Here is a 72,089-nt window from a genome sequence, read left to right as displayed (position 1 = left end):
TAACAAATAGTATTCACCTGCACTCAGTCCTGGGACCACTCCTGTTTGATATATAGCTTTCTTAGGTACAAGCAAACACAGTAGGGATATGTCTGCCCACATTTGATGAAAATGCATACTGTGGGTTATACTTCTCCAGATGACACACACATCCTTCAAAAGGGTATCATACAGATAGATACCTGGCGTCAAACTCATGGTGTAAAGCTATAAGCCTAAGAAAGAATAGTTATCCACTTTTAGAAAACAAAGTATCCCCAGAGTACCACATAGGTAGTAGCCCCCAAAATGTGGAAGAGGTACTAATGTATACATAGAGCCATGTGTTAATTCATCTCTCCTTTGATAATCACATTACCAAAGGGTTTTGGAAATCCCTCTGTGGAGCACATAAGCAATAAAGGCTTTGCATGCAGATCCACAGAGGTTGTTTTACACCTATAATGATTAGTTATCTTTGCCAGACTTTGCTTGCTTTGGAACAGGTTTCAAATATGCCTCAAGGATAAACCCTCACTCACACTCTTCAATAGACACCATGATGAGTGGATGCGAAATGGAAGCCATAGCCCAGGGATCACTGCAGTGGCTAAGCTTGTCACAAGAATACAGAAGTGACCTAAGGTCTGGAAAGCGCCAGCACGCTCTGGCAAAGATAACACATGCATTCATGGAGAAAGCAGATTACACACCTATGAAATACTTGAGGTCACATGTATGTATAAGGATTTGCCCCACAGCTACCTTACATGTGTAATGCACATACAGTTGTCATTGTGATATGTCATACACTATAAAAATCAAAACCCATTCCACATTGGCCAATGGTGTCACACACCTGGGGCACAACAGACACACAGTCAGCAAGTGCGAGATTCAAATTCTTTCCTAACTACATTATGGTACGACAGCAGTACGCATTTACACAACATGCTATACACATTACTGGGATTTCACATTTCCACAGGTATATTTGTAGGATGGTGACATCATCGGACTTGACAAAGATGAGTATACCACTTTTAAGGTGTTTGAATAGTCTCCAAAAAGGCTGCTCCTCCCCAGAGAGACACACATACAAAGCTGGCAAGTGCAGGATTCAAATCCCTACCTAACTATATTATGATACTACAGCAGTACAAATTTACACAACTCGCTATACACATTACTGGGATTTCACCTTTCCAGAGGTATATTTTAGGATGGTGACATCATCAGACTTGACAAAGATGAGTACACCACTTTTAAGCTGTTTGAGTAGTCTCCAAAAAGTTTGCTTCTCTCCGGGGAGACACACACAGTTGGCAAGTGCGGTGTTCTTAATCCAAACTAAGTATGTCTTTACACTTCAGCAAACAATATGGAGTTACAGGGTGCAATACAGACATTACTTGCTGACAGTTTGCACAAAGGTTTTTTTCACATTTGCTAACCTCAGCAGGCTTATCATACTAGGTGTAATGTAAGTGTATTGTATGCATAGGCCATGACCATATCATATAAGGGTTGATGCACCACATGCTGGCACACACAGGGTCAAACCTTGAGTAGCATCTTACCTTCACCTACATGATACTGCAATATAACAGAAAGATGATAAACCTTTAACAATTGGCTGAGCTTCTGGTCTCATTCAAAGGGGATCCAGTCTCTGTCTACCTGTGATGGCATGATAGACATGCCTTGTTGCTTCACTACAGATGGTTTGCACCTGTTGCCCCTGTGCTTCTGAATACTGGCCAAGGCTTGTGCTGTCCCCATATTATCTTTTTTAGGCAAGGATCAAAGGTTCATAGGTTCATAGGTAGATACTAGTCTATCAGCCTTGGGGCCTATAAGGCCAGGCAAAACGTATTCTGGCCTTTGCCACCCAAGAAATTTATTTTCCTGTGCCATTGTCATGCAGAGACACAGAAGTGATCCCCAGGGTGAATTTCCTATTTCCCATCCAATAATCAAGATTTTCCTGGAAGAGTGCTAATGAGGAGCTTTGTTTGATAGAGACTATTAGTTTATTCTGGAGTATGTGAAGTCTGTGGGACAGGAATCTATCCCTCTGGCATGTTCTGTTTATTATGGTGACAAGGTTTAGGTCCCTAGAGCGTGTAGGTTCATAGGTTCATAGGTAGGTACTAAGCTATCTGCCCAAGGGCATTTATAAGCCTAGCCAGAATTTGTTTGCTTTCACCTCCCTTTTAAATTAGTTTCCTGGGCCTCTGTCTAACAGGGCCACTGAAGTGATCCCAGGGGTAAATTTACAATTTCCCATCCACTCATCAAGATTCCTCTTGAAGAGTGTCTGCAAGGGCTCTGCCTAACATCAACTGGAATTCTATTCCAGAGTGAGGGAAGTCTCTGGGACAGTAATATATCCCTCCAGCATGTACTGTTTATTGCTTTGCTGAGGTTTAATTCACTGGGCGAGCGTGGCTCTAAGAGATTTGTTTTTTTTTTGAGGTGGAGCATGTCCATTAATTCTGGGTTGGACATGGCCTTATACATCAGGCATAGATCACATCTGAGCAGGCAGTAAGCAACCGAGTAGAGCTGGAGTTTCTTTAGTTGAGCTCCATAGGGCATCTCTTTGAGGCCCATGATCCTCTTGGTGAAGTGCTTCTGTGGTCTTACCAGCTGTTGCATGTGCCAATTAAGGTACATACCAAATGGGGCATTGTACTCTATTATGGGCCTAATGAATGATGAGTAGAGGGGCACAATGACCTCTTTTGATCTAGAGGTGAACCCTTTCATGATTAGATGGGCTACATAGAAGGAATAACTAACCACTTTGCCAATGTGATTATCAAAGGAGAGGTTACTATCTACCTGGGTCCCCAGGTCCCTAATTACATTTTCCATACTTAGTGGATTACCACCTATGTGGTAATTTGTGGGCACTTTATTTTTTCCAAAGGGATGACTATGCATTTTTTGCCATTCAGCCTGAGGCCATGGTTTTGACACCAGGTATCTGTCTCTGTAAGACCTTTCTGGAGGATGTCTGTGTTAGCCAGAGAGTCGGTTATCGCGCCCAGTTTACAGTCATCTGGGAACTTGGTCAGCCATAGTCCTCCCGTGCTTGCCTGTACCTCAGAGAAGTATATACTGAACAGGAGGGTACCAGGACCGAGACCTGTGGGATGTCACTTGTGACTGGTTTAGAGTCGGACATGGCACCTGCAACTCTGACCATGTGTGTTCTATCTGTGAGCCAGTTGGCCATCCATCTCATGACATAGGGGTTAATGTTCAAGCTGGTAAGCTTGTCTATTATGCCAGAGTGGGGAATGGTGTCAAAGGCCTTAGTGAGGTCCAGGTAGGCTGTGTGGTCTACCTTCCCTTCATCTATGGCCTTGGTAACTGTTTCAAAGAAGTCAACTAGGTTTTGGAGGCAGGATCTGTCTTTAACAAAGCCAGATTGGGTAGGGTCCAGTATTTGGAGGTTCCCAATGTCTCTGTTTATGAGTTCCATGATGATTCACTCCATAGCTTTGCAGACCAGGCTGGTCAGGCTTATAGGGCAATAGTTCCCAGTTTCTGTTGTGGCACCACCTTTGTGGAGCGGGATGACTGTTGCTGTACACCACTCTTTGGGTACATAGCCTGTGGTAAGGTTGAGTTTGAACAGTGAATGTAGGTGAGGGTTTAGTTCCTTTTGGAGATTGTGTAAGACGCAGCCTGGGACACCATATAGTCCCATTGATGCTGTGTTCTTAGCTTTGGAGAGGGCTGTTTTTACCTGCATGTCCATGAAGTTTGGGGCTCTGCATTCTTCTGGGATGGACACGGGCCCTTTTGGGGGTGAGGGGGGTGAAGTTTGCACAGAATTTGTCCACCAGGATGTTGGCAATGTCAGTTGGTTCAGTGTATTTTTTGCCATTTTGCAGTAGCTGAAAGCATACCTGAGAGTTGCCACCTAAATGTTTGATATAGCTAAAGAAGGCTTTTTGGTTATCTTTAGATTCCTTGCCAATTTTTCTTTAGAAACTGGACTTGGATTATTTGATGAGCGATCGTAGTTTCTTGCTAATAATGATCAGTGATGCCTTTCCTTTTGGAATTTTGCTCTATCATGTGTTAGTTTCCTCCTTCTGTTAAATATAGCTTATTTATGGGCAAGGACCACCAGATTAGTTTCTTCTTTTTGGAGGAGTGAGTCTTGGTTTTAATTGGGATGGCTCGATCCATGCATCCCTGTAGATGCTCATAGAATGCACTTGTAAAGGATTCTTCAGATTGGATAGCATTATCCTGTAGCAAGGGGCTTTGAAACTTTCCACTTCGGTCTTGAAAAGTGTGAAGTTTGCTTTTGAAAAGTTTTTCACAGTGGTTTTGTGAATTGGGGGGGGGGGTCAGGATGTGGATGTCCAGTGTGTTTACTTCATGATCTGATATTTCCAGTGAGGGGTTTACCTCTGGTGTGGAACACTGATCCCCCATGTTGGTGATGATCAGGTCCAGTATGTTTTCACCTCTAGTGGGTGTGGTGACTAGCTGTTTCAGGCCGTTTGAGTTTATAAACTCTAGGAAGCACTGGGCAAAGAACTTTGTACTCGAGTAATTCTCCCAGTCAATGTTTGTGTAGTTGAAATGTCCTCATATCATGGTGTTTAGTAGGACCTTTATATTTCCCAGTGTTCTCAGGAATACTGAGTGAGGGTCCTGAGACAAGGCATGTGATCTATAGCAGGCTACGATCTGATAAGCAGCTTTGCCCAATGTTAGTTGCACTTGCATGGTCTCCAAGGTCTCGTGCTGTGCCACTAACCTGGAGGTGTGGGTATCCTTTATGAAAATGGATACACCCTCCTTTAGTATTTCAGTCTGGGTTTTGGGGCCAACAGTCGGTGGGATTGGGATTTCTTTAAGTGGAGCATGTCCAACAGCTCTGTGTTTGACATAGCTTTGTATGTTAGGCAGAGATCACCTCTGAGTAGGCGATATGTGACAGAGTAAAGCTGCAGTGTTTTGACACGGTCTGTGTATGGCATGTATTTGAGGCTGCTAATCCGCTTTGTGAGGTATTTCTGCAGACTTTCCAGTTGTTGTAGATGTCTTGTGAGGTACATAGCAAAAGGGGCATTGTACTCTATAATGGATTTAATGAGTGATGAGTAGAGGGGAACAATGACCTCTTTTATTCTGCATGAGACAACTTTTGTGATGAGGTGCCCCATAGAAGGATTTCCTGACAACTGTGGCGATGAGATTATCAAAGGAGAGTCTACTGTCCACCTGTGTCCCAAGGTATCTTTCGGTGTTACGTATACTACCACCGATGTAGTTCATGGGTACAGTGTTTTTACCAAAGTGGATGACAATGCACTTTTTGGCATTGATCTTGAGGCCATGGCTTTGACACCAGGCATCTGTCTCAGTGAGGCCCTTTGTAGGATGTCCACATCGTTAGTAGTCTCAATTATGGCTCCTAGTTTGCAGTCATCTGGGAACTTCATTAGCCAGAGACCTTCCATGTTAACCTGTACTTCAGGGAAGTAGATACCAAACAGGACAGGACCCAGGACTGAACCCTGTGGTTCTCAACTTGTCACTGGTCCAAAGTCTGACTTGGAGTCTGCTACTTTCACAGTGTGGGTTGTGTCAGTCAGCCAGTTGGCAACCCATCTTGTGACATAGAGATTTATACCTAGTTTAGTGGGTTTATCCATAATTCCAGAGTGGGGATGGTGTCAAAGCCGTGGCAAGATCTAGATGGGCTGTGTGATCCACCTTACCCTTGTCTATGGCTTTCGTGACTGCTTCAAAGAAGTCTATCAGGTTTAGGAGACATGATCTGCCTTTTACAAACCCAAAATGGTTGTGGTCCAGAGTTTGGAGATCACCAATGTCTTTGTTCATAAGTTCCATGATGATACGTTCCATGGCCTTGCAGACCAGGCTCATCAGGCTAATGGGGTGCTAGTTCCCGGGGTCTGTGGCGGCTCCCCCCTTGTGTAGTGGGATAACCATCGCTGTGTGCCATTCAGCAGGCACAAAGCCTGAGGTGAGGCTATGATTGAACATGGTATGTAGGTGTGGTGCCAGTTCATTCTGTGGTTCGTGTATAACACAGCCTGGGATGTAATCTGGTCCCATAGATGCTGTGTTCCTGGCTTTGGAGAGTGGTTTTTACCTGTGCAGCCATGATGACAGCAACTTTGCATTCTTCCGGTATAGATATGTGCTCTTTCATGGGTGAGAGGGGGGTAAAGTTAGCACTGATCCTATCTGCCTGGCTATTGGCAATACCAGTTGGGTCTGTATATTTAGTGCCATTGTGCTGTAACTCAGAACAGATCTGAGTGTTGCCATTGAGATTCTTGACATAGCTATAGAATGCTTTGTGGTTGTCTTTAGAATCAGTGTTGACTTTGTTTTCTTAACTAGCTTTGGAGGATTTTATCAGGGACCACAGTTTCTTCCTGAGGCTGACTAGGGAGCTCCTCCACTAATGGGATTTTACCCTCTTTTGCAACTGTTTCTTCCTTCTGTTGTGCAGTTTGTTTATGGCAGTTGACCACCAGATTGGCTTCCTTTTCTTGGAGGATAGTGTCTTGGTTCTGTTTGGGATAGCACAATGCATACACTCGTGTAAGTGCTTATAAAGTGCAGTTGTGAAGGATTCTGTAGTCTTAACAGTATTGTCCATCTGCATGGGTGTCCTGAAGTTCAGCACTTCTGTCTTAAGAAGCATGAAGTTGGCTTTGGAGACATTTTTTAACATGGTTTCCTTAATGGGGGGTGGGTCCAAAATGTGGATATGTAGGGTAATTAGCTTATGGTCAGATGGGACCAATGAGCCGTTGACTTCAGGTGTGCAACACCAGTCACTCAGGACAAACCAAACCCCATAACCAACACAAATAACCACAAAGTTAGCTAAATGCTACTCATTGCCAGAAGTCTCAGCCTCCAGATGCACACATTCAGGGCACATCTCAGTATGGAGAATATTGATATCTGTGCAGTAACAGAAACTTTGTTTAAGGCTCCAGAGAGCACACCAGCACTACCAGGATACTACTCATTCCATACCTTCCAGCATCAGGACCTGGATCATAGCACATAGGGTGGGGATGTATCCATATTCATCAAGGATACTTACACCTCTCTCTACATGCTCTGTACAGGATATGTACCCATAGAATGTTGCACAGCAACATTCTTCACACTCCACAGAGGTGGGGCCACAAAAACCCCTTGGCATTCATGCTCTATGAGCCTGATGAGTCTGCTCTTTAAAGCAATGGAACCAATCATAACGGAAGTCAACATTAAAGAGATTGTGAACCTTCACACAGTTGAGCACACCCAGTTTGGCTTCATCATATTCAGCTCACACCTCCTGAACTGGGTGGATTTTTTTGAGACCGTTAACCAGGCTACAGATGATTGAAATGAGCGCAACACAGCCTACCTATACCTCATTACAGCCTTTGACACCATTCCCCAGTCAGGTATCATAGATGAACTCACCAACCTGGGCATGAATCCATACATCACAAGATGGATTGCAAACTGGCTCACAGATAGATTCCAGAAACTAAGAGTTGCTGGCTACATGTCAGACTCTACACCGGTAACAACTGGTGGCCCCCAGGGTTCAGTCCTGGCGTCCCTCCTTTTTGGTATAGACTTCTCAAATGTACATGCCAACACAGGAGGGTTGTGGTTGATTAAGTTTGCTGGGAACTGTAAAGTGTTTGCCATAATAGATTCCCCAAATGACACAAATATTCTCCAGAAGAGACTCTATGAGACAGATGTGTGGTGTCAGAATCATGGCCCCAAGCTCAATGTGGAGGAATGCATAGTGATCTCCTTTGGTGAAAACAAAGTACACACATACTACCACATAGGTGTTACCCCCTTAAAACTGACAAGGTAATAAGGGATCTGGGGACACAAGAGATAGTCATCTTTCCTTTGACAACCATGTTGCCAAAGTGATTGGGAAATCCTATGTGGCCCACCTAATCAACAAAGGGTTTGCATCAGGATCCGAAGAGGTAGTGGTGGAAAGATGAGTATACCACTTTTAAGGTGTTTGAATAGTCTCCAAAGGCTGCTCCTCCCCAGAGAGACACACATACAAAGCTGGCAAGTGCAGGATTCAAATCCCTACCTAACTATATTATGATACTACAGCAGTACAAATTTACACAACTCGCTATACACATTACTGGGATTTCACCTTTCCAGAGGTATATTTTAGGATGGTGACATCATCAGACTTGACAAAGATGAGTACACCACTTTTAAGCTGTTTGAGTAGTCTCCAAAAAGTTTGCTTCTCTCCGGGGAGACACACACAGTTGGCAAGTGCGGTGTTCTTAATCCAAACTAAGTATGTCTTTACACTTCAGCAAACAATATGGAGTTACAGGGTGCAATACAGACATTACTTGCTGACAGTTTGCACAAAGGTTTTTTTCACATTTGCTAACCTCAGCAGGCTTATCATACTAGGTGTAATGTAAGTGTATTGTATGCATAGGCCATGACCATATCATATAAGGGTTGATGCACCACATGCTGGCACACACAGGGTCAAACCTTGAGTAGCATCTTACCTTCACCTACATGATACTGCAATATAACAGAAAGATGATAAACCTTTAACAATTGGCTGAGCTTCTGGTCTCATTCAAAGGGGATCCAGTCTCTGTCTACCTGTGATGGCATGATAGACATGCCTTGTTGCTTCACTACAGATGGTTTGCACCTGTTGCCCCTGTGCTTCTGAATACTGGCCAAGGCTTGTGCTGTCCCCATATTATCTTTTTTAGGCAAGGATCAAAGGTTCATAGGTTCATAGGTAGATACTAGTCTATCAGCCTTGGGGCCTATACAAGGCCAGGCAAAAACGTACCCTGGCCTTTGCCACCCAAGAAATTTATTTTCCTGTGCCATTGTCATGCAGAGACACAGAAGTGATCCCCAGGGTGAATTTCCTATTTCCCATCCAATAATCAAGATTTTCCTGGAAGAGTGCTAATGAGGAGCTTTGTTTGATAGAGACTATTAGTTTATTCTGGAGTATGTGAAGTCTGTGGGACAGGAATCTATCCCTCTGGCATGTTCTGTTTATTATGGTGACAAGGTTTAGGTCCCTAGAGCGTGTAGGTTCATAGGTTCATAGGTAGGTACTAAGCTATCTGCCCAAGGGCATTTATAAGCCTAGCCAGAATTTGTTTGCTTTCACCTCCCTTTTAAATTAGTTTCCTGGGCCTCTGTCTAACAGGGCCACTGAAGTGATCCCAGGGGTAAATTTACAATTTCCCATCCACTCATCAAGATTCCTCTTGAAGAGTGTCTGCAAGGGGCTCTGCCTAACATCAACTGGAATTCTATTCCAGAGTGAGGGAAGTCTCTGGGACAGTAATATATCCCTCCAGCATGTACTGTTTATTGCTTTGCTGAGGTTTAATTCACTGGAGCGTGTGGCTCTAAGAGATTTGTTTTTTTTTTGAGGTGGAGCATGTCCATTAATTCTGGGTTGGACATGGCCTTATACATCAGGCATAGATCACATCTGAGCAGGCAGTAAGCAACCGAGTAGAGCTGGAGTTTCTTTAGTTGAGCTCCATAGGGCATCTCTTTGAGGCCCATGATCCTCTTGGTGAAGTGCTTCTGTGGTCTTACCAGCTGTTGCATGTGCCAATTAAGGTACATACCAAATGGGGCATTGTACTCTATTATGGGCCTAATGAATGATGAGTAGAGGGGCACAATGACCTCTTTTGATCTAGAGGTGAACCCTTTCATGATTAGATGGGCTACATAGAAGGAATAACTAACCACTTTGCCAATGTGATTATCAAAGGAGAGGTTACTATCTACCTGGGTCCCCAGGTCCCTAATTACATTTTCCATACTTAGTGGATTACCACCTATGTGGTAATTTGTGGGCACTTTATTTTTTCCAAAGGGGATGACTATGCATTTTTTGCCATTCAGCCTGAGGCCATGGTTTTGACACCAGGTATCTGTCTCTGTAAGACCTTTCTGGAGGATGTCTGTGTTAGCCAGAGAGTCGATTATGGCCCCCAGTTTACAGTCATCTGGGAACTTGGTCAGCCATAGTCCTCCCGTGCTTGCCTGTACCTCAGAGAAGTATATACTGAACAGGAGGGGTACCAGGACCGAGACCTGTGGGATGTCACTTGTGACTGGTTTAGAGTCGGACATGGCACCTGCAACTCTGACCATGTGTGTTCTATCTGTGAGCCAGTTGGCCATCCATCTCATGACATAGGGGTTAATGTTCAAGCTGGTAAGCTTGTCTATTATGCCAGAGTGGGGAATGGTGTCAAAGGCCTTAGTGAGGTCCAGGTAGGCTGTGTGGTCTACCTTCCCTTCATCTATGGCCTTGGTAACTGTTTCAAAGAAGTCAACTAGGTTTTGGAGGCAGGATCTGTCTTTAACAAAGCCAGATTGGGTAGGGTCCAGTATTTGGAGGTTCCCAATGTCTCTGTTTATGAGTTCCATGATGATTCACTCCATAGCTTTGCAGACCAGGCTGGTCAGGCTTATAGGGCAATAGTTCCCAGTTTCTGTTGTGGCACCACCTTTGTGGAGCGGGATGACTGTTGCTGTACACCACTCTTTGGGTACATAGCCTGTGGTAAGGTTGAGTTTGAACAGTGAATGTAGGTGAGGGTTTAGTTCCTTTTGGAGATTGTGTAAGACGCAGCCTGGGACACCATATAGTCCCATTGATGCTGTGTTCTTAGCTTTGGAGAGGGCTGTTTTTACCTGCATGTCCATGAAGTTTGGGGCTCTGCATTCTTCTGGGATGGACACGGGCCCTTTTGGGGGTGAGGGGGGTGAAGTTTGCACAGAATTTGTCCACCAGGATGTTGGCAATGTCAGTTGGTTCAGTGTATTTTTTGCCATTTTGCAGTAGCTGAAAGCATACCTGAGAGTTGCCACCTAAATGTTTGATATAGCTAAAGAAGGCTTTTTGGTTATCTTTAGATTCCTTGCCAATTTTTCTTTAGAAACTGGACTTGGATTATTTGATGAGCGATCGTAGTTTCTTGCTAATAATGATCAGTGATGCCTTTCCTTTTTGGAATTTTGCTCTATCATGTGTTAGTTTCCTCCTTCTGTTAAATATAGCTTATTTATGGGCAAGGACCACCAGATTAGTTTCTTCTTTTTGGAGGAGTGAGTCTTGGTTTTAATTGGGATGGCTCGATCCATGCATCCCTGTAGATGCTCATAGAATGCACTTGTAAAGGATTCTTCAGATTGGATAGCATTATCCTGTAGCAAGGGGCTTTGAAACTTTCCACTTCGGTCTTGAAAAGTGTGAAGTTTGCTTTTGAAAAGTTTTTCACAGTGGTTTTGTGAATTGGGGGGGGGGGTCAGGATGTGGATGTCCAGTGTGTTTACTTCATGATCTGATATTTCCAGTGAGGGGTTTACCTCTGGTGTGGAACACTGATCCCCCATGTTGGTGATGATCAGGTCCAGTATGTTTTCACCTCTAGTGGGTGTGGTGACTAGCTGTTTCAGGCCGTTTGAGTTTATAAACTCTAGGAAGCACTGGGCAAAGAACTTTGTACTCGAGTAATTCTCCCAGTCAATGTTTGTGTAGTTGAAATGTCCTCATATCATGGTGTTTAGTAGGACCTTTATATTTCCCAGTGTTCTCAGGAATACTGAGTGAGGGTCCTGAGACAAGGCATGTGATCTATAGCAGGCTACGATCTGATAAGCAGCTTTGCCCAATGTTAGTTGCACTTGCATGGTCTCCAAGGTCTCGTGCTGTGCCACTAACCTGGAGGTGTGGGTATCCTTTATGAAAATGGATACACCCCTCCTTTAGTATTTCAGTCTGGGTTTTGGGGCCAACAGTCGGTGGGATTGGGATTTCTTTAAGTGGAGCATGTCCAACAGCTCTGTGTTTGACATAGCTTTGTATGTTAGGCAGAGATCACCTCTGAGTAGGCGATATGTGACAGAGTAAAGCTGCAGTGTTTTGACACGGTCTGTGTATGGCATGTATTTGAGGCTGCTAATCCGCTTTGTGAGGTATTTCTGCAGACTTTCCAGTTGTTGTAGATGTCTTGTGAGGTACATAGCAAAAGGGGCATTGTACTCTATAATGGATTTAATGAGTGATGAGTAGAGGGGAACAATGACCTCTTTTATTCTGCATGAGACAACTTTTGTGATGAGGTGCCCCATAGAAGGATTTCCTGACAACTGTGGCGATGAGATTATCAAAGGAGAGTCTACTGTCCACCTGTGTCCCAAGGTATCTTTCGGTGTTACGTATACTACCACCGATGTAGTTCATGGGTACAGTGTTTTTACCAAAGTGGATGACAATGCACTTTTTGGCATTGATCTTGAGGCCATGGCTTTGACACCAGGCATCTGTCTCAGTGAGGCCCTTTTGTAGGATGTCCACATCGTTAGTAGTCTCAATTATGGCTCCTAGTTTGCAGTCATCTGGGAACTTCATTAGCCAGAGACCTTCCATGTTAACCTGTACTTCAGGGAAGTAGATACCAAACAGGACAGGACCCAGGACTGAACCCTGTGGTTCTCAACTTGTCACTGGTCCAAAGTCTGACTTGGAGTCTGCTACTTTCACAGTGTGGGTTGTGTCAGTCAGCCAGTTGGCAACCCATCTTGTGACATAGAGATTTATACCTAGTTTAGTGGGTTTATCCATAATTCCAGAGTGGGGGATGGTGTCAAAAGCCGTGGCAAGATCTAGATGGGCTGTGTGATCCACCTTACCCTTGTCTATGGCTTTCGTGACTGCTTCAAAGAAGTCTATCAGGTTTAGGAGACATGATCTGCCTTTTACAAACCCAAAATGGTTGTGGTCCAGAGTTTGGAGATCACCAATGTCTTTGTTCATAAGTTCCATGATGATACGTTCCATGGCCTTGCAGACCAGGCTCATCAGGCTAATGGGGTGCTAGTTCCCGGGGTCTGTGGCGGCTCCCCCCTTGTGTAGTGGGATAACCATCGCTGTGTGCCATTCAGCAGGCACAAAGCCTGAGGTGAGGCTATGATTGAACATGGTATGTAGGTGTGGTGCCAGTTCATTCTGTGGTTCGTGTATAACACAGCCTGGGATGTAATCTGGTCCCATAGATGCTGTGTTCCTGGCTTTGGAGAGTGGTTTTTACCTGTGCAGCCATGATGACAGCAACTTTGCATTCTTCCGGTATAGATATGTGCTCTTTCATGGGTGAGAGGGGGGTAAAGTTAGCACTGATCCTATCTGCCTGGCTATTGGCAATACCAGTTGGGTCTGTATATTTAGTGCCATTGTGCTGTAACTCAGAACAGATCTGAGTGTTGCCATTGAGATTCTTGACATAGCTATAGAATGCTTTGTGGTTGTCTTTAGAATCAGTGTTGACTTTGTTTTCTTAACTAGCTTTGGAGGATTTTATCAGGGACCACAGTTTCTTCCTGAGGCTGACTAGGGAGCTCCTCCACTAATGGGATTTTACCCTCTTTTGCAACTGTTTCTTCCTTCTGTTGTGCAGTTTGTTTATGGCAGTTGACCACCAGATTGGCTTCCTTTTCTTGGAGGATAGTGTCTTGGTTCTGTTTGGGATAGCACAATGCATACACTCGTGTAAGTGCTTATAAAGTGCAGTTGTGAAGGATTCAGTAGTCTTAACAGTATTGTCCATCTGCATGGGTGTCCTGAAGTTCAGCACTTCTGTCTTAAGAAGCATGAAGTTGGCTTTGGAGACATTTTTTAACATGGTTTCCTTAATGGGGGGTGGGTCCAAAATGTGGATATGTAGGGTAATTAGCTTATGGTCAGATGGGACCAATGAGCCATTGACTTCAGGTGTGCAACACCAGTCACTCAGGACAAACCAAACCCCATAACCAACACAAATAACCACAAAGTTAGCTAAATGCTACTCATTGCCAGAAGTCTCAGCCTCCAGATGCACACACTCGAGGCACATCTCAGTATGGAGAATATTGATATCTGTGCAGTAACAGAAACTTTGTTTAAGGCTCCAGAGAGCACACCAGCACTACCAGGATACTACTCATTCCATACCTTCCAGCATCAGGACCTGGATCATAGCACATAGGATGGGGATGTATCCATATTCATCAAGGATACTTACACCTCTCTCTACATGCTCTGTACAGGATATGTACCCATAGAATGTTGCACAGCAACATTCTTCACACTCCACAGAGGTGGGGCCACAAAAACCCCTTGGCATTCATGCTCTATGAGCCTGATGAGTCTGCTCTTTAAAGCAATGGAACCAATCATAACGGAAGTCAACATTAAAGAGATTGTGAACCTTCACACAGTTGAGCACACCCAGTTTGGCTTCATCATATTCAGCTCACACCTCCTGAACTGGGTGGATTTTTTTGAGACCGTTAACCAGGCTACAGATGATTGAAATGAGCTCAACACAGCCTACCTATACCTCATTACAGCCTTTGACACCATTCCCCAGTCAGGTATCATAGATGAACTCACCAACCTGGGCATGAATCCATACATCACAAGATGGATTGCAAACTGGCTCACAGATAGATTCCAGAAACTAAGAGTTGCTGGCTACATGTCAGACTCTACACCGGTAACAACTGGTGGCCCCCAGGGTTCAGTCCTGGCGTCCCTCCTTTTTGGTATAGACTTCTCAAATGTACATGCCAACACAGGAGGGTTGTGGTTGATTAAGTTTGCTGGGAACTGTAAAGTGTTTGCCATAATAGATTCCCCAAATGACACAAATATTCTCCAGAAGAGACTCTATGAGACAGATGTGTGGTGTCAGAATCATGGCCCCAAGCTCAATGTGGAGGAATGCATAGTGATCTCCTTTGGTGAAAACAAAGTACACACATACTACCACATAGGTGTTACCCCCTTAAAACTGACAAGGTAATAAGGGATCTGGGGACACAAGAGATAGTCATCTTTCCTTTGACAACCATGTTGCCAAAGTGATTGGGAAATCCTATGTGGCCCACCTAATCAACAAAGGGTTTGCATCAGGATCCGAAGAGGTAGTGGTGACCCTCTAATCTTAAGTCATCAGACCCATCATTGAGTACAATGCACCATTTTGGATGTACTCGAATACACATATCCAGCAGCTGCAGAGACCACAGAGGTACCTCACCAAGAGGATTACTGGCCTCAAACGGTTGTGTTATGCAACACAACTGCTAAAACTAAATCTGTTCTTCATTGCATACTGCCTACTCAGAGGCACACTCTGCCTAACATACAGAGCCATGTCCAACACATAACTGCTGGGCATGCTCCATCTACAGATAACAAAATTGAGTCACCCTACACACTCCAGGGATATGAACCTCATCACAACAATGAATACAACATGCTGGTGGGATAGAGTAACATCCCAGACACTTGCCTTACTGTGGAACAGAGTCCCAATGTACATCAGACAGAGCCCCCTCACTGACACTCTTCAATAGGAACCTTGATGAGTGGATGGGAAACAGACAATTCACGCCAGGCATCACATCAGCAGCCCCACTAGAAAGGGGCTTAGGGTACTAACTATTAGAATGAGGGCTTGGAAGACTACCCAATGGGATGGTGAAAGCTGCACAACTTGCCTAGTCTAACATATGCCTTATTGAAGATAGGTTCATAGGTATGTAGTAGACTATGTGACAGGTACATGTCTACAGATAGTAGATATGTACTTCATTGTACCATCATGTTGTACAGCAGGCACATGGACCACATACACTGTAATGCTTACAGATACTGGTGGCTGTTATGTACACTGGGTGAGATGTACACCTCATGTCTTTTGTGCCGTTGAGATGTGTGCTGGGTGGGACAGTCCTGGATGGCTCCCTGTCATGGTCACCCTCTTACACACATCTCTGCCCATCCATCTTTGGCTTATTATACTGTGGTCCCCCTACATATATATATATATATATATATATATATATATAGGTACATAGGTATGTAATAGGCTATCTGCCTGAAGGCATATATCAGTATGGCCAGAGTGTGCAGCTATCACCACCCATGGAGTTAGTTCCATAGGCCTCTGTGTAGTAGATCTGATGAAGTGATCTATGGTGTGACAGTTCAGTTTCACATACACTCATCAAGGCTCCTCTGGAAGAGTGTCAGTGAGGGACCCAGCTTAATGTAGGTTGGGAGGGAGCCTGTTCCAAAGAAAGGGAAGTCTGTCAGTTATTAATGTGTCCCTCCAACATGTTCTATTTATTATTGTGATGATGATATCCCTAGAGCATGTAGTACAGTGAGCGTGGGGTTTCTTCAGATAGCACATGTACATCCATTCTGCATTGGACATGGACCTGTTTGTTGGGCAGAGATCACCTGAGTAGACATTATGCAACAGAGTACACACTCAGTTAAATTCAGTCTTGTTGCATGGGGCAACTGTTTGTGGCCAGTAATGCTCTTATTGAGGTACATCATGGTCTTTCCAGCTGCTGAAGGTGCCTAATCAGATTTATCGCAAGTGTGTTGTGGTACTCTATGATGGGTCTGATGACTGATGAGTAGAGGGAACCTCCTTTGACCTACATGCAAAGACCTTGGCAGTTTGTGGGAACCTATAGCATAATTTTCTAACCACTTTGTGAATGTGTTTCTGGAAGCAGTGATGACTATCCACATGTGTTCATAGATCCCTTATTATTACCTCCATATTTAGGGTGTTGGCACCTATGTGGTATTTGTATGACTGTAGCTCGAGCCCATAAATTTGACACCACATCTGTCTGACTGAGACCCTTTTTAAGGATGTCTCTGTTGTCCCACACATCGATTATGGCAACCTTTTTGCAGTCATCCACAAACCTTGCTAAACATAGCCCTTGTGCTTGACTATATTTCTGAAAAGTATACACCAGACAGGAGGGGTCCCAGGACTGAGCCATGGGGGACAGCAGTTGTTACCAGCTTGAACAGGAGACCACAATTCTTACCTTGTGGGATCTATCTGTGCCCTAGTTGGCAATCCATCAGATGACATACATGTTTATGCACAGGTTGTTGATTTTGTGGATACAATATGTGTGTGGGATGTTGAAAAAGGGCTGTTCAAGGTCTATGTAGGCCGTGTGTAGCTCATTTCATTGATGCATGTCCTGGGTGACTGCCTTGAAAACTGTCTAGCAGGTTTAGGAACCATTATCTGCCCCTGACCAAACCAAATGGGTAGGGTTGGGTGTTTGTAGGCTCTCAACAGCTCTGTTTATGAGTTCCATAATGATGGACACCATGGCCTTGCACATCAGGCTTATTAGGCTTATAAGACAATAGTACCCATGGTCTGTTGTGCAACAACACTCGTGGAGTGTGCCAAACATTGCTGTAACCCATTCAACAGTTTCATATCCTGTACAGACGGTGAGTCTCAACAGACTGTTCAGGTGCAGGGTCTGTTTGTTTTGGAGTTCACATATGACACATCCAGGGAAACCATGTTATCCCATACATGCCATGTTTTTAGGTTTGGAAAGAGCTGTTTAACCATTCTGTTTTTGATTTCTGGGTTTTCACAATCTCCAGGTATGATAATGGGCCCTTTTGTCAGTGAGAAGGGGGTAAATATGTATGAACCTGTCTGACAAGATGTTGGCAATGTCAGTCATGTACATGTATTCATTTACAGTTTGCACTGACTCAGAACATATATGAGTTTACATTGATATTTATGACATAGCGAAAGAAGGCTTCATGGTTCTCTGTGGACTCTTTGACCATGGCTTGGATAATGTTAGGAGTGCTCATTGTTTCTTGATGATACTGATCAGAGTATTATTGATCTCCTTTGGTTTTTCACTTTCTTATAATAACTTAAGTACTTGGAGTACATAGTTTGATTATGACAGGTATCCAATATATTATATGGGTCTGTTTTCATATCAGTGTGTGCACAAGGCAGGATTTGTTAATAGTGATAAGTGTCTGGAGTAAGAACTGCAACTGCCAGATATGTGTGGCCCACTGATGTACTCAGACATGGCCTAAGTGTGTGAGCATGCCCAGTATGAACTTTCAGTATGTTGCTGACTGAAATTTGCTAAATTTGTTTAAGTGTGTGTGAGCATGCCCAGTATGAGCATATATACTATATGTGTGTGAAAATCAAGTTGATTTTTACTTCAGGGCTCACCTTTGTGTTGTACATTGACAGGAAACACAGTGTGCCTGCAGGGCATCCATGAGTCATTCTACATACAGTGGGAACAGCTATTATTTGTACATTTCTACCCGGGGGGCACACCTGATTGTTACTGTGGGTGTACATAGGATGAAGGGTTCACCTGACACTTATACACATTTGCTAGGCCTGCACTGCTATGTCAGGTACTCCATTTCAGTCTGTACTGTTGCCTATCATACAGGCTTGAGGCATACCACTGAACTATAGACGTTAGCTTCCAATTACACGCATATCAGTTTGTGACTTCATAGCCTACCCAACCCACATCACACTGCCTGGCCTGCCATTATCTGTCTGCATAGGCCTGGGGGGTGATTACTCATATGCCTCTTCAGAGGGCATGATACAGCATTTGTTTGTGTTTGCGTTTGTCTACATTTGTCCTGCTGGCTGTGACTGTTAGGTATGTGACCCCCCCCCCAACTGGTATGTGTGAGTGAGTTAAGTTGTGTCTGTGCCAGTGAAATGCTGTCATAGCTTAGTGGTTCAGTACTGTGACTATAGTGCACAGTTTCCTGAGTTCGAGCCTTGTCACTGCTTTTTATTTTCCTGCTGGGCAGACCAGACTGCTTAAGGAACAGTAATGCAGGTGAGAGCTTGTTTACCTGACTTTGCTCAACTTTGCCAGACCTTGCCCAACTTCGCCCAACTTTGCCCACCATTGCCCGACGTTGCGCTGGTTAGCGCAATGCGCAGCTACATGCAATTGTATTTAAATATGCTCAATACTGGTAAAATGTGCTTAGCAGTGCTTTATATTGCTTAAAAAGGGCACTCATGCCTCAGGTGGTGCTGCAGGGCTGCCTATATCAGATGCACATAGTACACTCCCTATACATGTTTGAAAACAGGTAGTGTCAAGTTAGGCATCCCTTTTACTGTATGTGTGAGTCAGAGAGAAGTGTTATTTCCAGGGTTCCTACTGAATCAGTGTATGTGCTATGTGTGACTCTTTGCCAAGGCCAGGGCATACTGGGTATGCCTCTTTCTGCCTACTGGGGCAGGCTCAGGTTGTTCCTCCTCTGAGTCACACTGTGCCTGTGCAGGCCTTGGCAATGGTGGGGGTCTGTCTGGCCCTGCCCCATGCTGTTCCTGCTGCAGCTGTTTCCACAGGATCATATTGTGTAGCATGGCACATACCATGGCAATTTGGGTACATGTAGTTGGTGAGTACTACAAGACTCCACCAGATGTGTCCAGGCACCGGAACCATGACTTGAGCATCCCAAACACATGATCAATAATGTTTCTTGTTTGTGCGTGTGCCTCATTATGGAGTTCTTGTTTGGGTGTGTGTGAATTTCTGATGGGTGTCATCAGCCATGGCTCCAGTGCGTATCCAGCATCCCCTACTAGGTGACTGTCAGGGATGTCCCCATTGGCAAATCTCTAGTACAGCTGCGTCAGATGCCAGATGTGGGAATCATGATAGCTTCCAGTGCAGCCAGAGCACACATTCATTATTATGCCCTGGGCATCGCACACAACCTGGCAGTTGATGGAGGGGAAGCCCTTGCAGTTGATGTAGACCCTACCCCACTCACCGGGTGGTGCTTTGATGTGTATGTGCGTGCAGTCTATTGTACCCACTACCTCAGGGTATTCTGCTATTTGGTGGAAAAGATGCATATTGCTGGCCAATGCCTCATGGGAATTGGGGAAATATACGTGCTCACTGACATGTGCTGACATGGCATCCAGGAACTGGTGCAGTACCCTGGATGCTGGTGCCTGTGAAATCCCCATCATATCACTAGCTGGTCTCTGGCAGGTACCTGTAGCTAGTATTCTTAGGCCAACACATACCTTGGTATCCACTGGGATGGGTTCCCCTCTGTTGGTTCTGTGTGTGAGGCATGGCCGGCACAGCTCAATAATTTGCTGCAGGAGGTCTCTGTCCACCCTGTAGCACTCCACTATCTCCAGCTCATGCAGCCCCTGGTAGGTTACCCTGAGTCTGTACACTCTTCTCCATCTCCTCACTGTGGGTTGCTCAGCAGCATTCACAACTTCACCACCTTCAACACCTTGCACATGTTGGTTTATGATAGCAAGAGCAGCTCCTAACATTTTGTCTGACTTTAAAGTTTTTAAGCTTTCCCTCTAAGTATACTGCAGTGTTGCAGAGTTCTTGGGAAAAAACAGGGATGAATGCTGTTTGCAGAGTTTAAAGTGCTGGGCTGGGCTGGGCTAGTCTGCTGCCTGTGTAATTTGCTGATTCTGATATATTTCACCTGGCAGCTCTGCTAGTTTTCTTTGGTTAACTTCCTACTTCTTCTTTTCCTTCCTTTTCCTTTTCTGTTTCAGCCCGGGGCAGCGACGCACAAACAAGTGTAAACACATGCACATGTGCACACACGGGTGCACACATGTGCACACTCTGTGTGCCCATTTGCAAGAAATTTCAGATATTTTCATGGCGTACACTTTTGGTTTCTGGTTTTCAAAAATGACAACTGTAGACATGCCTCTTGCAATCCTGAGCAACTCAGGGCAAACACAGCACACTGTGCTCCAATAAGCATACAGCCTTTCTGACATACCCCCTCATGATGTCACCTATCTTCTAGTCTACTACTCATCTACTCCTACACTTACAATCTTGGGACATGGCTCACATGCTGGGGAAAATTGCGATTCACTATCCTTATCTTCATTTGCATAGGATTGCCTACTAATGCTTGGTTACATCTCTCACACTGAGCTTCCCCCCCTTAGCAACCACTACTCAGTGGCCATGTTGTCTTCAGCCTGCCATTCACCTGCATGGCAGGATAAGCTTTTTAGTGAAAATGCCTATTTGTGGCTATTTTGAAATTATTTTATTGTTTTTTTAAGCACCGCACATTTGCGCTACGCTATGCTTAAACATCAGAGACCAGGGGAAAAAAATTAGATTTTAATAATTTTAAACCTTTAAAAATGCCAATGGCCTTATATTTGGCCTTTGGCATGCTTCTTCAACTGGATGTATCCTTTATTTGGAGCTGTCATAGCTTTGTTTAGCAATTTGCAGAACGGTACTCCGTTACCAATGGAGTACATTTCTGCAAATAACACTACTCTTCCACGGACAGGTTAGTGATTCCTGGATTGCAAATTTACCTCATTTGCATAGCTTTCAGCAGCAAATGAGGTAATTTGCATACCATGATGCTGTCCATGAAAGAGTAGCTTTAGAAGCTCTCATGCATGCCCTGCCGGCTGTTGCTGAATCGCTTGGCAGACATATTGGCTGTCTGACGTCTTACTCTACTCTACAACTCCGTGCAAGCCTTCATAAATCCGGCCCCAAGTCTTTCAACTATGATCAGTGGTTTAGTTCAGAATGTCATTTTGCAATTTATAATTCTTATATTTTTCTTTCAGAGGCTGAACTGAGTTTCAAAGTATCTCATAAACAGCTGAACTCATTACATTTAGTACTGTCACCACATACTGTACTCTGGGGGATTTTATTCATAATTAACAACTTCCCAGTTTTCATAGTACATGCTAACTATGGCTTCATATTTGTCTTAACTGCAGTACTTCTTCCCAGATGAAGAAGACCATGTGCCACGTATAAGCATGATTTATTAAATGACAACTGCTGTAAGGGTCGGTCACATTTTATACTGCACTGACAACTTACTTTTATATATGCCTTGAGCTGCTGCATACCAGAATTACAAGGCACATGGTATCACAATTTCTATATTTGGCAAAATTATATATTTTCTGCTCTTCAGAGTTTAAAATTAGCATGAGCACTGAGATAGCTCTCAGAAAATAGGCAAATTAAGCTGTGTGTTATAAAACAGTAATTAAGAGATAAAGTTTCTTGCAGCAGAATTGTTAATTTCAAATGGATACATTGACATTAGGATACAGAAGATACATGAAAATGGCAGAGGATGGACTTTATAAAATTTCCTGTTTTTCATGCCACGGTTGAAATTGAAGTTACACGTTTTACACAATTTTCCAAGAGTTTCTGCAGCTGAATAACTGACTGATATTTTACATATATCTGGGCTGTTTAACTTTCAGTAAGAGTTTATCTACTTTTAAAATGAGTTTTGAATAAGGTCTGTCTTACTGATCGCTCTGTGATCAGCTCTCACCTCATGGAGGAACAAATTGGTGGTGATGGCTTCTTACCCTCTTCTGGAAGTTGGTGCACAGGATCAAGGAGCTGTAAATGTGAAGTTCCATGTCCTCCAGTGATTCAGGGTTTAATTCCCTTAGCCTCTATTGCCTAATTAAATGACTCTGAGCAAATCAATAGCCAGTGCTTCTGTGCCAAGAATGAAAAAGGTCCATGTCCAGTGCTCTACTGCATATAGCAAATGGGGTCATCCATTATGGAGTGCTACTATATGGCAGCAAAGGAGTTGCTACTCAGACTTTATTGGGCATAATTTTTGCTTAACTGGTCTGTGCATCACTAAGGACTGCTGAGCATTGCCAGTTTAAGCTCAGTGGGTTTGCACAGTGCTAAGTGATGTGCAGCATTTTTAAAAACTGCCCAGTGGCAGTAAGGGGTGGGTAAAGAGGTTTATTTAAGTGCAACAGGTGGGAATACAGCAGAAGCAAAAACGGCCAGCACCAAATAGTGAAACAAAATTATTTATTGTAGCAACCACAATAAATAATTTTGTTTCACTATTTGGTGCTGGCCGTTTTTGCTTTTGTATTAGGTTTGTTGGCCTTTGCACCTACCATACTTGCAGTTCCTGTGTGTTGGATTGGGAATACAGCAGAACTAGTTAGAGTTTGAACCTGGCAAGAACTATGGCAGTTGTTGGAGAGGGTGCATGCTTCCAGGCACAGTGGTGGGGCGTTCTGGAGTCCAGGGTCATAGTTGGACTCCTTGTAAAATACCATGACATCTGGCTGCTGCAGGGTCAGTACCAGCGATTGAAGAACAAGTCAGAAGCCTGGTACTGGCTGGCACATGATCTAACAAGTTCTACAGGTATCCGCCGCACAGGTGAGCAGGTCTGTCATCATTATGATGATCTGAAGTGACAGAAGAGGGGACTTCTGTACACCTGGGTCCAGGATGCTCATGATGGATATGCCACCCAAGTTTGTAAGTACTGTTTGCATTGTTTTACCAATACCTAATCTGAATGTGTGATAGGTATGCATAATGGTGTGCTTCGCTCCCTACAACTGCAGAGGAGAGAGCTTGCAACCTATATGCCCATGCAGGGTGCCTGGCCAGGTTGCTCTGTGAGTGTGGTGAGTACAGATGTATCTTGCAATCTATAGTCATATAAACAAGAAAGAGTAATGTATTAACTGCCATTAGGTATATACAGTTTTGATTGTACTGCGATGAATGTTGTCATAGACCTGGACTGAAATAAGTGTGTAATGCCAGGTATAGTTCAATAAAGATGAAAGCATGGAACCTGATAATGTTAAGGAAATGAAGTTTCTACTTCATTAATTGTGGATTTACAGCTGTATTGCAACACCTGGATTATATGAAATGTTCTGCAATAAAGACTGGAAAATATACCAATCTCTGCATGAAATAAATCACCCCTAATAAAGCTGTGTTGTTCAATATGTATGTATTTTGGGCTGTTGTTTATGAAAACAAATACTACATCTGCTGTGAACTAAAACACAAAGAATAGCACTAAGTGACTGAAGGTTGGCTAATAAAGAGTGGTCTGCTAACTGTAGATTTGGAGCTGTACTACAAGATATAATACATTATGATATTTGTTCTGCACTAAGCTCTGAAGCAATAATAGGAACAACCAAGGTATATTGTGTATATCAGGATTGTCTTGTATTAACCATTGCATTTCAACTATATTCATTCCTGCTGTGAGGTATACTGCTGCAGGAAAGTATGAAACTGTAATAGCTGCAGACTGCAAATATATCATCTGCAACTGTATATGGGTCAGTTAGCCAACCCAGCACTCCGATATGGTTTGTACACATCACAGATATTTCCACCCACTAGGGGTATATTGTTTATCCCTGCACTTTATGTATTAATGCACAGTTCACCTACTTTCTATGTCATGTATGAATCTCATGCATGTGTGTTCAAGTGTCATTGTAGTCTTGTATAACAATCTACTTCTATTACCAGGTCATATTTTGTTATCAGGTGAGCTCTAGTTTCGAATCCAGTGACAAGTACTATGAAATATTATTGATCAGTTATGTATTGTTAACAGATGTTCTCCCCACAGGAATTACAGACAAATAAATGGCTGCAGTAGCCATTAGAATGGATTTATAATTTGTGCATTCAGATGTAACAGATTGTTAACAGCATTGCTCAGCAATGTGATAAGACTTCAGAAAATAAAGACAACAAGTACAATACTAATAAAAGTTAATATAATAAATAAAATGCATAATCTTGGCATGGCTCTATGCCTGGTGTGTCTGTGAATGTTTGCTCATAGTTTAGCCCCATGCCTGCCAAGGACAGCATGATCTTCATAAACTGTCTATACTTTGCATGACACATGTCTCTCAAGTGTCATGCTGTTACAAACTGTCACAGATCTATCATCGACATGATTTATGTGAATAGCACAGTCACACTACATCAGTCCACAGTACACCTTGGTAGTCACACATGTCCCCCTGACAAGTAATAGTCCTCTGTAGTTGTGTACCTGTAGGTGTTACAGCTTGGCCCATACTGTCCCATGCGGATAGTATGAGAAGTATGTATGCAATACAAAAGCTATAGGCCACTTGTATACATAAAGGGAGGGCAGACGTGTAGAGTATATAAGAGCACTGTTGCAAACAATATAGCCTATACTGGTATTAATGGACTTTATTTCTCTCTCTCCTCACCCCTTATCTGCATCATAATTTATTATTTTTATACACAGATTATGGTTTACTATTAACATATGTTCTCAAAATGTTATGTTGGGCCTTGTGTTTTATTATTGTTATGTAGTACAATGGTTGCATACTAACATACCTTGTTGAATTACCTATGTTGTTGGCCTTACTCTGTAACTGTTACTGGCATGCTGTTAGTATACTGACTGTTGTCTCACTTATTGCTGTGTTCCATGTACTATGCAATATTATGTTAGTGGGTTATTTGCAAAGTTCTAGCATGCTGTTATAACTAACTAAATGTTATGTTCATTACTAACCTATACACTTTGAAATACATCAAAACCATAGCTCGACTGAGTAGGCTGGTTCCTGGTGATCCACCTACCCTACCTCAGCTGGCCATGGCACCGGGTCCCAGTACATCTGGTACCCAAGCCAGTGGTGTCCCCTCTGTTAACTCTGCACCACCTACGGGTGGAACTGCCTCAGGGGACGAGACCCATACCCCTGGGAGCAGGGGTGGAGGGGGGGTTGTCACCTAGGATCGGCTACCCATGATGGTGCACAGGATCATGCATAGTGGCTACAAGAATCACATGTGCCAGATTGAGGGTAGAGTCACCAACCTGGAGGGGCAAGGTGTCCCCAGAACCAGCCTTTAGCACATCCACCTTTGGGGAACTGAAGGAGCAGTGTTGACTGCCCATGGATGGGGAGATCAGTCTCACTGCTGCTGTCTGGGGACACATGGGTCTCTGATTCCACAACACCTTCCCTGTCCAAGGTGTTAACCCCCATCATGTGTCATACACCACCCCTCTATGCTGTCTTGTTTGTCTTGTCTGTCTGCAAATGCAACCTCTCCTACACAATGTACTTCCCCACATGTACCTATATTCCTTCTGCAACATTCCACTCTCACCTTTAAAAAAGGGTACCTGCCCCACAAAAAAATCTCCCCATACATAGCTTTCCATTTCACACCCACATCCACTGAACACACTTAATAATTGCATAAATTAATCAATATAGCTATGTTGCCCTCACCAGACTTCTCAACCAACTAGGGACAAATTTCAACAGAATCAGGGACAAGTCAAGAAAAAATCAGGGACAATCAGGAACACTTTTAAAATATTAGTGCTATTAACTTGAAACATTGACAGAATCAGAGCATATGAATTAATACACATTTTCTGAGGTAAAAGAAGTTCATAACTCTTAATTGTTGTCATTATTCATTAAGTGTAATTCACCACCTAGTTTTAGGAGGGATTAAGAAGGACAGAGTTAAAATTTAAGTCAAAATCAGGGACGTCCCTGAAAATCAGGGACAGTTGAGAGGTATGGCCCTCACCCCTCTGTCTGGGGTGTGAGGCTCCAAATTCCAAATTCTCCTCAACCTGCACAGCTGTTGCTGTAGTAGAAATGGAGAGCTAAGGTCCTTTCCTACACCTCTCATGCACATCTGTACTTGTCTTTCAGTATGTTTTACACCCTCCTTGCAGCCATTTCACCACTTTCTTATTACCCCTTTTTTCTTTTCCCTTTTTTTTTAATTAGCACAGGTTTAAGCAGAGTGTGGTGTCCCACACAAACCCATGCAAACCCACTTAAAACTGTTTAAAAGTGCCTTAATCACCTTCTGTATTTCTGAGACTGTAAGCCACATCTGCAAAATAATCACCACTTATAAATCTCAAACACAGGCCCCCGTCAACTACAGCATAGCTGATTAGCCCACTAGGCCACTCTGCACTGAAGTAAAACAGCTGTTTCCATAAAAATATCCTGATTGCCAATGAGAGACTGCTTGTACATATAACTGGAAAATTGGCAGTGTACTTGGGACTGTGATGCAGACACCAAACCTGTACATAGCCAAATAAATAATGATGGATGGATGTGATGCCTAGGATAGCAGCTATAGCTATCAACTACACCGACTGTTGCAGAATGTCCACAGTTGTGCCACCTGCTTTTGGCACAAAACATTTTTTGTGTGCTGAAGTACTGGCAAGTTGGTACAGATTGAGGTTAGAAAATAATGACAAACAGTTCAGTGTAAAATGTCATACCCATCCGAGCACACATGCTAATGTGAATCCTGTGTAACAGATTGTATGCATACACATATATCTTGCAAATACAACTACTGCAATATTGACTCAGTAGCTGAGTCTGTTAAATTCCTAGCACACTGCACATTTTGCCACCCACAGTCCTGGGTTTGAATCCAGTGTGTTGCACTTCAATGACATGCTTGTGAATACAACACATAATGACTGAGTCCTGCAATTTTAAGCAAAACAGGTTGCTGCTACTACATTCACTGCTACCTATGTTAGCACGTCAAAGGCCTGTAGTTAGGGACACACTGCACTAATATCTATTGGCTACCTATATGTTGTCTACCACTCTCCGATTAGCACTGTTACATAAAATATGTACCTTAAGCGCATGCTTTACCTGGACTGTTATGGGTACCCTCACCCTGGCTGTGCTGTAATGACAGAGCTGACACTGCTCTCTCACTGACACATACAGCTTGCTGTCCTCCAGTGTGTTCACACTCCACACTATAACTCCTAGGCAAAAAGCAGCAACTGCAGCCTGCAACATGTGCAGCAGTATGTTCAGCTACCTTCTACTGACCTACCATATTTCACAACCCCCAAGAACAAGAGATCCACACAACACCCAAACATAAAGGGGTGAAGTGACAGGGACATGTATCACAGTCTACCCCTAGAAAAATACACAGCTGACAGACCAGCAGCTACTGCAGCAGCATGCATATTCTGATGTGTATGATGTATGACACTTTCATCTGTCTTCCCCTTACTGACCTCAACCCACATTGTTTAACACTGAACTGGCAGATAATTAGAAATTTGTTTGACAATGGCCAAACATAGCATGAAAAACTATGGGCATACCACATATATCTCAAAAGTAGACAGTAGTTTTACCTACTCTCTGTCATGCTGTAGTCTCCACACCTCAGTAATGCCCATCTGAAAGACTAGGAAAGGGGCCAAGGCCTACAAGCAGGCCTTAAATATAGCACTGGTGTGCCATGTCATTGGCTAATGAAAGTGTAACCTAGCTGTTCTGGATGCAATTAGCAAGTCTGAGCCACAGATTGGTGCACAGGCAATCACCTGTTATTGAGCATTACCTACAAAAGGCAAGCAGCTGCCTATGGTAAACAGGTATGTAACTTGCTTTCGCAAGTCAGACTATGATTTTAGAAGAATGTTCATTCAGGATTTCTGCACAAAAAGGATTACAGCATTCTACCAGGTATTTAATACAAGTCCCCATTTAATGAGATGCAGATGAAAGGATGCAGTTATGGGGAATATGGATTACAGCAGTAGGTCTGTAATACATCTCTGGGAATGACATGGTGATAGTCTGCTGTCCAGCAGCTACAGGCATGCCTTTCAACTCTGCATGCTGTGAGTTAGATCACAGCTCTGGTCCAAACACTGCCTCCTGCAATGGTCTGCTCCTGTCTGAATGCTACTGTATTGTGTGTTAAATAATAGTGACAGTAAGTAATGGTGGACACAGCTGGCATATCACATGATGTACTATTTTTCAGCTCCTCAAAGTCTGTGAATGTCACACGGGAATACTTCAGACATTGTACAGGTGCCCCTAACTGTCCCTGATGTACTCTGGCTAGGACACTGTTTTGTAGACATTCATATCTCATCGCTTGAGAGCTATGGCTAGCATACCTGCCAACGCTGTACAACATGACTTCAGGTCATAGCTATTAGTAATGGGGGGCACAGGTCCAACCTCAGTGACAAAGTATACATATTGATCATACAAAGTAAGGGTATGAATACAGTAACAGATATTACAGTACCATAACTGCTTTCTGAGAGTTCTGGAGTGTGACAACCAGATTATCTAGAGCCTAACAACAACCATAAATTATTGTCCAATCATTTGCCAGACATCCACATGTGTCTGGCAAAGGGACCACATCATATATCAGGCACACGTACACATTCTGTAGACATCTGTGTATTGGAGAAGTAGGACACCTGCAGGCAAGATATCCTACAGCATGTTTGCATTGCTGTCTGTCATTGTGGCACATGGATGTTGCTGGACTGTCCCCATATAATTGTAATAGCAGACACCTATTTGTCAAACAGTGGCTGTCTGACATGGTAGTGGGACATTGCCCATAGGGTACACACCACAATAGATTGCATTGATGGAAGTGTAGACATAAAGCACAATCCATCATGGTACACAGGTACATAACTGGTATTGCTACAATGTTGCTGATAGCCACATACATACTGTGTTGATATCTGGTGGGGAATGACATATGAGGCAGCAGTGGATAGTGCAGGCCATTTTGAATGTGCAGGGTCTGTACATAGAGGAGAGCAATGTATGTGGTCCTGTGATGTGTCCCCCTATTCTTGTCTTTCAGAAAGGATGTATGGATGGAGGCACCCACCATTTTTAGCTGTGGAACATGATGTTATTCTGGATGGCCTCAGACTACATCATGACATTCTGCTGTCCAGGAGTCATCAGAATCATGAGCAATGTACAGCACCATGGGCTAACCTCATCAGAAAAGTCAACTGCATAGGGCTACAGGACAGAAGCTATGAGCAGGTCTGACACTGAGTGACAGATATGGTAAATGCTACATGGCAAAGGGCTGCACTGTGGCCAGGGACCATGCTGCCACAGGTAGAGGGCCTGCAGCAGTAGAACCACTCTTGGTCACAGAGGAATTCTTGGTGAACCCTTGATCAACCACCAGCTCCCAAGCATCCATCACCCCATACATCCTGGAGGTGGGTGCCACAGTATCCACAGCAGAGGAGTATCCAGATAAGCCTCCTGTGTTCATCACTGTAATACTATATCAGTAATTGTGGCAGCCTCTGCATAAGAATACACAGATGTCAGGTCAATCTGCATTGGGGTGGGTTTGTTTGCAATGCACGCTTGTGCACACATACCCAGAATGTCAGCACTGTACGCAGTGTCACAGTACCTACTGTACATGTTGATATATACACATATTATCCTGTAACAATGACACATTTGATATTGGTGACAATTCCTCTCCCTCACATTTCCATAGGTATGTCAGGTGTGGCTGGAGTCCAATGTCCTGTATCTGGTGAGTGTGATACTGTTTTTGTATGGATCATATTTACCATAAGAATGTTAAGGGCTGGCAATTTGCTGTAGACACAACTGATATGCTTAGCCAGAGTACACAACTTGTATGTTCATTTTCTGAGGGGTTAACTGAAGTGCACTAAATCGGTAATCACTGTAGTGCATGTGCAGGAGCTGTAACATATTTGCACTTATTTTTGCGAAGGTCTATGCAGTCTGATATACAGGGGACAATATCATGCTAAAGACAGCTGTGCTGTGTTTTAGGTGTAGGTCTATCACATACACTGACATATCACTTAACTCGCAGGTGTATAGCATTGGCAACATTAACTGGACATAGCTGCAGTGCATGTGGTTGAATTGACCTGCCTTGTCTGTGCATGTTGTAGTCTGCTTGTGTGTTGTACATGGGATAAGAAAAAGGATGTGGTATGTGTGATGCAGTAGTGGCATCTTGTGTGTGTGTGCGTGTGTGTGTGTGTGTGTGTGTGTGTGGGGGGGTGTGTGTTTGCGTGGGTGTGTGTGTGTGTGTTGTGTGTGTGGGTGTGCATGTGTGCGGATCACCATACATAATAGTGCAGGTAGTAATACTTGTTTTGTCTTCCTCCTCACAAGTGACCATGGGGGTTGGAGTCCCCCTTAAAACCTGGTGTTAGTGTCTCATCAGACCCCGATGATGATGGTGGCCATAGTGAGGTACAGGTGGGGTTGTTGCGGGCTGAATCTGTCCCATGGGTAGATATCCCACTTCCTCCCCATTGTACTCGCACACAGTCAGTATGCACACTCATACCCAGTCCCCTGCAGCCACAGATATCGGACAGTCAGAGTGTGGTGGCATAGAACAGGAGAGTGTGGCAACAATGGCATCAGAGAGTGTAGCCAAAGAGCTGGTAAGGTTCCACACATGCAAATTGACCTGAATGCTTGAAGGAAGACTGCTGCCCATCCACCACCTGTCACAACCATCACATCAAGAGTCACTCGACTCATGTTTCGGTCCTCTTGGTGGCACAGACACATTCCGAATGCAACACCAGATGGATGCTCAGGATCATGGATACATCACTGTCTGACATCCATGACTCCCTCTATCACATTGGTGACGCCATGCATCATTTCACTGATATAGTGGACAGACAGAGGGGTAAGACATTGTCAGTCCTTGACCGCACATTCTCTGTGCTAGAACATGTAGTGGGAGTAGGGCATTGGACATGTGGCCATAGGTCATCAACAACATCCTCTGAGAGTCCACATGGCCATCCATACTCAAACTTCCATAGTGGCAGTACCTCCAACACTACAGAAGGTAGGGTGCTGTCCACACCACAATGTGGGAGGCCATGGGCACATGGTCCTGGGTGGTCCTGTGAGGGACACAGGCCAAGCAGACACCAATCACCATCAGCGATTAGCACCACATCTGACCCTGGGCATGGTGGTACCAGTGCTACTCCTGGCAGGGCCAGTTCCCATGTTCATGGCCATTCTGCCATGTACAGTCCACAGCTGCCCAACATACCCATGTGTAGGGCTAGGACATGGCTTGACTGTGTATGTGCACACACTCATACATCACTGTCACATGCAGGTCACCAGCAGACACACAGCACCTCTCCATGACCCAGCTGACCAGCACCCCTTCTTGACTCCCACACATGATGTCAACTGTTTGGCACAACCTAGGCCTCTGGGACCCCCCACACCACACTCTGTGAGTGATGACACCTGTGCCACATCCCTGACATCCATACCATTGATGCAGGGGCATCCAAATATGTGTCTGATGCACAGGGTGACCACAGTACATTGACTATAGTACATGACATTGTTTAGTGCGGTTGTGTTATGCCATGATAGGTGCTGTATGCTGGCATGTGTAATGAGTACACATCAAAGTGTGTGCATCTTTGTTGCATGATGTTAGATTGGTGGTGCTGTTGCAGATTGACAGGTGTCTCTCAGAACTTTTTATGTTTCTGTTGTGGGGAAGTGAGTGGGTATGCTGTGGAGACTAGCTGGCATAACAGCGGCCATGGTAGCAAAGCAGAAATATGACATCAGCAAAGTACGGCTGTGTATGTGCATGGTTACTGAGCTGTGTATGTGTAGAACAGTGTGTCAGGGACAATGGGGGCAGAGAGCATTATCCTGCATGCATACCAAGTGACAAGGCATGCTACCCTTAATATATGTCACCTGGGTGTTCTGTACCTACACATGCATAGGTAGATGTGGACTATTTAGGGGCAGCAGCTACTCACATGGCCTTAAAATGTATAACCATTGCATGCACATAGGCAAGACAGACACACTGCTGCAAGTGGATATATTTACACAAACACACACTCACAAAGTTGCCCTTTGGGTGATTATAACCCCTACCTATCTAGTAGTATATACTATAGTATTATGTATTTATTGCATGAACCACAGAGTTTATGAGTTGTGGGAGTGTTTGTCACTACTGTTAAGGTGGATGACATCAGCAGGCTCTGTAAAGGAGGTTAATGGGGGGGGGTTGACAGGGCCTGAAAATGTATAGCCATTGCACACAGATAGGTGAGACAGACACATTGCTGCAATGGGGTATAGTTACACACACACTCACAGAACTGCCCTTTTTGAGGTTAGAATCCTTACTATCTAGCAGTATATACTACAGTGCTGCATAGTTATCGCATGTGCCATTGAGCTTATGTGTTTGAAGAGCATCTGACAGTGCTGTTAAGGTGGATAACATTAGCAGCTAATGACAGGGAGGCCACTGTTGTGGAGGACACTAGTCACAGGGCTATAAAATGATTGACCATTGCACAGACATAAGCCTGAGAGGCATGTTTGCACTGCTGTATGGAAAATATGTACACACACACACATGCACACAAGGTAGTTGATGTGAGATTAGAACCCCTACCTACTATTACACACTATAGTTTACAGTACTAGTTACACATGACACTGATTACATGCAGTGTACAAGCGGCTGCAGCACTACATTACTCTACACTTTATGTTACTGCAGTTGTATGGGAACATGACTGTGTTGAGGGTAGGGGACTCTAGCATTGACAGTCATGCATATGTCCTATGACCCTGCTGTTAGGCATTTCCTTCACATACTGCAGTGGGTTCTGCTGCCTTGCGGCCTACTGGATATTAAGGGGCAGCCAGTATTGGACACAGAGTTCCCGCTGTCCCACATAGCTGTTAGTTCTCTGCAGATAGCCCAGTAGCCCACTCTATTCCCTTGCATACATGCAGCATGTCCATACATATGCTACCTTAGTCTAGTACCCAATGCATTTGTTGCAAAGAAGAGTGACTTACCTTGTGAAAGCAGCAGTTGAAATAACAGTGCTTCCAAACTGACTATGTCTGATGCATACAGTATACAGCCAATACATGGTAAGGTACAGGCTGTGTGGTGTGGCTGGCATCTTTTTTACTATGTATGTGTTTGGAGCAAGGTGTCAGTCTATAGGACCCTAGGTTGTCAGTGCATGAGCTATGCGTTGCCTCTTTACCAAGGCCAGGGCATACTGGGCACACCGACATCTGCCTACAGGGTCAGGCTCAGTAGTTTTACCTCTGACACTCCCTGTGGGCGTGGTTGTGGGTACTTTGGCACTGGTGGGGGACTGTGTGTCCCTTCCCTGTGATGATCCTACTGCAGCTGTATCCATAGGATCATATTGTGTAGCATGGCACATACTGTGACCATCTGTGCACATGTGACCGGAGAGTCCTGCAGGCATCCACCAGATATATCAAGGCAACAAAACCATGACTTGAGCAGCCCAAGTACATGCTCTATGATGTTCCTAGTTTGTGCATGTATCTCATTAAGGCATTCTTTTGTAGGTGTGTACGCATTCCTGATGGGTGTCATCATCCATGGTTCCATTGCATAGCCAGCATCCCCCGGTAGATGGCCATACAGGATGTCCCCACTGGCAAACATCCTGTACAGCTGTGATGCAAGCCAGATATAGGAGTTGTGATAACTGCCAGGGCTGCCAGCACACACACTCATGATAATGCCATGGGCATTGCACATGACCTGGCAGTTCATGGAGTGATACCCCTTGTGGTTGAAGTAGACTCTACATGTGTGCAGTCTAAGGCACCCAGTACCTCATGGTAGTGTGCTACATGGTGTAAGAGATGCATACTGCTGGTCCTCTCCACAGGGATGTGGGGTAAATAAATGTGCTCACTGGCATATGTTTGCATGGCAGCCAGGAACTGGTGGAGTATCCTGGATGCAAATGCCTGTGAGACCCCCATCATGTCCCCAGTTGGTCTTTATAAGTACCTGTAGCTAGTATTATAAGGGCTACACATACTTTTGTTTCCACTGGGATTGGTTCTCCTCTGTTGGCTCTGAGTTAAGGGCAACAGAGCTTGGTGAGTTCTTGTAGTATGTCCCTATCCACCCTATAGCACTCTACAATCTCCAGCTCATGTAGCTCCTGGAAGGTTACCCTGGGTCTGAACATTCTTCTCCTTCTCGGTCTAGGCCTATTGTCAGCATCATCAGTGCTGACCTTAGCCTCTAGTGCATATAGATGTAGCAGAGCAGCAGCAGCCCCTAGCATTCTGTCAGTTAAAACTCCCAAGTCTGTACTCCAATTGTGCAGAGTATGTGGGAAAAATCAGATTGTAGGGTGTATGCATACTTTATAGTGATGTGCTGCAGATACAGCCTATGTGATTGGTTAACTATGATGCATTCTACCTGTCAGGTATACCATTGAGGGGTTTGAATGGCCCAGTGTCAGTGGCTCAGGGCTTAGCAGTCATTTATACATGTTTGGCTTTCCCAGGCTATTTCCATTTTTTTTATACTGCCTTGCCTGCCAAGCACCTGTGGTGATGGTGTAAAGACTGCTGAGCAGTCTGGACACATGGGTGCCACTGAGCACCAATCCACTTAAACATATAGTGACACATACCCTTTTTATATCAGCTAGCTGTTCTGTGAACACCAACACAGTTCTGGGGCTACACGGGTTTTATCTGCAGACACAGTGGCCCAATTTTGCTGTTCAGTAACCATAGCTCATCTGCATACAGATCCTTGCACATAACCTGGATACTTTACTATTCCAGGGCCTGCCTCCTTAGCAACCACTGACATCTACAATTCTACATACTCCATGCAGGGCCCTATACTGCATTACTCTCACATATGTCTTATTTTTAGTTTTTAAACTTTTTAATATTGTTTTTGCATAACTGCATGTTTGCTCTCTACTGCACACTGCACAAATGTAATATGGGTATTTTATATTATTTTTCATTACGTTTTGGACTCACAGGGAATAGTTTTGCACATATCTGCTACTATGATATTTATGAACTTCTAATTGTGCTTTTACAGCCCCTGTTCAATTTCTACATTTCTGTACACAGAAGTTTTCCATGTACTTTTCTAACACCAACACGGGTTCTGCATGAATACCTATCTGCTTCCTGTATCACAAAACAACCTCATTTTTATGGCATTCACCTGCTTATGAAGTGTTTTGCATGCCACTGACACTTCCGTGTTCACACGCTCATGCATGCCCCTCTGCTCTGTTTGCTGAATCGCACAGCTGTTTAACTCTGTGTTAGCACTGTACCATTCTGCCTACATAGAAAATCACTACGTGTAGGCCTTATTGAATTCCCCCCTTTGTTTTTCCTCTTTTTCAGCATCTTTTAGCTCAGGGTAAGTACAAATGAGGCAGTGCATCTAGTCTCTGCAAATGTAAGCACATTTGAGAAATAGATTTAGTTCAGTCTCAACAGTTCTGTTGCCTTTCTACTGAAAGAAATTTCACATTCAGTAAAGTTACATTTTTTATTCTATACATTTTTTAAATTTTACATGCTGTAAGATTTATACACAGCTGCAGTTTTTTATATAAAAATTACATTTGTTTTAGCATAACAAAGATTCTTCTCACATCTCTCCTTTTATTAAATGGCAAGCAAGCCTTCTGGAGACACTCAAGAAGTCAAGCTTTGGCAAATGCACATCTCAAATTGCATTTACCCATTTCCTGTTTTAAAAGGCTCTCTACATTTTTGATATCAAAGTACAACAATTGGCATACCTTTGCACTGATAGATAACCCTGCCCATTATGATTTTGTATTGTATACATGTGTCTACATGGTGTTCTACTAGCTGGAGATAGCTTGGCGGTAGTTCTTACCTTACCGAACTCTTGACATTACTCACACATGTTTGTTAAAGGTTGGGAAATGGCATAATGGTTAAGATGTTTACCATACAAACACAAGGTGCAGGATTTGATTCTCAAATGAGATAACTGGCTAGGCTTAAAATGACCCACAAGGGCTGTTAAGCTAGTACTAACCTAAGAACCTGTGTTGTGCTTTTTTAATGCCTGGCCAGTGAAACTTTTGCATCAGAACTTATATATTTTTGTTATGCCAGTATGACCGTACAAAGTAATATTATGGGCTATGACTAGGCATAAGTGTTAAAGATGGCAGGCATTCTGCTAATTATGTGAGTCTGCTTATCTTAGGTTCATAGGTTCATAGGTTAGTACTAGGCTAACTGCCTTTATGGGCCATTTTAAGCCTAGCCAATTACCCCATTTCAGAATCAAACCCTGCACCTTGTGTTTCTAAGGAAGCACCTTAACCATTATGCCAACCTCCCACCCTTGAAGTAAATATGGTGAAAAGCATTCTCAGCAAACAAGGAGGCTGCCCTTTTCTCACTTGTTGTGCACCTGTTGACTTAGTAATGTATAAAGTGAGGGATGAGAGAGATCTTACCTACATACAGGAAAAAAGTGGGACTTGTGATCCTTACAAAAAAAAAAAAAAAAAAAAAAAAGAAGAAAATACATTTTTAATTCTGGGTCACCAGAAAAGCATTTCAGTGTAATATATCTGCAGCAAGTGAAGTCACAGTGATGGTGCCCATAACTCATCACCAATTTTAGCACCTGTCAGTGCCTTTTAGAAGTACCAAATATTGCATTGTTTTCCCTATTGCCCCATTTATAAGTCCCTTTTATGTACAACTACCTTTCCTACCTGTTTACAGATTCATTTTTCACTTGAGAATAAACAGCCCCTTGGTCCATTCCCTCAGGGTTTGTAAAGTGGGATGTGAGAGCTGTGCCTTTCTCAGCTCTCCCTTTGTGAGCCTTCCCAATTCCTCTTGTCACAAAAATCAAGTATGTTTTGCAACAATGTCTCAGTTTTAAATTACTGCTATCATCCATCTCTTCCCCCGAAGTGTCAATTTTCCACTGCAAGCCCAGTACCTCTTGATAGCAATGGCTCAGCTTTTAGATTCCTGCTACTTTTTAGCTCTTTCACGGAAGTTGCCACATTGCTTCCCTCTGTCAGTTGTATGGTCATTTGCTGGGTCTTCCCCTTATATCCTTCCCATCTGAAAGTCTCCATGCCCTGAATGCACACAAGGTACTGTGTCATCCAAGTCGTTATATTTTAGAATAATAGCTGTGATATTGTCAACGACTGCCATTTGCTTGTATGTCAGTGCCACTTCTCTTTCCAAAGAAACCCTCACCAGTACTTCTCGAAAGAATGTCACTTCATGACCTTAATTTTATTGCATTGCTTTGGCAAGTAATGTACACCTTCAGGTTTGACAATGGTTTCTTTACCATATACCATGATAAAGTTCAGGATCCTGTGGTAATTTAGAGCAGCTACAGTTACAAGGCAGGCATGGCACCACTGTTAGCCTCCATGCATGGCTTTATTTCTCTGTCCTGTCACTGTAGACATTTGGACTGTTTGTGTGTCACATTTATTTAGAATGGAAACTTTTTACTTCAAGATCTTGACATGTACTTGAGCTGATTTTTTCTCTTTGCCTGTGAAACCTGCTGTGGAGGTTTAGACAGCTCTCATTGATCCCTTAACACCTATATGTAATGTTAGGTTCCCCCCTCAGTGTGATTATGCCCTACTGGCTAAATACAGGTTACTGTTTTTCTCATTTCCTCAACAGTGTTACACCCACAACCTTTATGATTCTCAGGCAAAGTGCTGAGTGCTTACTCCCTTTCCATCATTTGAAAAGTAGAAACTTGACATCCAGTCATCCACATAGGAATGTGTTTAGTTCTGCAACTAAATCACTTACTCTCCCTATACCTTTTTATTGTGCTGTCTGCACTTTTCTATTAAATTTAGGAGTTGGTTTAAAATATTCAAAAATAATATTTTGTCAATTTAAAAATAATCCAAAGAGTCAGAAACTATCACTTCAGACACAATACACAATGCATTTGTAATGATCAGAATAGTAAAAAAAAACTTGCTTATTGCCTCTAGTCAGTATGATGATTACACTAACACTGAACTGCTTAAATATAACTGTCAAAGTCTGTATGCCCTCCCTGGGTCCGTGTGCGTTTCCTCTGGGTACTCCGGTTTCCTCCCACATTACAAACACATGAATCTGGAGCGTTTCTCCCCAGGCAGGGAATATATTATTCCAGTGAAAGCACATATGTGCGACTACATAAAAGTCAACACATAATGCACGAAAGCTGGTAATCGTGAATGACTGCAAAATCAAATTGTTTCCTAGGAAAAAAATTCACTTGGCCATTCACAAAAAAAAAAAAACTAAATTAAAAGCATAAATAGGTGGAGGGCTTTGCCCCCACACCCTCAACGTGGGGGGCTATGCCCCCTACACCCCTCTAACTAAATATAACAACTCCGAGATCGCAATATAGCAACAGAAAGGGCAACTCCAGGTAGTTGGCTAACTACCACCTTGCCCTATGACAAATACATCGAAACGCTCAAATGCATTTTGATGTATTTGTATTGCTTATTTTGCATTTGCACAAAGCAACTTTCACTGGAATATTATAGACCCTCCCCGGGGCCTCCTCTGAGAATTGGCTTTGTTCCAAGTCAGACATTCCTGGTAAACAAATGTCAAATAAATAAAGTCCTCCCCATCTTTATACTGAGTAAATAATTTAGCGCTGGCCTTGGCATTCAGGGCACAGCCTTCTTCTCTATTACTCATGTACTCTTGAAGAAGGACCATCAGCTCTATTAGCACTGCCTTTCTTTTCCTCTCAGTCTTCCTTCTTCTCTATAAGTGCATCCCCTCTGTCCTAACTCTCCATTTCTCTGTTCTCACTCTATTTGCACTTCAAGTTGTTTCAGTCTCCTGATTGCTTTAAGATAGCTCAATTCACACCCATCTCACTCCACCTTAATCTTCCATTATTACTCCCACATACTCCTATCACTTGTGACACCCCTTCCCATACTTCTCCAGACAACATTAATACTATCATAGACACACTCCTACCTAACATTTAACATCATTACCAATAGACTTTCTCCCTGCCATACTAATTTGCACTATAGCCACTCCTACACAGCCCCCCCACAACAGTACCTCTAAGTCATTCATGATCAAAACTCCCTTTTCCATTCATCCATATGACCTTCTCTCATATACCACAAACACATTAATATTTATCAAGGAATATGCTGTGCAGAACTGCTTTATTGCAACACAGTGTGTTGCAATAAAGCAGTTCTGCACAGCATATTCCTTGGTATTTTTTAAGACCATCGTGGATTCTGGAGCCTTTTCTCAGCAGCTTTGTTTGTATCTTGTTTTTCGTTTTTTATAGCTGCAGAGGTTTCTGGTGCTTGGCCTTTTGTGTTCTTCTTACCTACATTAATATTTATGTCTTATCTTTTCCTCTGTAATATCTCAGCATTTCCCTTATCTCTTTACATCAATATCCAATTAAATCTGTACTTTTACTTTACTAACCTTGCTTACCCATACCTATTCTATGCTGCTAACAAATCCCTCACCACATAAAGTCATCCTCATGCATATCAATATTCCCCACACTTATACTTTTTAACACCTGCAAATCTCAAAATCAAAGCCTACAGACTAAATACAATCTATTGCTGTACATTTCATCTTCTGCTATTCCCAAATAAACCTTCCTACTTCCTATCTTAATTACATCCTCACCATCTATCATTCAAAATCTTCTATTCAAAAATATATTTCTCTTTCAGTTCCTTGTACTAGTGCCTCTTCTCCTACTGGCACACTTAACATCCTACCAACATCCATTACCCTGTAACAAAAGGCACAGCACAACCATCCATATAAAATAGGGTTTATTACATCAAGTTTCGAGTTGAAACTCTTTTTCAAGAATGAATCAATACATTAAAACCGCAGAATAAGTATACAACACCAGCCAATCACATAACATAACTCATAAACACATTATATAATTATGCAATTTGTATAAATAATATAATTAAAACAACTAAACCTAATTTGTTAGAAAACTTCATTAAAGACAATAATCATCTTAATAATGTACTAAAATACTTCATTACAACATAAAAAACTTATATAGTGTTATAACTGACATATGCTTGTTTTAATTTTAAAATGGGTTTAATACTGTTAGTTTTATTAAGCCCTGGGTAGACATCAGATCTAAAAAAAAAGTTTATCCATTTGTATTCTGCTCTCTCTGTGGCATTCACAATGTCCCCTCCCCTGTTATTCTTGCAAACTCTCTGCAGTATCCTAAATTTAAAAGCATGTTCATTTCCACAATGTAGAATGTGTTTGCTAAGTGCATTTGTCTCAACCCTCTTCTTATGTCAGCTAAATGGGAAGCAATTCTCTCATTGAATTTGCAGTTGTTTTTCCAATATAAAAACATAAACATTTTTCACTATTAGCCAAATAAACTAAAGTTTCACTATTGCACCTCCCAGATGCCTTAAAAATAAAATTGGCTTGTGTTATGGGATGTATAAATTCTGTTTCCATATTAATGAACTTACAAAAAAATGCAGTTATAATAGGAGACTGTCCCCTTGTTAAATCTATATAGCTCTTCATTTCTACCAAAAGCTTTATAGCAGAGAAGTTGTTTAAGATTCTTCTCTTTCTTATATACAAAATAAGGCTTTTCTCCTACTATTTTCCTAACATTAACATCACAACTAAGAACAGTCCAATTCCTTTTAATTATGGACTGAATCTGCCTAGAATGTCTGTTGTACTTCATCATATATCCTAATTTATTACATCCAGTTTCTCTCACAGATCTATTATTCTGGGCATTATTGCCTTCTCTAAGTAAATATGGTTTAGCCACACTAGGCCTTTCAGATCTAACATATTCTGCATTCATAGTTTTAAAACTTCTATTATAGCCTCTTGTCAAAAACTCCTGTGTCATAGTATTACTTTCAGCGGCAAACTCCTCTTCAGTAGGATTTAGCCTACTGGCTCTCAAGAATTGACTTTTCACTACACCTTTATAAATGTGGGTGGGGTGCATACTGGAGTTATGTACATACCTAGTTGCTTGTACTTCTTTCCTATATATAGATGTGTGAATTCTACCATCAATATTCATCAGTTTAACATCCAAAAAGGTGATTTCCTCTAGTGGACAAGACATTTCAAACTTAAGGAAGATGGTGCTATTTTGTAGATGTTCAACAAATAGCTCCAATGCCTCCCTACTACCTCTCCACAACAATACTATGTAATCTACAAAGCATTGTAATGCATTAAAGCAATATTGTGGTATTCATTTTTATTAGAATCAAAAATAGTATATTATTCTCATCTAGCTAACACTATGTTAGCATAGCTGTTGGCTACAGGTGTGCCCATAGCTACTCCTGAAATCTGATGATACACATCATCCCCAAACATGAAAACATTATTTTGCAAAACAATCTCCAGTAGAGAGCATAGCAGTGAGATTTTGTTTGCTGTAAAAGTACTGTGCTTAACTAAAAATTCTCTAACATATTCAATACCTATATTGTTAGGAATGACCTTAAATAAGGACTTAATATCCATAGTTACAAACAGTACATTTGTCATATTTATATCCAAAAACCTTCTCAGTGACTAAAAATTCACCAGTGTCCTTTATATAGGACATACTATGCTTCAATAAAGGTTTAAGTTGCTGGTCTAAATATTTTGAGATTGCTGTAGTAGCCCATAGTTTTCCTGAGACTATGGGTCACATTGGGGTGGGGGAGGGGGTGAAGTAAGTTCTTATGAAGCTTGGGCAACCCATATATGACAGGGCAAACAGAATGTTCTATATAAAAATAATTATACCGTTCAGGAGTAATTGTTAATTGCATCAAATAGTCATACAATTCAGTTGTAATCCTATAAATCATTCTATTCAACTCAATAACATGTATAACCTTAAATGTTGCACTGTCATTTAAGAATTCATACATCAGTTTTTGATACTGTTGTACATTAAATATAACTGTTTTCCCACCTTTATTGGCTGGTTTCAGCATAATATCAGTCCTTTTAACTAAATCCATTAATACTTTTCTTTCACTAACATTCACGTTGTGAAAACTGGATGATTTTCCATTAAAAAACAGATCATAAACATCATTCTCACAAAATTGTAAAAAAGCTCTAACAGTCACTGTAATATTAGGCAAGAAAGTACTACTTCTTTTTAAGGCATTTTCAGTATTGGCATTATTGTTCCCAAACAGCATTTTCAAATCTAAATTCCTAACAAATATTCTTAACTCTGTAATGATGTCATTCAATAAGCCATTAGCAGATGGAATAAAAGTTAAACCTTTATCAATTAATCTCAGTTCCATTTCAGAAAATTCAAAACCAGACAAGTTAACAACAGTATGTCCTGCTAAGTCTTTCTGCTTCTTGTTATAGGGCCTACCTTCGGTCTAGCCCCCAAGTCTTTCCTTTTTGGTGTTCCTCTTTTCCTGCTTCGGTCTCTCTCCCTATGCTGCACCTGTATTGGAAGCTGTAGGCTTACTTAGATTTGTTTTGCCTAAAAACTACTAGTTGTCTCAGTAGCAGTAATACTGCTGTTATGAACCACAGCAGTATATTTTTGGTCAGCCAGCACTTCTTGACCTGTAGCTTCATTTGCAAAAGAGTCTAAAGCTGTAACAGCTTCCCCTTTATGCGTAGCATCTCCTTCCTGTGCATTAATTAATGCTGCATTACTTGTAGCAAAAGAGCCCTCTCCTCTAGATTGCTATGGCTGAACATTTGCATGATTTGCACTTATAGTTGATGAAATACGAGCCCTCACAGTTTCCTCTCTTGACCAAGAGAAAACACAGCCATTTTGAAAGTCAGATATGTCTCTAATCAGCTTTTAATTCTTAGTAGAGACTAGTTTGTGCTCACACTCAGCAAGCATATCTAACACATGTTGATACTGTTGTGTAAGTCTCTCAAACTCAGTACAGGTAAAAATTTCATTTTCAAGAGTGTCTATCTTTGTGCATAAATCATGCTCTATTTCTGTGATAAAGTCATTCATAATCCTCATATATTCCATATTGGTATGTAGATTAAGTTCCTGCCATTTATTTAAGAGAGTGGGATATTTGTTCCCATAGGTTGGCATTTTGGTTATTCTCAGCCCTCTTGGCACAATGCCCATCTCTAAATAGGCTGACAATGAAAGTCTCTGCCACTGCAGTTTTTTATACTTCTGAAACAACAATTCAAGTTCATGCATTTTATGTAAGCATTCTTCTCTTTTAAAATCATTAGCAGGTGCAGTCACATTCAGATTCTCAGAAGTGGCAGATTGAAAAAGAAGCAAAAGAGGGTTCTCACCAACAGTTAACATTTTCTTTACAGATAATCAACTCAACTTAGCGGTTAGTAAAATTCCTTCTCACAGGCTGGTTGTTTAAAACAGGTTAAGGATGTGCTATTCTCACCAACAAAACAAGAAAAGTCCAAGAAACAGGTGTGGAACAGCTAAATGTACTGGTGAACCAACACAAAATTAAATCCAGTAACAAAAGGCACAGCACAACCATCCATATATATATATATATATATATATATATATATATATATATATATATATATATATATATATGGTGCTACATGCTCTAGATATCTTAGTTTCCACAGAAACCTGGCTCTGCAAGGAAACAGTTGTAAAGAAATTGCCTCGTCAGGCTATAACATTATTAGATTAGACAGAGCCAACAAAAAACCTGGTGATGTCAATATTTTCTTCAAAAACACACTTGATATCTCACTTTTTCCAACATCATGCCACCTTTCTCTAACTCAAAAATCATACTAACTATGCTAAAACTAAACACTCGCAAGATGATCACAATTATGGGTATATATGCACCCCTAAGTAAGAATGCTAAAATACTGAAAGATTTTCTCTGCTGGGCCTCATCAAACATCTGTTATGAAGCCATAGAAATCGGTGATGTTAACAGAGATTGGAGAACAGTGCAATCTGAAAATTCAACCAATAATATAGCTCTGTACAAGATCACCAAAGTTATAACCACATTAACCAGATGTGACAAAGCCACAGCCAGACAATCAACCCTCAATTAGATCCTAATATCCTCTCCAAGTAAAATATCATCCTGTGTAAATCTGATAGACAGCCTAAGTAATCACTTATTATCCTACATAATAAGGTACTAAAGCAACAGCCCCAAAACACATTGTTACAGCCTGGTAATAAAGCTTACTACTTTTCCTGAAGATACTTTTATTATTATACTACATCTCCTTAACTGGGAGTCATATACTCTCTCCATAGATGACGATGTCCCTGAGTTCAATAAAATCTTCCTAGGTATTTTAAACACATTAGCACCTCTCAACATAAAAATGGGTCAAATCCAACTCTGCTCAATAGCTAACTGAACAACTCATAAAACAAAGAAACAAAGTGTGGAAGATCTGAAAAAAAATAAAATCAGATCCCACTTTACTAGCATATTAACAACTAAGAAACCTAACAAAACATCTTATCAGCAAGGATAAGAAAGCCTGTTACCTAATAATTAAAACAAATGCACAAATAATCCAAAAACTGTTGTGGGCCTCAGTCAATAAACTGCTGAATCCAGGAACAAAATGATTCTATATTGTATACCTAGTTTCATTTCTGATAACTCAATCCACATAGTTTTCAAAACAGTTGGTACAGGCATTAAGGTTGTAAGCTGTAGTTCCTGTTGTACAGAGTTTGATTCCCTCAGCCCTCGTTTGCTAGTGTGCGACCTAGAGCAAGTAACTAATCAGAAATTGCTCCCGGATTGACCCTGAAAAGGGACTATGTATCCAGTGGGCCTACCTGGTTAATAAATAGGATTATTATTACTATTATCTGAAAATAAAAATTCACTCCCTGAAAAAAAGGCATTTATTATTCCACTGTCAAGAGTAGAATCAATACAGATTATTCAACTTATAGGCTAATTGCTACTTTACTGCCCCTATCAAAAATTTTAAAAGAAATGTATTCATATACAACTTCTCAAATATACAATAGATAACCAGCTTCTGTCTTCAGCATGGCTTCCATCCTCATCACAATAGAAGCACTGCTTTGCTGAATTTTTTTAATACTGTTAACATCCATAGAAAATGTTGGAAGCCTAGTTTCCACCATCTTCCTTGAATTATCAAAAGCTTTTGATACTGCATCCCACCAGAAACTCTTACATGAATCCTCATCTCTACATCTCACCAGTTCTTCACTGTAATGGTTCCATACCTGTCTGTGAATCAGAGCACAAGCAATGAAATGGAAAAATGATTTCTCCACCTTCTTGCCTGCAGCTATTGGTCTGCAAAGATCTATACCAGGTCTCATACATTTCAACATATTCATCGGTTACCTCTTCACTGCTAAAAAATGCTACTGTAGTTGAAAATATTGATGACTCATCCCTAATCTGTTCTGCCAAATCTGTCTCAAAACTCTAAGACCTTGCACAGCAATCCTTCTTATTGACTAAAACCTAGCTAAAAATTCACAACTACATCTAAACTCTGCAAAACCAAATTATTGCTCTTTTCCCCAAAAACACATCTTTACTAAAGCAATACTATTTAGTATCATCTCTGTCAATGACACGTTGACAGAATCAGAAAACAACACAAAATTATTGGGTGTCCCTATAGACAACCAGATGAAATTTAAAAAAAAAAAAAAAAAACTCATCCAAAACTAGGCACATTATACCATGTAAAAACTTGAGACGTGTCACTAACAGATCAACAAAATTACTTAGAAAAATAGATGTGATAAAAACAATGCCATAGCGAACCTACCAAGATCTATCATACACTGTTGCAAATAATAAACTCAAAATGTCATCTCAGGCAGAAAAAACTGGAAGATATGCAGATAAATGCAAAGTAAAAGTACAAATTAAGCAATTCATTGATGACCCCCAAAAAAGAGAATTGGGAAACAAAGTAACAACCAGAGAAATTGAGACAAAATTAAGAAAAACTCCTAAATGGAAAACACCCTGGCCTTGATGCAGCAGCTAATTTCTGGCTAAAAGTATTAAGTGTTTTATACAAAGATTCTGTCCTGAGTAAGAATTACTTATATGCACATTCTGAGCAGGCACCAACCTGGTTATCAATAGGAAACAATTATACTCCTCCTTAAGAGTGAACCTGTAAGCTATCCTAAAAAACTATAGAACAATGTATAAACTATACACTGGAATTGACAATGACAGAGTTTAAAGTAATTTAGAAGAAAACTCAGTCATGACAATAGAACAAAAGTGTAGCAAACGAAAGTATTTGAACAAAGGATCATTTGTTGTTAAAGTCATAATGGAGAATTATAAAAGAGAAGAATCTAAGTATGGCATGGCTAGATTACAAAAGTCATTTCACAGTACTCAGCATTCATGGATAAAGGAATGCCAACAGATGTGTAAGAGGTTTACTATCAAAATGCCCATTGCTTTCACCATTTATTCACATTGTTGAAATTACTACGTGAAATCCTTAATGCCTAATTGTCCAAATGCCAAAAAAAAAAAAAAAGAAAATGAATGTTGACATTTCTGAGTCTCCCGACTGCTCCACACCTAAAAATATTTGCTAACATGGGTCAAGAAGGGTGCAAGATTTTATGGTTCAGAATATCAGTGTCTGAATTTTTCAGCATTTGGAGTTCAGACTTCAAGTTAGTGGATTAGATGATGTGCCATTCAACATTTTGATGGTAAAAAAGTATAATACACACAATGAATTGCTCAATTAAATTATAATAACCATGAAACAGTGGCAAACCACTTTGCAGCTAAGCCATGACAAAGGAAAAATTATTATCCCAGTGATAAAAATTCAAAGGGGGATATTCCAGGGTGACTCTTTTTCACCACTGGTCTTTTGTCTTGCCCTTAACCCATTAAGCCTTCTGTTTAACAGACTAAGTCATGGTTACAATTTGGCTCCAAGAAAACAACAAACTGCAAAGACTTTTCATGTTCTTTTTGTTTATGATTTAAAAATGGATAGTTCACCAGATAAGGAGCTGCAGCACAACTGCAAGTGGTCAAAACTTTTTCAGATGATATAAGAATGTCATTTGGTCTTTATAAACATGCAAAAGCAACATTTAAAGCAGGAAAACTGCAGCACCAAGAAAATATCGGTCTGGGACAGGAATGTGATATAAAGGAACTTGAGCAGGATGGAGTATATAAATATTTAGGAACTGATGAAGGGTCAACAATAAAGCATGAATAAATGCGAAGAAAACTCAGTAAGGAATATTTTAGAAGACTAAAGCTGATATTGAAAACAGCTTTGACATCTAGGAACAACATCCTACTATAAAATAATTTGCTTTTTCTGTTTTAACTTACAGATTTGGGGTGATTGATTGGCCCCAAAGGGTACTGTATTAGTGGAACAGGAAAACAAGAAAAATGCTTTACATGTATCAAATAATATATAAAAATTAGTATATACCAAGAATATATAATCCTTGTTCTCTAGGAGATGTAGCCTCCTCGAAACTGATTGCATGTACAGATCTGCAATTGTAGGACTGCATAGATATTTGCTAAGTTCATCAGATCCAACCATAGTGAATATTTTAAAACATTAGAAGAACAAATCTAAGATGACTCCCCTGCTTAGTTTAGCAGAATCATATTGATGTTAAGCAGGAATGGAAATCAACTCAGAAGCAGACAAAAGTCAGGCAGCAGCTGAATGTGCTAAAGACAAAAGAAAGAATATAAGGAGAAGGATCAGATGAGAAGGTAAGGAATGTGGAAAAGGCATAAATATATTTTTAAATACAGAAAACTCCTGAAACAACTTCATGCTGATCAGGATCTGATGCAGGGATGGTTAAAGAGAGGTGAATTTAAACCAGGAGATAAAAAGTTAATATTGGTGGCTCAGGGTAGTGGACTATGTACACATTTGTTTACAAAGTCCATTAAAGATGTGGGAGAAACAGACAAATGCAGATTCTGTAAAATAGAACTGGGAACAGTCACACATCATGTTGCTGAGTGTGGTAAAGGGACTGTATACTAAAAGGCATAATAATATGGCAGAACTGTGGCACTGAGGATTGTGCAAACATTACAATGTTGAAGTAGCTCAGAAGCATAGGAAACATGAGCCACAAAGCATTACAGAAATTATGTATACATCACATGGGATCACCCATCACCAGCAGTTTAAAAAAATAGATTCAAGAAAGCCAGATATAGAAGTCCATGAAAAGAAGACAGAAGTAGCATTGATCATTGAAATTGCTATACCCAGTGATTGCAGGGTCATATATATAGAGACACACTAAGTTATAAAATACCAAGACTGGCAGGCAGAAATGAGGGCAATCTGGAAGAAGGGTACCTAGAGTGTCCCTACAGCAGTAAGAGCAATGGGTCTCATAAAAATGAATTTATAGTTGTAGCTATATATGCTACTGATACATGTAACTCCATATGAACTGTAGAAGGGGCCAATTCTCAGCACATTGCAGGTGCTGCAAAGAGTTCTTTTTGCTAAGGTCAAAGACAGAAACAATACTAATTTCACAAACTTTAATCATGCTTTGACTTAGGAATGAGATCCCTTCCTGTCATGCTATTAAAAACTCAACAGACATGGAAAAGTTAAAAAGATTAAAAAAACTACCCCATTGAAATAGCATGAAGATGTTTAGCCTATACTTTCTTACTGTTTTCTCTTTTCTATGCTTTTAACAAGTAATAAACATTAAAATTGTCTGTGCATCTCCAGGATATGCACCTTGCCATATTGCCAAACTATTTCTGTTTATTCAGAATGCGGGTTCATATTAGAAGCTCGAAGGTCCTGTTCAGTGAATACAAAAAGACCGACATGTGTTGCGCAAACCATGAAAACAGTGAACGTTTAAAACTGGGAAATTCAAAATGTCGAGTCATCATAGTTGGCCTGTCTGTGGTATAGCTCAGTAAGGTAAGTGTGCAATAGTTACAGACCTTAGGGTTAGGGTGTGGGTTAATGTAAGTGCATAGATATAGTGTATGTATGTGGTTTATTTATTTTGTTTGGGTAGGTAGTATGTCACAGGCGGTGGGGTGGCTGAGTATGACAATTCATGATTTTAAATTTCACAGTTTACGGCATTCGGTGTATTCGCGGTTAGGTAAATTTGTGTCACTCTTTTCGTATTTGCTGAACAGGACCTTCGAGCTTATAATCCCCGGGATTCATGAAGCTTGCACCAGGCGCACGCATAGCGTAGGCATTATAATGCCAAATATGGCCGGGTACGATCCAATTCCACGTGCACTACCGGTGTACGCCAGATCTGCGCAGCCCCCAGCGTAGGTATGCAAATCACCCCATGTGCAGTGTTGCACCATGCAAATGAAGGCATATAGCGATTCATGAAGTGGTGCAGGCATAGCGTAAGCCCACGGAAATGTAAACCAAAAAACACGGTTTACATTTTCTCAAACAGAACATCGGAGCTATGAAAGAGGGCCAGACCTAGGTATCACAACGTTAACATATGCCAATGGTGAAATACACAGCCAATGGCATAAGAAAACATGCACAACACGTAAATAACATCATTTAATGTCATGTCCACAGTAACGCACAGCAGAACAGCAGGGCATGTGTGCGGAAGCTGTAACATAAAGAAATAATATAAAAATGTCATAAAATCGCAACGTAATAGAAATCAGGTTTACAGCATAACACAAAATGGTAGGCATGGAACACTACAACCAAGGTGCAAGGGTTGCTAAGGGCTTGCGATAGTGTTCGGCGCGGTAACTATGAATTAGTAGTCAATGCCATGCAAATGAGGCAGATAATACTGAATCGCAAATGTCCCGCCGGATGAAGGTTGTACCATACGGCGCAGCGGTATAACACCGAGGAGTGGATCAGAGGAGATACATGACATCAGCAGAGGGGTGTGCCACCGTAGCACTAAGCACATTGGAGCATTGCAAATCTGGCCTGCCCGTTGCTAAGCAATGCTGCAGGATAGGGGTGGGGAGGAATCGTTTAGCTGAGAGCACACATGGTGGCCAAAAGCGCATGTGTACGAGGATGAAAACGTGCCCGAAACCCAGTAATCGGATGCACACGCCGCAAACAATAGCAGAAACAGGAAGGTCAGGGGATGAAAAGAAGGAAATGTGGAAGTAGGGTAATTGGAGTACTAATGAGCAATCAACACCAATCAACCCACAAAGGCCAATCGACGGCAGCTGACAAGTCCGCTTGCAGAAACCTGCAAAACACGATAGGGGAGGCATGTGAATGCAAAGAAAGGAGGGGAGGTATTGGATTGCAAAGATAGGAGACCTGACACGGCAGAGCAAAGCAAACCAACAGCGGACTGGCAGTAGCACACATAAAGCAAGATACGCCAGGTCCAGGAAAGTACAAATAAAAGTAGGCTGCAGGATGCACGCCAGAAAATGGTAGGTGCAACATGCAGAAATGTAAAGGGAAGGTCAAGAGGTAATCCACGGCAGGCAAATGTAATTCAACACCAAAGGCACCACAATAGTAGTTCCAGCAGTAAAACACATAACATAGCCTGTAGCTACGAACGTACATACACACCCTATGACATCATCGGTGTTCACAGCACAATAGTATAAAGTGTAAAAGCACCCAACACACACCTGTGTATTCCCAAACACCGCACCATAGGTGTAAACACATGGGGAACTTTTAAAATGTACATGTTGGGAGCTGCCATAGCTATGATTCACAAGCATGTGTTAGAGACTGATGGTGTTGTGGAGGATGATGCCGACAACCGCCGCAGACCTCGGAGGAGAAGGAGAGTGTTCAGACCAAGGGTAACCTACCAGGGGCTACATGACCTGGAGATAGTAGAGTGTTACAGGGTGGACAGGGACATCTTACAGCAAATAGTGGAGCTGTGCCGGCCACGCCTGAGAACCAGAAACAACAGAGGGGGACCCATACCAGTGGACACGAAGGTATGTGTAAGCCTGCGAATACTGGCCACAGGTACCTTTCAAAGGCCAACTGGAGATATAATTGGTATCTCACAGGCATCAGCATCCAGGGTACTACACCAATTCTTGGATGCCATGTTACCACATGCCAATGAGCAGATATATTTCCCCAGAACTCAGGAGGAGTTGGCCAGCAATATGCGCCACTTCCACCGTGTGGCACAATACCCGGAGGTACTGGGTGCGATAGACTGCACGCATATACAAATCAAGTCACCACCCAGTGAGCAGGGTAGGCGCTACATAAACCGCAAGGGATTCCACTCCATCAACTGCCAGGTCATGTGCAATGCCCAGGGCATTATCATGGATATGTGTGCTGGCAGCCCTGGAAGCTACCATGACTCCCATATCTGGCATGCCTCACAGCTGTATCAGGTATTTGTCAGGGGGACATCCCACATGGCCATCTCATGGGGGATGCTGGCTATGCACTGGAGCTGTGGATGATGACTCCCATCAGAAATGCACACACACCCATGCAAGAACGCCATAATGAGGCACACGCACAAACCAGAATCATCATAGAGCATGTGTTCGAGATGCTAAAATCATGGTTCCGGTGCTTGGATACATCTGGTGGAGCCTTGCAGTACTCTCCAGGCACATGTGCCCACATCGTCATGGTATGTGCCATGCTACATAATATGATCCTGCGGAAGCAGCTGCAGCAGGGACAAAATGGTGAAGGCCCTCATAGCCCACCACAATTGCCAAGGCCAGTGCAGGCACAGAGGGATTCAGACCATGAACACACTGTGCCAGCCCCAGTAGGCAGACGGAGGCGTGCCCAATATGCCTACACCTTGGCAAAGAGGGAACGTATAGCACATACTTTGACCGTGTAGGCCCCTACGGACTGACACCTCTCCACCTGCACACACAGTAAAATGGATGGCACACAAACATGACCACCTGTAAATTGTAATGTCTAGGTGGCCCAATGTGTGACTCCTACATAGGCAGCCCTCAAACATTGTAAACACAACAGCCAGTGGAACACAGAATGCCAACACCTGAACAGTACATGAGTCTTACAGCATATGGTGGTGTTGTGTGCCTGTCACGTTCCCCATCAGATATATATATATAGATAGATATATAGATATATATATATATATATATATATATATATATATATATATATATATGTACACATATGCATATATATAATACAGATAGAAAGGGCAATAGAGGGATATATGGTGATATAGATGGATTCAGCAATATCTGCAAATATAATAGATAGTTCAACGACATTCATAACATCCTGGAGGTACAAATAAATAGGATACCGCCAACCATGGAATGTGTAACATACCGACATGCGTAACCACGAGGCTGAAAGACCGCTAGTACACAGTACCGGAACAGTACATCCGCGAGTAATAGTATGATGATATGAAGGGACAGTTAGTCACCGCTGCCGGTGTCGCGGTCCATGTAGGTACTGTGTTCAACTGTGTCTGTGAGTGCTGTAGTCTGTGTAAGTGTGCATTGAGGGTGCCGTGTGCGTTTCTGTGGACTGTAATGTGTGTGTGTGTCCGCAACATGTGTATGTTGGTGCCAAGTCAGAGGCAGATCAGTATGGAAGGTGTGGATATAGCTAGCCGTAGGCATACTGTTACTACCTGTACCACAATAGGAGGGACAGCCCCACCCTGGGCAGGTGTGTCCTGACATAAAACAGTGCAAAGGGCAAATGTCCGAGATGGTAGGACATAAATATGTCCCATATATAATGTAATGTAACAGTCGTATTTAATAGTTATGCCTGTATGTAAGAAACTTAAATGTTACATGCAATATGATAAGTAGCCAAAGTCACACAACGATAGGTATGTAGTGAGGATAAAAGTATGTGCTACCTGTGTACTGACCGTAGCTTCGTGTTGGCCTGTAAACACCGCTTTCTGTCCCGCAAGTGTCCAACAATGACCATATGAAAAGGTGGCAACCCATGGCAAACAGGCTCTTTTAACACAACCATAATGACTGCAAATATCTGGGACAGGAATACAAGGGATAGCTGTCACTTACACATATCCCCTGATATATCGCTGCAATTACGGAGGTATACAAGTAGCAAGTCCACCTGTAGATGATATAGAAACCAATTAACAATGGCCCAACGTACAATCCTGTAACATAAGACTACTAACTGTTAGCTCTCTAATTAGGGACGGAACCCACACACATATATACGGATTATGTAGAAATGCAAGGTCCACAAACCGTATATGTTACGTACAACCACCGACATCCCCCACACTAGAAACTAAAGCAATACAAACTGTAATAGCAGCACAAACATCCAGTCAGTCAATTACATCTGTAGAACCCTCAACATACCGTGTGAGAGACACAATTAAAGGCGACATGCAAAATTGCAGGCATTGTATAATGGAACAAACAGCCATGTTAGAGGTTTCGATTGCAATACTCCATTATCAGACGTCGGGATGACAGGTACACCCACATGTTGAACCAAATACTCTACCTGTCACACACAATCCACGGGGGACATGAATCCAAACTATACTTGCCTCCATGCATAGCAGTTGCAGTTACACATAACAAAACACAATACAGACTGTCTCCCCGAAGGTAGGGCAAATAGGCAATGTCCAAGTGGAGAATCCAATTATACCCCACTGTCACCGCGTAATTGGCGAATGGAGTAGCTGCACAGCTGATATGCAAGTAATTAATCACTCAGGAACACCAATTGGCGGGAAGAATCCACATGTTGCAGGTATCGACGTATATAAGAATGACTTGCCAGACATTCAAACCGTATGCTCATACCGAATGACAGTTTAAACACTGTGAGAGAGATAGAAACGAAATGCCGTAATGACAACAAGGTATGTAGAACGCCCGATATGTAAGGTTATGTATAGCATGATCTGCATTAATTATTTTTACTGTATGTATAACCTGTTTTGCATTAAGTAAATGTGTCCGCAATGCATAAAGTGGGGAAAGGTATTTATGTAGTGATGTCTTGCTGAGCATACTAATGCTTGTAGAATCTGTGCGTCCAGCAGTGGGACACAAGGTACACAGCACAGACACCACAAGGGATGCTACATGAGGCCATTAAACAGAACAATGCCATACAACCCGCCGTCAGTGGTAGGGTATGTCCAACAAGGACGTGCCATAGCAGGGATAGTATATGTTGATATACTGTCACAGCACGCATGTGTATGGGCATATAACGTTAATGATATATGTAAGGTGGTCCCGCTGAGCAAGTATGCTTTGCATTGTGGGATACTATGTGAAATATGTGTAATGTATAGTATTATAGGTAGATATGACAGATATTCTACACAGCATAACAGGCATATCATGCATACCACAGGTATCGTCTATTAGTATGTACAATAACAGGGTACATATGGCCTGTAGGTATGGGACATAGTAATAGCATGATAGCTAATCTAAATGGAAGGGCTACCAAGTAACCATGCACAAAGGACATGTAATAGCTGCACAGGTGCATAGTGGGGTACTATGCAGTCTGGCAAGTCCATGTGTACGCACAACTACAGTGTTCACACTAGTGACACCTCTCCAGGGTAGTGTCCTGTGAAGAGCAGAGCCAGGTGTGACCTGCACCACTGCACAGTACAGCCACTGCAGTGATCCCATGCCTACATGTGTCTCCCACCCACCAAGGGAGGTATCACATGAGCAGTGCTACTGAGTGTCCCTGCGTGATGTACATAGGACTTATGTTCCACAGCATGGTGAGCGTCCGGTTTGGGAATGTAACCCAGAAGCACATCCCACTCATTGTGGCGTGTGTGCACATATCCATGAGCATGTTCCTCACAGTGGCCTCTGCTTATGTTGCGTATGAGGAGTATATCCATCAATAATGTTGTGGATATGGGCCCTGTCTGATCAGCAGAGGTCACCCCTGAGTATGTAGTATGCAATTGTGTACAGATGTGGTGTCCGTAGTGCAGCCGCATATTTAAACCATCGGAGCTCAGTAAACGTCATGGCGTGTTAATGTTGTGGCATGTAAAGCTGTAGCTGTTGTGTAAGGTACACCCTAAATGGGGTGGTGTACCCATGAATGTGTGTAAATGTCCTGAGTTCAGAGGTACAATGGGTGCCTATGTACCAGTTACACACCCAGTACAGATAGGTATGGCTATGTAGAAGGATATCCACACCACAGTGGCAATATGGTAACCACAGGAGTGGGTGCGATATATGTGTGTACTGCAGACATGTACAATGTGATATGTATGTAGGGGACTACCATCCATGTGATAGTCAGTGGGTGAATGGTGTAATGCAAAGGTGATGTGCATGCACCTTGTGTCATGCAGCTTGATGCCATGATAGTCAGATTATGTATCTGTCACAGCAACACCCATATGGTTGAAGTCAGTATCAGATGGTGGAGCAATCATGGTGCTTGGTATGTAGGGGTTTGAAAGCTAGGCAGGGAAAGTCCCCTGTGCCAGCCTGTTCCACAGGGAAGCATATACTGAACATGAGGGGCCCTATGACTGAGTACCGTGGTATGCCAAATGTACCTGACATGTAGTAGGTACTATGGTATGCTGGCCTCACTGTGTGTCCTGTCCATGAGCCACATAGCATAACATCCTGAGACACAGGGTACGATGTGCAGGTGGATGTGTATGCTGTCAATACCAGAATGGGGAATGGTGCTGAAAGGCAATGAGAGGACAATGTAGGATGTGTGGACTCCCGTACCAGCAGCAACTGCCCTGGTAACTGTATGAAAGGAGTCCACCATGTGTAGGGGCCATGCGCTGGCCTTAACAAGCCCAACCCGGGTGGCAGCAAAGGACAGGAGCCCAACAATGTCTCTGAGAATGACGTCGTTGAAGATGTTCCCCATAAACATGCAGAACAGTCCAGTCAGGTGTGTAGAACTATAGTCCCACTCATGCAATGTGGTGCCACCTGTGTGTAGTGTGATAAATGCTGCTGTGTGCCATTCAGAGGCTACAATGTCTGAAACAAGGCTATCACTGAATATGGTGGCCTAGTGGGGAGACATGTAATTCAGAGGTTGGTGGACATCACAGCCTGGGACGTTGGAAGGTGACATGGGGCCAGTGTCCCAGGACATATAGAGTGTAGGTCAGTACTGTGTAGGTGTGACCACAGGGACACCACAATGTTCATGTATGGATTGCGGCCCTGTAGTGAGTGAGAGGGTGTACTGTCAGCATTGAATCCATCCTCCAGCATGTTGCCAACAATACCTGGATCTGCAATGTTCCTGAGTGACTGTTGTATGTGACAGCAGATGTGGGTGTTGCCATCGAATACAGACATACCACCATAATGCCTGGTGGTACACCCCGGAATGTGTGGCAGTCATGTTTCTGTAGCTAGTCTTGGAGTATGTGATGAGGGACCCTGTGGCCCCACCATGGCTGACCAGTGAGCCACCCCACACATGGGAATGTACACCACTGTGCAACAGCCTACACCTGTTGTTGTACATCATATGTCCGTGGAACATGACCACCAGAGTGGCGTCTGTTATCTGGTGTGTACCATCATGGCTCTGTGTGGAATAGCATGATGCATGCAGTTGTGTACATGCTATTTAAGTGCACTGGGGTATGTGTCAGCATTTGTATGTGCCTTGTCCATCTGCACAGGTGTCATGATGTTAACAACCGCTGTCAGCAGACGTCTGTAGTAGGTGTTGTAGTACACATGTACTGTGTATGCTGTGATGGATGTGTTGCCGGGATGTGGCTAACAAGGTCAATTAGCATATGTTCGGAATCCACCAATGAGGGGATAACCCCAGGTGTGTAACACCAGTCACATGGTGGTAGTGTTCATGCCAAGGGTAATGTAGGTCTTGGAGGTGGTGTGTATGGGTTGATCCAGCAGAGTGGAGGGTATGACTCATGGATGTGTTGGTACATGAGTGGCTATCCCAGTGATGTGTGGGGTAGTGTCAGTCACACATCAGTAGTAGCTGAGGCCCACTGTCCACTATACCAACATAGAAGGTATATTACCCGTGGGGTATCATAGGTTCATAGGTTCATAGGTTTATACTAGGCTATCTGCCCTAAGGCATTTATGAGCCTAGCCCAAATTTTTGTGGCTTATGCCACCCCTTATATGAAAAAATACTGTGCCCATTAGTTTGTTGTGCCTCTGTCCAGCAGTGACACAGAGATGATTCCCAGGGTAAACCTACGATCTCCCATCCACAGGTCTAGATTTCTCTTGAACAGAGTCAGCGAGGTGCTCTGCCTCACATGGACCGGGATTTTATTCCACAGCATAGGGAGTCTCTGAGTGATAAATCTATCCCTCCAGCATGTCCTATTTATATCCGTGCTAAGGTTTAAGTCGCTTGCTCTAGTGGTTTTGGTGGATTTGGATTTTTGAGGTGGAGCATGTCCATTAATTCGGGTTGGACATGGCCTTGTATGTCAGGCACATGCCACCTCTGAGCAGACGGTATGCGACTGAATAGAGCTGGAGTTTCTTCAATCTGGCAGCATATGACAGATTTTGGAGTCCCTTTATCCTTTTGGTGAGGAACTTTGGGGTCTCTCCAATTGCTGCAGATGTCGGGTGAGATACATCCCGAATGGGGCATTGTACTCGATCATTGGTCTGATAAGTGAAGAGTACAGGGGAACAATGACCTCACTAGATCTGGATGTGAATCACTTCATGATCAGGTGGGCAATGTAGAAGGTCTTTCTAACCACTTTAGCAACGTGAGTGTCAAAAGAAAGGCCACTGTCAACCTGGGTCCCCAGGTCCCTGATAACCTCTTCTGTGCTTAGTGGATTGCCACCTATATGGTAGCTTGGGGATACCTTGTTTTTCCCGAAGGGTATGACTATACATTTTTTGGCGTTTAACTTCAGGCCATGGCTCTGGCACCAGCTATCTGTTGACTCTGTCGCTTGTTACAATGTGTATAGCGGTCCCAGACACAGTTAGTTGCATGTGGAGTACCTCTGATGCATTGTGCTACGCAACTTGCCAGGATGTGTGCAAAACATAGTGGGATATGGGAACCCCTCAGCTGTGGGTGTGCCGGTCCAGGTATGTGCCTGAAAGGTATGGTCTGTCTATAACCTGTCATTGCAGGTGGGCTCTGCAGAGCTTAGAGGCAGGTCACAGTCACTGCAGAGATGTTTGAGTGGTGCATTATAAGGTGTGCCTTGCCTGCATGCGTCACAGAGGAAGATGCAAGCAATGTGTCATATGACCCCATGTCGTGCCTGCCAGTTACCACCCTGCCGATGACAGTTATTGGAAACTGTGCAAGACAGGCAGTATAGAAGCAGCAAGAGCCTTACATGTGGGCTGTACTCCCAGGGCTGACAGGTGCAAGTCATCTGTGCCACAGCATTGTGTTTGACCAGGACAGTCATCGCGGACAGATACCACATGCCTGTGGAATGACAATAGGAGCATAGGCAACTGTTGAAGTGACACAGTCGGTCATTGTACAGTGGTATCGTATCCGGATGAATGCAAAATGCTCCCCAGGGCTAGGCCCACACCCTCAGGGCTATAAGACTGTTGAGCTATTGCATGTCCCTGCACATGTAGTCTGCGAAGTGGCATCACAGGGCCGTCACACTAACATGGCGAATGACAGACATATCGTACCTGGTGAGGTGTGGCATGGGTGCATAGGTTATGTTGCAGAAGCAGTTACCCGACAGCAAGATGTAAGCGACTAACGCCTTGTGTAGCCTGCTGTGTGGAACTGCAGTGTGACACCCTACAGAGTCAACTATGACTGGTGTGTTGTGAATGTTATAACTCACTATTGGCTGTATGTGGTGGGCACACATGAGTCTGTGGGCTATAAGCTGGTGATGTTGTCTGCCATGATGGGGGCTACCTCTGGTGCCTACAGTGAGTATGGAGACGTACTGCACAGGTTGTCCTTGTAGGTGTGTCCAGTGGTGTAGATCATGTGAGACTATGTGATGGGTGGGGTGTGTTGCAAATGTTACACATCCCCAAATGACTGTCAGGTGCAGTCAGGGTTGATGACAGCATTACCCCCAGCCATAGCTGTCAGATCCCTGTCCCCAAACAGGAACATTAGCCCTCATACCATGTGACAAATGGGCGAAATGTGGAACACTTACAACTGGCTTACTAACAGCGTCAACTAGGAAGGGCATTTGATGGCTAAAATAGGCTGGTCTTACGTATAAAACAGATATTCCAATGAATTAATGTGATTCCCATCTATTTAGCCATGGCTAGCAGGTAAACTATGTACAACAATGAATGTGTGACAGACCCTTCCAATGTGGAACCATGAGGAACATGCACCTTTTAGAACCCCAAATGAGGTACGTTCCCCATAATGAGGTACAACTGAGAGCTATGGGCCCAGCACGGCTGCAGACTTGCATCCCCCACAGGCTGTAGTGCCATATGTTGGGAGGTGAGCATTGAATGTGTACTTGAGACAATTGCTCTATTGCCACATGTACGACATATCCCTCATATAGACAGGCAGTAGCACTGGTACGTGACAGTTGGACATGCCTGTATATACAACCATGTCCCACAGGATATGTGCGTTACGTGTGTACAACAGCTGTCGTACCTTAAGCATGCTGGGAAGTGTAGGGCAGCCAGTGTACCTGTGGGACATGGTGTGGAATGGGCGCTATAGTAATCAGTAGCTCATGACATGCTCACATGTTCTGGACAAGTGCCTAGCATGACCATACAATACAGATAGGGTGTTGGATAATATCAACACACAAGTGGTGATGACAGTCATTTATGGTGGCACCGCACAATAACCCTGCTGAGTATGGTGTGCATGTCCATGAAAGCACTGTAGATGTTAGCAGTACAGATGTACAAGACAGAATGGATATTTGATTACAAACACCTTTGCATGTCACAGGAGTGTTCCACCAGTGGCCTCTTGACAGACTTACAACTACAAAAGGTGCAAGAGTGGCATGTGCACAGTACATCAGTGCCAGATACAGTAGAACAGAGTTAATGTGTTCTACCCCACCGTCATTGTAGCCCATACCACACAGACAAATGTTAGGCATCTGTGTATGTAAGGCTGTGAATGGCCATGACCTATCAGTATAGCTGTGTCAGTGTTGTGAACAACACACAGAATGGGCTGTGTGGGTGAGGTGTGTGACATATGTGCACAGTCTGATGGATGATACCAGCATTGTCACCGCTAGGTGAACATCCCTGTACCCATAAACTACTACCTAGGCTGTGGCAACATTATGGACACTGTGTAAGGGATGGTGCTGTGCAGTGTACCCCCCGACATGGTGACGTCTCCAGGACCCTTAGGTAGTCATATGAGGTACCCATGTCATGTCAGGGTGCCATCCATGAGCACGGAGATCACTGGACAGGCATATACAGCACTGTGGTGACAAAAATATTGGATCACATACCACCTGTAAGGGGTAATGGCTATGCATGGATGTGCGATACCAGCCTTCACAATCCACACCTCCACTATGCAGCATGCTGTCTACCTTGCAGAAGGACATTTGCTACACCATGATGATGGACATGCTACATGTTCATATCCTGATCTATATGACATATGTCATGGACAACCACTGTCCTAATACTAGGATCGCCACAGGCTGAACAGATCCCTGTGCCATATATGTGACATACTCCTGCCATACCATGCAACCCTGTCCATCAAAGCTGCACATGTCATCCCAGTCATACATGGTGTGATGGCCGCATGGTAGATGTACTATCAACTTACTGGATCAGTAATGTGGCACTGATGCACCTTGCAGTGGCACAATGGCTGTCTGTTACAGCGTGGTAACCGTGTCCGCACATGCTATGGTTGATGACCATCCCTGCGAATGTTGTCTGACTATCCATTGTCTCTTGTCTATCACATGTGTAATACAGGCGATCCGTGGCAGGATGTTGAACAATTGTACAGTGCTGTGTAGATGTATATGGCTAAACACATGCATGTACAGGTGTCCATGCTTATGTGTGCATTGTCACTGCTCAAGTCCATTACGGCTGTGTCTGTGTTGACATGTGACATATACACAGCATCCAGGTCAACAGTAGTACCGTGGATACATCAAGGCATGTGCAGATAGGTAAGAACACAAGAGCAGGCAAATAGACATTCCTACAGCAAGACAGCATTTACATGGAGTATGAACACTGTAATGAGGTGACACACATATATGGTGATGATATCCAATGCATAATGGGTGTGACATGTGTGACACAACCACATCAGTCATGTCAGTGTCATGATGCTTTGCAAAGATAACTGTGCAGATGCAGTAGATGTCATAGAAGTGTATGTGCAGCAGTATCTCTGTACATCTCTGAAACTGTGACCTGTCACCATCATTATGTTTTACAGATAATGCCCCATCTATGCCTCCCAGCATACACCCGCCAGGAGGATGATGTCCTCATCCCACAGCTCCATGACAACTATGACTTGTTGTTCAGCCATGTGCCACAGTATGCCCAGCAGTGGGATGACCTGTGGCAGGATCTACACAGGAGGGTGAACGATGTGGGTGGCCATAACGGCACCTACCAGCAGGTGTGCAGACACTGCACGGACTTGATACGACATGCAAAACAGCGTGCCACTGCAATTGCCAGGGAACAAGGTGGAACAGGTGGTGGGCCACCAACCCAGCCTCCACTCACACACACTGAGGAGCTACTGGCCAGTCTGGAGACACCCAGGGAACAGCATCCAGAAACACTAGCTGCCATCATGGAGGTGGGTGTCTCCCAACCAATGAGCCTAGAGTTGCCTGGTAAGTCAGTACTGCACATATGGCTATTATATCCCATGTAGTTGCATGTGTCACTGTACATTATGTAAAGTAACAACATATGCCAGGTATGTGGACACACATGCTGCATACTACAGTATGCTACGTTGTGTATGCACACATGTGCATACTATATGCTATTACACAGGTGAATGTGTTCACATGCACAGTGCAACCTGTGGCTGTCATACATTTATGGATAATGGTCATACTGGTGTGTCACCCCTATATAGGTACCTCTGGCGTGCCGCACAGACATGGGTCCGTTGCAGGTGAGACTGTCATCAGTATCAGGCATGTTACAGTGTAGATCTATTTGCCATGTGGCCAGTTAACACTTGCACACCTGATGTTTGTTCCAGTCACAATATGCAAGTCGCACCACCATGCATTCACACACGCCATCCATGTGCAATATATACAAACGTAATGATACACAGACTTGAAACCACAGTACTTGTCATTGCGACATGTGTGGTCAGCTGTGCATACAATGGAGGAGGTGTTCTACAATGGAGGCATATGTAGTATGCATTAGAACAACATGTGTGGTACGCACACAGTACAACACAGTGAGCTGTGATATGGGCAGCCCACAAGTGTCACCATTGTGTCATATGCCCCTGCATTGGGTGCACACATTGTGATGTGCCACCTGACATGTCCCAGACATGTAGTGTGCTGTCTGCAATATTGTCACACTATCGCATGACCTATACCCCACATACCAAACATACAACCTGTTGTCTGCATAGCCCTGTGGATTGTGACATATCTGACATGTATGGGTGTATGTCATATTGGACCACACAGACATGTGGAGAAGATGCCCATCACAAACAATTGGCCAACACATGTGCACACATGGCCATGGGGGATGGCCAGAGACATGTAGCCACACAGTACTTGGGATGTGTATACACCCTGTTGCACATTATCCACACATGGTCCAATTATAGCCTTAGTTGACCAATTATACAGTTGATGTGGTACACTGGACAACCTAAAAGCCTGTGCACAGCTACTGGAGGTGTCACTGAAGTCTACCATATACGGTCTGTCGAACATCACGACTGTGTTGCAGTTATGGCTATGCAATGTGTACATATTATGCATTCTACAGCAACATACATGCCTCATGTTACCATGCAATGGCACAGTGTCTGTACTTCACACTGTATAGCAATGTAGACGGCTCACACTACCCTCCCATGCTCATGCATATTTGCTAAACATGCATTCTATCTGTAGGGCATACACACAGCACTGCAATGTGAAGACCATTATGATGCTGTACATGTGTCAGGAAACCATTGTTTCAAACATGTATGCATGTTAATGCACATGTCACCAGATTACATGTCAAGGTCACGTCAGCCATGTGTACTGTTATCCTGTTCTGGGCCACATGGTGTATCACGGGGATGCATGCATACTACCATGATTGTGTGAACTGCATGGCTACTGATATGACACCTGCTTGCTGTAGTGTGCACCCCAGGGAGGTATGCTTACTAACACTATTAATGTCTGAGCTGCATGCCCTCTGCTGTATCGCAACCATGCTGCATGCCATCTGACAAATCACATGCATGGTGTGTCTGTGTGTGTCTGTGATTGTGTGTCTGTGTGTGTGTGTGTGTGTGTGTGTGTGTGTGTGTGTGTGTGTGTGTGTGTGTGTGTGTGTGTGTGTCTGTGTGTCTGTGTGTCTGTGTGTGTGTGTGTGTGTGTGTGTGTGTGTGTGTGTGTGTGTGTGTGTGTGTGTGTGTCTGTGTGTGTGTGTCTGTGTGTGTGTGTCTGTGTCTATTGTACTTTACAGTATTTCTTTGCATTCACAGGTGATGTAGGTGCGTTACCCTCCTGCGGTCCATCTGATGTTAGTGTCCCCACAGATACTAGCAGTGATGAACATATGCATGAGGTACAGGCAGGGTTGTCAGGGGCTGAATCTGTGCCAATGGTTACCATCCCAGCTATGTCCCCCTCTTCCCCGCACAGTACAAGGGTATGTGTCCCAGTCAACACTGCTACCCCCTGTAGTGTGAGCATTCAACAGACATGGGCCCACCTTCAATTCGCATGTGTAGCATTGATTAGGCCAGTGTTATGCAGGAGGTACATCAAAGGCCATGTATGTATGTGTTGTGTGTGCAGTCTATGCACACATCCACACAATCACATGTATGACATACCCAGATGTGTGTTCATTGGTGTACAGTAAGAGTCAGGTGTCACAGCTGTGTAAGGGCCATGGTATGTCTTGAGCCAACCTGTTCATGTATACTGGTATCATTGCAATGCATAACACCTTTTGGATCCCTGTTGGTATGTGTGTACTCTGCACAGCTGGTGTACACCACTGTACAGCCCAGTGGTCATGTGTCACATGGTGTTGTGGAACCGTAAGGCTGTGTAGTGCTGCACCAATGACATGATGCTGACTTGACAGCTACAGTGTTCACTGCAGTGTGTACGTGTGACCTGCACCTGTGACAGCTGTGATGGCAGCTGCATGTGTACAGGTCACTGCATGTGTGACCGTCCTGTGCATGAGGGCAGTTATACCTTACTGTGCCCTTCTGTGTGTACACTCCATCTGCATGCAAGATTGCCCTTTGCAACTGCTAAATGTGTGAGCATGCCCAGTACGCCATTGTGTAGATGGACACACAGTACATTCCACACTGCGCCCTTCCGTAATTAGACTCCGTGTGCATGCAAGATGGCCCTTTGCAACTGCTACGTGTGTGAGCATGCCCAGTACGCCGTTGTGTAGATGGACACACAGTACATTCCACACTGCGCCCTTCCGTAATTAGACTCCGTGTGCATGCAAGATGGCCCTTTGCAACTGCTAAGTGTGTGAGCATGCCCAGTACGCCATTGTATAGATGGACACACAGTACATTCCAAACAGACGTGTAATACTAAGCATGTGGGCATGGCCATTGACATCCTGTATAGCCATGGTGGTCATCCAGGCACCAGATGTCCAATTTCAATGTCACGATGGATGCCTACATTGAACACACTTGTTGCTCTCTCGAAGGGTGTACTGTATGTGGCGCATCCCGTATCTATTTAGTGTTGTTGTGCTCCATAGATATTTAGTTGGCCCGATGATAGCACTGCCGTGTTTGTGTACGTCTACCTTGGGACGGTAATATGCTTTCAGACTGCTCACTCTCTAAACATTCCCTATCGGCATCTTTGCCTTTGCGGATGATGTCACCCACCTAGAAGTATGCCTCTGGGAGTGCTGTGTTCAGTAATCTTGGTAGCGCATTCTGTAAATGCGTAATGCTGTAGTGTGTTAGAGTAGGTAGGTGTATGTTCAACTCCCGGCCCTTCCAAGTGTGTGTGTGTGTGTGTGTGTGTTTCCAGCTGCCTGGGGACACAGTAATGCTTTTAGATGCCTCACAACACATACATTCCCTATCGGCGTCTTTGCCTTTGCGGATGATGTCACCCACCTAGAAGTTTACCTCTGGGAGTGCTGTGTTCAGTAATCTCGTAGCGCGTTCTGTAAATGCGTAATGCTGTAGTGTTGTAGAGTAGGTAGGTGTATGTTCAACTCACGGCCCTTCCAAGTGTGTGTGTGTGTGTGTTTCCAGCTGCCTCGGGAAATAGTAATGCTTTTAGATGCCTCACAACACATAAATTCCCTATCGGCGTCTTTGCCTTTGCAGATGATGTCACCCACCTAGAAGTATGCCTCTGGGAGTGCTGTGTTCAGTAATCTTGGTAGCGCGTTCTGTAAATGCGTAATGCTGCAGTGTTGTGGAGTAGGTAGGTGTATGTTCAACTCCCGGACGTTCCAAGTGTGTGTGTGTGTGTGTGTGTGTGTGTGTGTTTTTCCAGCTGCCTGGGGACACAGTAATGCTTTTAGATGCCTCACAACTCATACATTCCCTATCGGCGTCTTTGCCTTTGCGGATGATGTCACCCACCTAGAAGTATTCCTCTGGGAGTGCTGTGTTCAGTAATCTCGGTAGTGCGCTCTGTAAATGCGTAATGCTATAGTGTGTTAAAGTAGTTAGGTGTATGTTCAACTCCCAGACGTTCCAAGTGTGTGTGTGCATGTGTGTTTGTGTGTGTGTGTTTCCAGCTGCCTGGGGACATAGTAATGCTTTTAGATGCCTCACAACACATACATTCCCTATCAGCGTCTTTGCCTTTGCGGATGATGTCACCCACCTAGAAGTATGCCTCTGGGAGTGCTGTGTTCAGTAATCTTGGTAGCGCATTCTGTAAATGCGTAATGCTATAGTGTGTTAAAGTAGTTAGGTGTATGTTCAACTCCCGGCCCTTCCAAGTGTGTGTGTGTGTTTCCAGCTTCCTGGGGACACAGTAATGCTTTTAGATGCCTCGCAACACATACATTCCCTATCGGCGTCTTTGCCTTTGCAGATGATGTCACCTACCTAGAAGTATGCCTCTTGGAGTGCTGAGTTCAGTAATCTCAGTAGCGCGTTCTGTAAATGTGTCATACTGTAGTGTGATAGGGTAGTTAGGTGTAAGTTCGATTCCCAGTCCTGCCAGATGTGTGTGTGTGTGTGTGTGCATGCTCCCGTCCGCCTGGGGACTCAGGTTATGCTTTTAGACGCTTCGCAACACAGATGTATCCTGCTGACGTCTTTGTCTTTGCGGATGTTGACACGCACCTAGTAGAATGCCTGTGCGTCTGCTGTGTTTAGTAATCTAGGTAGCGTGTTCTGTAAATGCGTCATGCTGTAGTTTGATAGGGTAGTCATGTGTAGGTTCGATTACCAGCCCTGCAACATGTGTGTGTGTATGTCTGTATCTCTCTCTCTCTCTCTCTATATATATATATATATATATATATATATATATATATATATATAAAATCTATTTTCTGCCCATAACTCTGCTCTTGCATGGACAGCTGACTCTTTCATGTATCGCATATTTGCATAGCTTTCACATACCAATGGGGTATGTTGCAAATCCCAACATTGTCCATGCAACGTCCATGTTAAGGGCGGTGTTGCACGCCCTTACAGGCGTTTGCTGTATATCTTGGCAGACATCTATCCTTGCTGTACTCTCACTGTACTCATACACGCCGGAGGCTTCATGTATCATGGCCTAGTTTTGATGTGTGTATGTCTATTTGTGCTGTGTGCATGGCTGTGGATATGTCCCACTATCATCATTTGTAAAGGTGACAGCCCTATAGGTTCTTCATGTAGACTGCTGTGTCATTTGACATGTCAGCACATACCTGCGGACAGTACTGCACGTCCTACTGCAGCGCATTTCATACCTTCTGCGTTATCTTGCAGTCGATATTGCTGTTTCCTCACACATGTATCTGTTTCTGTTCATACCACTCCACCTCCTAGAGCAAGTTGCTGGACAAGGCCTTATCTGATAGTGGGACACATAGGGGCAGTATTGACATGTTGCTCTTACAAACGTAGATAGTTGACACAATAATAGGTTTTGCATTAGTATGGCTTTTCTGTTGGATTTGGTGTCTTAATCACATGTTTGTCATTATTTCATGTCTTCAGTTATCATGAAAGTGCCAGAATGTTACTGTTGGTAAGTGGAACACACCAAACATATGAGGCAGAACTCTGCACATTCTGCGTAAATCTGTACAGTTGCAGAGTATGTGTCTGATACAAAATATCAACTTTCTGACACCAATACACACACTGTATGGCGGCATCACAGGCCACATGCCATTACATTTATATTGCAGGACACACCCACCCAGACAGTTGTATTCCTCACACAGGCCAACAGCTGCTCCACACTAATTGGTCTATCATGTACCGTATGTGTGCGCCGGTATTTGCACTTTCCATCAGTGGCAGAGCTCACGTACATGTATGGGGGACTGGACATTGTTACGGTGACACTGCATGACACCCTGAGGGACACATTACTTTTGTGTCTATTAACTTTCCACATTGACATTCACAGGGCATACGTTGTCATTCACATTTGTCGGAGTACATGCGTATAACTTGTACATGTTTTCTCATTTGTCCTGATGTCTTTCTTCTCACCTTTCCACCTAGTATCACTAGTTCTGTACATGTATTTTGGACAGGTTACCTTCATACCCCTAACCTGTACACATTATGGGTAAATGCCCTGACGTTTGACCTTTGCCCTTGTTACATTTGTCATAGTGATGTGCCTTTCTGGTAAATTGCTGGCAAGGCATTACGAACTGTGCGGTAGATAATAGTGACTGACATCTCCATTACATGATTAGTAACACTCATAACATCCGTATTCATGGGTACGCCAGTATTCTCACAACGTTCTGACTTTGTCTGGGGTATATCTAATATAGTCCCTATTTGTATTTCATGTACTATGCCTTAGTGCAGCTGTGTTATTCTGACAGTTTGCCAGTTATGGGTACCATCTTGGTCGTACGCATGTCCATCCATGGTAATCGCCTACATGACACTGATATAGAGCCCTACATATTGCCAAAATGGTTTCTGCAATATCCAATGGATGGTTTGCTCCATTATTGAGAATATAGGCGTGTGCTATACCCACATCACTCCCACGGGGCGGGCCTACGAAATCTCTGCCAAACAACACCTAGGCCCATTTCTGCATACCCATGATTCCCATACCTGACAACCCTCTACAGTACCCATTACACATGTTTAATATGTGTGGTACTGAAGTGTGGAGACACTTATATGCACTCCGCACTCTCCGGATATCAGTTCGTACGTCATACATTCTATCGACACATGTGTCATCACCCTTGCACCTGATACTGTTGCATGTACAGCTATTTCGTATTTGCTGCGGTCACTTATTTTGCGTCAATGTTGGTTGACACTACATAAGAATCAATTTTTGGAGTCCTGCAATGGACACCTATCTGCATGTTTAAAGTGTAGAACTTGCTGGACTGTCACTTTCTGGCCAATGGTTTGGAATGCAGCAGTTTATTCACCTTTTGTGCATGTCTGTTTGTCTACCCATATTAGCTATAACGTGGCCTATTTATGTACATATGTCATATCTATGGGACATAAGTCTGTTGTGTATACATATATACATGTACAATCCTCATTTCATAACTTGCTTTGGTTTATGTCTGTGGATTATGTGTATACACATATATCTATATCCATACCATACCTTTCCACTATACAGATTGTTGCAGAGTGCACAGCTGGTTGCCCCTTTATCTTCGATGTGTTTTACATAAACCTGTGTCTATCTGGCAATGTAGTGGCATTTTATTTGAGACTTACAGTGGGGAATTCTGGCAAGCAGTTCAGGTTGCGACTGCATACCCTTCAGAGAATCCATGCTACTGATGCACCCGTTATTCTATCCACTTTCTATGTTTGTTCTGGCACATATCTGGGGTTTGTCCCTATTTGTACCAGTAGTTTGCATGTCTTTGTTCGGTTTCATACTTTACGAGGTTAACAGGTTTGAGCCATGTATAACTAACGTGGGGGAAACAGCATTCATTTACTATGCTGTGAGCGGATCACACACGCACAGGCGCACTTGCATTTCCTTATTGTGGGTTATGCGCAGGCACGCATGCATATCCTTATTGTGGGTTACATATGTTTACTAAGTCTTTGTGCTTACGTGGGCTTTATTACTTGTGACAGTACCAGTAATTATCTGTAATCCGGTTAACGGACGTATGCGAAACACACGTTCACCTTTACATATTTAACTGTCTGTACAGCACAGACGCATTCATTACACTTTCACATTATATGTGCTGTAGTCGTAGTTCAACCGGGACTGCATTCACGTTGGCCGGATGCTGTAACCTCTATACGTTTGGTGTTCTGACTCATTTATATGCATACCCATAGTACATAGCTACATTAACATATGCCTCACCGCTTCACTTACATCACAGGCATCCATTCTCCTGCTGGGAAAAATGCGGTACTACATGTTACACATTCCCTATTCCCTACTGCTCTGGACACAAGCTGCATATTTAATCACTGCATGGATATTCAGAACCCAAAGGCTTATAGTCCTGACACATACAGGTCTTTAATTGTCAGGGTGTTCATGTGGTGATCTGGGTTTAGGCTTGTCCGCCTGGTGAACGGAACTGCCCTGACCGTGTTCAAATGTCAGACAAAGCACATGGACAGGGTTTGTCCATTTTAAACATTTAATCTGTGTTTACAGATACAGGTGTTTGGGTACCTGTCAGCAGCTTATGATGTTGGCAATACATAATATGGGTGGGGGTGGTTACAATACATAATCCACGGTGAGTGGTGTTCCCATTCACATTTGACTATTTCCTGTATTCATTCTTACGAGGGTTATTATTTTGCACATGACTTAACTATGAATTAACTACGGGTATGCAGTAATACAGTCAACATATGTGACGTTTTGTTACTGTATATATGTACGGATCTCTGTAATACTGGGGACTACCCCACATCCTTCACAACATTTCCTGCTTATGTACATACTATTATTCAGTGAACTTTCAAAGCTTGTGAGAGCAGTAATTACATCTGTCCCTATATGTCCACCCATCCTTTTAGGCTTTGTCCAGGTTTTGTTGCTGTAATAGGTTGAGAGGTGGTGTCGGTATGTGATTGAGTTGAATATATACTGTCAATAATTCAGTGGGGCGTAGGGTTACCACTTGTTCCTCTTTGCGAGGGGAGGTCCCACTTTGGACAGTTGTGTCCTGCGACGACAACTAAGACATGGCAAATGTCCTGTGATTTTAAGACAATAATATATTTCTTATTTTCTTTACTAGTTGCATGATACAGGTATTTTGTATCTGGTACACATAACTATTATTTGGGATAGCATAAGCTATTCAAATGCTATGGAATAAGCTTTTATCTTGGCATAGATGTGTAATTCTGTCCTTTGCACTGGCCGGGGGTATGTTTTATCTTGCAAATTCTCACATTTCTACAAGGGATGTCCCACCTTGGCCATCTGAACAGGTGGCAACCCTAGTGGGGTGACGTGCATGGTGGACAGCTGTTTCATCCTGCATAGTATGATTTGCATGTCTGTGTAGAAACTGAACAGTACCGTGACTACACATACATGTTTTGTCCAGATGTGTACAGTAATGGACACCGTGGCGTGTAAACAACTCTGAGGTTTCAACAGGTTACTTATTCCCACATTTTGCCGAAACATTAAGGAGCGGGCATTTGGATTTATGTACCTGTGATGGGATATTTACAAACGTGGGATACATATTTGCAATCCTGACACTGCCTAGGATGATACTTCCTACTACATATGGGGAATACTCGCTATTGTAGGTGTACGGATGCGCAAGGCTGGTAGGTGGATTTGGTGGACATTCGGACATGGGTGCGGGTTATGTGCTATACAGGGGTTGTTGCTTATTGCATTTGCATGCATGGGTTCTGCTTTTGGATATCCTGGTTCCGCATATGGCATCCTATGTGTATGTGACGGTTACATTCCTGTTCATGTGTATAGCACATTTTAATATACATATGTTTGTGTGTGTTTGGTATACAATTTGGACTGTCAGGTTTCTTTACGGTTGTTATATAGCCACAACTGCCCAGCTGTATACTATCACTACCACTGTGGGG

The sequence above is a fragment of the Protopterus annectens genome, chromosome 1.part1 (assembly GCF_019279795.1).
Source record: "Protopterus annectens isolate FY-2018-M chromosome 1.part1, PAN1.0, whole genome shotgun sequence".
In the NCBI taxonomy this organism is placed as follows: Eukaryota; Metazoa; Chordata; order Ceratodontiformes; family Protopteridae; genus Protopterus; species Protopterus annectens.
This window is presented reverse-complemented; position numbering follows the sequence as displayed.